At 45.5% G+C, this 72,089-nt stretch overlaps 1 protein-coding gene across 1 annotated transcript; it reads left to right on the forward strand.

Annotated features, from left to right (window-relative positions):
- Window positions 1-10,845: 10,845 nt before the first annotated feature.
- Window positions 10,846-59,005, forward strand: LOC147699072 (uncharacterized). Its single transcript, XM_086935649.1, has 7 exons — window positions 10,846-10,959; window positions 22,749-22,871; window positions 34,329-34,595; window positions 40,092-40,232; window positions 52,236-52,367; window positions 56,222-56,326; window positions 58,214-59,005. Exons 1-7 carry the CDS (start codon window positions 10,902-10,904, stop codon window positions 58,294-58,296), a joined length of 909 nt encoding a protein of 302 aa, XP_086791775.1. The 5' UTR covers window positions 10,846-10,901; the 3' UTR covers window positions 58,297-59,005.
- Window positions 59,006-72,089: the final 13,084 nt, after the last annotated feature.

The following is a 72,089-nucleotide window of genomic DNA, read 5'->3' on the forward strand; positions in this document are numbered from 1 at the left end:
CCAAACTGTGAAATAGGAGTCGACGGAGCCCACATTTTCGGGATAAAATAGTACATGCACGAACGTGCTAATTATTTCTTCCTTGGAGAATGGCTCGGCTAAAAATTGCTGCATTCATTTTTCTAGCCATACCATTGCTATCTCGTCAAGGTATGCCCTGCGGTCGTCGTTGCTGTGTGTTGTGCATGTGGAATATAAGGGAAACAACCTTTACAACGCAGTCATTACATCGCACTACATTTATAACGAAGTCATTACATCGCAACATCCTTTACAACGCATGTCACTACAACGCAGTAATTACATTGCATGTCACTACAACAAATCTCATTACAACGCATACCATAACAATGCATTGTACCCCCACAATATCCAACACCCACCCTACTGGAGTTAGGACAGTAATCTTTACCCCTACACTATCCAACACTTACCCTACTGTTGCACCCCCTGGAGTTAGAATAGTAATTTTTACCCCTATACTATCCAATACATACCTTAAATTCAATGTAATGGTATGCGTTGTAATGGTATGCATTGTAAAGGTATTATGCGATGTAAAGGTAGTTTCTAAAATGCGATGTAGTGGCATGCGCTGCCATGGAATGTGCTGTAAAGGATGTTGTGATGTAAAAACTATGTTGTAAAGGCATGCGTTGTAACGTCATACATTCGGAATATAAGTTAGAGTAATACTTTAGAAATTTGTCTCTGATCTCGGGGTGTCGGTGTGTAGTTGGCCAGTCTCAGAACGGATGGATGTGATGTAGGCTTTCCCTGCGCAAGGCTTCAGAAGTTGTGCTAGAGTGCGCCCCGGTCTGTTGCCTTCACCATAACGCCTGGTAGTGGCATGTTTCCCAAGAAAGTACGTTTCACTCCAGGCTGCCTCCCTGAACCCAGTAAACAATAGCAATCAGCGGCCTAGTCTGGATGGGTTAGGGCTCACAAGTTGCTCAGCATCAAGTGCACTCAGTTGTTGCTCTATGAGAGAAATAGTGTCTCTCAAAGCTTTCAATATCCTGGAGTGTTTAGAGATACATACCCCTCTTGTGTAGGCCTTAAAGGCCTCCTACAAGTTCACCCATGTACTGACCGAGCCCACATTGAGCTTGAAATACGTCTCTATTTCTTCCCGCAGTTCTGCTGAGAATACTGCATATTTAAAGCTTGTCCCGAAAATCTCCATTGCCTCTTACTACCTTCAGGTCTGGGGACCCGTACCTGCAAAACAACCGGGAAGTGGTCTCAGTATGTTCTAGGCAGATGGAGAGTCGACCTGAACCAGGGTGGCATATTATGAGAGTCAAGCCAGAAATCCATCCGTGTTCAGGTATCATAATGTGCAGAGTAATGCATGTATGCTAGACCATTCGGGCTATGCATGGCTATATATCTACCAAGCCCAACGAGACACAAAGACCCCTCAGTGCGCGGCGAGCTCGAGGCTTGGTATCGGGGGAGTCTGCTGTGCTGTCCTTCTCCGGAATAAGGAGGAGATTGAAGTCTCCGCCCACGCAGATATAATATGCACCCTATGGGAGGAGTTGCGCATGTGTACTATGGAATATTGGGTGTACATATGCACAGTAGAGCAATGCATTATCCCATTAATCTCCCAGTTACTCGAGTATAACGACCCTCTCTATCACTGTGCATTTTATATAGTTGAAAGGGCAAGTGCCTATGTATTAATATAGCGGTTCCCCTAGAATACGTACTGTAATTAGCAAAGTAACGGTGCATACCCCAGCTAGAGGCAAAATTGGTAGGAGAGGTAGGAGACAAATGGGTTTCTTGCAAAAATACAATGTCAGCATTATGACGCTGTAAATATTTTAAAACATGCTTTCTCTTTCTGGCATTATTCAAGCTCCTAACATTCCAGGTGACAAAATTAACATCTGAGATAGTAGACAGCCTTCCCACCATTATCCCTTGCAACACAACATATAGACTGCAAGCATGGAACTATATTATGAGTAGCAGCAAATTAACTGTGTCAGAAACAATCAAAATCAACCTGCGAAAATGGTATCCTCCCCTAGCCCCCTCCAATCCCTGCTTACCCTTTTGCAGGGAGACCCCTTATTGATAACTCTGTAACCTGCATCATGTGAACTATACGATAGGGCAAAAAAACACAAGACAAGATACATCCTCATCTCAATGGCAATCAAACGTGTTATACACTGGGGGTGTGGCAACGCCACGCCAGAACCCAAAAGGCGCAATATTCATCAAGGTGACTCTTGCACCTCTGCTTGCTATAATTATTGTGCATCATCCACATAATTCCAACATAAATGGCACAACACTACTCATTGGAAAAAAGTTCCACACTGGCAGCTGATCCACTGTGCGGCGGGTAGCCCCCTGGTTTGTTGTTGATTCTGTACTTGTCTCTTCTCTTGTAGCTTTTGCAAACTTCCTGTACCCCCTGTGGAGTATCAAAAATATGAGACCGACCCACTATATCCACTCGAAGTCGTGCCGGATAGATCATGCCATATCTAAGCCCCAAATTCCGAAGTGCTGCTTTGACCTCAGAACCCAAATGGTGCAATATCCATCAAGGTGACTCTTGCACCTCTGCTTGCTGTAATTATTGTGCCTCATCCACATTATTCCAACATAAATGACCCAACATTACTCATTGGAAAAAAGTTCCATACTGGCAGCTGATCCACTGTGTGGCGGGGAGCACCCTAGTGTGTCGTTGATTCTATGCCCGTCGCTTCTCTTGTAGCTTTTGCAAACTTCCTGTACCCCCTGTGGAGTATCAAAAATACGAGACCAACCCTCTATATCCACTCAAAGTCATGCTGGATAGATCATGCAATATCTAAGCCCCAAAATCAGAAGTCCTGCTTTGACCCCAGAATATTTGTATCTAGTGTCCTGCACCATAGCAGTAAAATCAGGAGATAGAGACAGCCAAGTTCTCTAGCCAGACTCAAAGCAGTATCCCTGTCCCGGAACTTTAATGGGCGGGCTATGATGAGTCTCGGTGGGCAGCCAGGATTGGGTCTTGGGCCCAGCGAGCGGTGGGCACGTTCTACCAGAAAGCTAGTGGTGAAGGCCTCTTTGCTGAAAAGGTCCGAGAGTAGAGTCTCGACAAACAAGACCATGCGGCCGGTGTTAGTGGATTCTGAAACCCCAAGAATTCGTATGTTGTTACGCCTACTGTGCACCTCCAAATCCTCATTTTTTTTTTTTTCATTTTTGAAAACCTTTATTTCACAAGAGCACACAGCTATTCAGCCTAACATCCCGGAGGCAAGGCAGCATAGTAAGCAGAGCATAATAGTGCAAATCAGTTACATCAGGAAATTATAGGTTTATTTTATGATTTTATAACAATAAGAAGGAATAAAGACGCCAACTGGCGCCGGAAAATGGCAATGGGATGAAGAGTGCAGCAAGGAGTAGGAAGCCGGGAGGAGAGAGAACAGCGGCTCAGAGATACAGAAGAGTGGAGGATGATAGGAGGGGGGAGGAAAAACAGGATCAATCAGTTATCGTAAACAGTCGGTGTCATAGGTCACAGTGACAAATGTTCATCCAATGAAACGGGCTCAGGTGGCAGACACACATCCCCTCGGTAGGAGTTCCAGGCACCCCACACCTTGTTCCATTTGTTAGGTTTACCCCTGGCAACATAGACAGTCTTCTCCCGGAACATACACCAATCCATGTTGGCTTTCCATTGTACCACAAGGGGTGCCGTAGTGGCACCCCACCTCTGAGCAATGTCTCTCTTGGCCACCATATTGCCTAGGGTCACCCACTGGGTCTGGGCCGTGTTGTGATCTGTCGGCTCCCAAATGTTGAGGAGACACCTACGAGCCTCCGCCGCGATCTCCACTCCTGACACTTCACTCATGACCCTGTGAATTCTTCTCCAGTAGGAAGCTATAGCGGGGCATTCCCACAAGATGTGCAAGAAGGTGGCGAGGGCACCACTCCTCGACGACAAAGTCAGTCGGGCGAATAACCCATGTGTATAAGGCGGGGGCCAGTGACGTATACCCTGTGTAGGATTTTAAATTGGACCAATCGAAGCCGAGAAGAAATGGCAACCTCCTTAGGGGAGGACACTGCACTCTGCCAGTCCTCCTCGTCGATTTCCAGGCCATCCGCCACCCACTGGTCGCGCAACCCAAGGAGAAGGTCAGTGCGGACATTAATTAGTTTTTTGTAGGACAATGAAATAGCGCTGTCAGGCATGTGGCCGTCCAGCACTCTGTCCTCCAACGGTGAGCTCTCCGGGACAGCCTCCCCGGGGGGCATAGCAGAAAGCAAAGCGTGTCTCAGCTGGGCATACCGGAAGAACTCCGAGGCACCCAGCTGGTACTCAGCCTGTAGCTGGGGGAAGGTCTTGATAGTCCCTTTGGAAATCATGTCACCAACTCTAGAGATGCCAATGAGGTCCCATTTGTCAAAGCCCTTGGTGTGCCATAGTCTGCCCAACATGTCGGATTCATACAAAGGAGTGAAGCTGGTCAGTCTGCCCTGCCATCCCTGCACCTTGGTGATCGTACGCCAAATAGAGACTGCCGTCCTCGTAGGACCAGACATACGCCGATCAAGGGATCTTGAGTACAGGGCTCGGTAGTAGTTACCACCACCCATGAGCCACCTGTCCATGGCGTAGCCGGGGCTATTCACCGGGCCATAAAACCCGTGATTGAGGGCTGCAAGCTGGGAGGCCCAGTAATACCTGCGTACATCCGGCAGCGCTATGCCCCCGTCGTACCACGGGAGCGTAAGCTTCGTGATCGCCACCCGAGGGCGGCCATCCCAGAGCAGGGCCCGCTGGAGACCCTCAATTTCCCTAAAATATCGGGCAGGTACCTGGTCTTGGGTGTTTTGTAAGGCGTACAGGAACCTGGGCAAGGACATCATTTTAAACAGGGCCGCTCGGCCAAGCAGGGAGAGCGGGAGCTTACGCCAGCCCTCCACGTCGCGTCGAAGACGCTGTAGTGGGGGGAGTAAGTTCTGGTCGTATTGAACCTTCGGGTTCCCAGAGATGTAGATCCCTAGGTACTTGAAGCCCTGTGTGGACACCTGAATGTTACAGCCTCTGGGGAGGCGCGGTGTGTCCCCTTTGAAGACGTAGAGGGAGGACTTGGCCCAGTTGATAATCAGGCCAGAGTATCTCCCAAAGTGTCTAAGAACGTCACAGGCAACAATAAGAGAGTTGTACGGGGATGTCAGGTATAGGAGGATGTCATCAGCGTACAGGGAGATACGGTCCTTGAAGTCAGGTGCCCAGGTGATGCCATGGAGGTCGGGGTGAAATCGCAGCGTGGCCGCAAGAGGCTCGAGAGCCAGAGCAAAAAGGAGAGGTGACAAGGGGCAGCCCTGCCTGGTGCCTCTGTGAAGGACAAAGGACGTCGACAGACGGCCGTTAACGGATACATTAGCCATTGGGCTAGCGTAGAGAAGTTTTACCCAGCTAAGAAAGACCGGGCCAAAGCCGAGCTTAGCTAACACTGCCCAGAGGTAGTTCCACTCGATGGAGTCAAACGCCATAGTGGCATCAAGGGATGCCAGCACTGCTGGCTCCGCAAGAGTGTGCACCCTGGCTAGGGCGCCGTGGAGTCGTCTCAAATTGAGGGCAGTGTTGCGGTGCAGAATAAAGCCCGACTGGTCCGGGTGCACCAAATCGCCAATGACCCCAACCAGTCGGTTGGCAAGCAATTTGGCGAGGACCTTGGGTTCGGTGTTCAGGAGGGAAATAGGCCGATATGACCGACACACATCCCTCGGTTTACCGTCCTTGTGGAGGACCACAATAGTGGCCATCCTCTGGTCAAGGGGAAGAATGCCGGCGTCTCGCGCCTCCAGGAACATAGTACGGAGGTGCGGGGAGACCACATCAGGTTGTATCTTGTAGAGCTCAGCCGGGATGCCGTTGGGACCCGGCGCCTTGCCAGATCTCAAAGAGCGGATCGCGAGGGCAATCTCATCAGCAGATATGTCTCTGTCCAAATCATCGCGGTCCGCCTCAGAGAGACAGGGAAGATCCACGGTCGAGAGAAGTTCTGCCGAGTCAGCCTCGGAGCAGTCAGAAGTGGAGGTGTAAACACCTCTGAAATAGTCGGCGAAGGACTCGGCAATGGCATTGGGGTCAGTAACAGGGTTCCCGTCTGCCCCCAGGATCTCAGGTACCACCCGACTGGCCAACTCCCTCCTGTCCAACCAGGCCAACAGCTTGCCAGCCTTGTCTCCTACATCGTAGATACGGCCCTGCTGTTCCCTAGCCAAGGTCTGGGCAGAATTCGTAGCAAGATCTCGGTATTCCAGTTGCTTTAGGGAGAGCGCATGGAGGAGGTCTGGGGCAGGTTCGGGGTCCAGCTGGGCATCAAGGTTTAAGATCTCTTCCTCGATACAAAGTAGGTCGGCATCTCTATTCCTACGGGCCTCCGCTATTAAGGTAAATGCCTCGCCCCTTAGAACGGCCTTGAATGCCTCCCACAGGGTCGCGGCCGACCCAACCGAACCCTCGTTTTCGGAGAAATAAAGGTCTATAGCCTTGGCCAGAAGAGCGCGGGTCTTTGGGTTCCGAAAGTACCAGGGATTGACCGTTGCCGGTCGCTCCGACAGGGCGATGTCGAAGTCAAAGAAGACCAGTAGCGGCGAGTGGTCAGAGACTCCTCGCGCCAGAAAGCGGGCTTCGGACACGGCCGTAGCGTGAGCTGCCAAGGTAAGAATGTAGTCTATGCGGGACAGGCTACCATGCGCACTGGACAGGAAGGAGAACTGACGAAGCGTCGGGTGTAGGAGTCTCCAGCTATCCACAAGGCCCATTGATTCTAGGAACGAGGGCAACCACAATTGGGAGTGGCGAAGGTCCCTAGACGGATGTCGGTCTAGGGAGCCAGAGCAGACCGAATTGAAGTCACCCCCAACAATCAGCAAGCCGTCAGGCAGAGCTAAAATGGCGCCACCAAGGTCCTGGAAAGTACTGGTCTGTAGGCCAGGCGGGACGTAAACTGAAAGTAGGATGAGGGCCCGCCCCTCCCACCGCCCAGCCACCGCTGCGTAGCGCCCTCTATCATCTATCGTGGTGACGTCAATCTCCAACGGAAGGGATGTCCGGACAAGGACGCCCGCCCCCCGAGAACTCGAAGAGAACCCTGAGTGTGCCACCATCTTGTACCCTTTGCGATTGAGCGCTTTGCATGAGTTCCCAATCAAGTGTGTTTCCTGTAGAAAAACCACATCAGGCATGTGACGCTTGAGCATTTGAAGCACAATCCCCCTTTTGATTCGGTCACCCAACCCATTGACATTCCAACTGATCACTTTTAATTTCCTACCCCCCATCATCGTGACTCCCTCCCCAGCCCGACCCGAAAAACCCTTGCAGAAACAAGAATGCAACAATATACACAACCCATTGCCGAAAGAAAGAAAGCAAGATCACACTAAGAGACACTTGAACTTGTCCCAAAACACCCCCCACCCTGCACCCCTGCATCAGACTAAAAAGCCCCCCCAACCAGCAGTGTGCCTGTCGCCCCATTAACTAGTCTACAAAAAGCCCCAAAAGGAGTGAGGATTCCCCGCGGACACCTCCCGCCGCCCACCATGAACGACAGGAGATCCAATTACTATTACACTGGAAAAAGGACGATAGTCACATATTGCAGGACCACCAACCGCCAATGTTCTAGTGGTAGAGCCAATTCTAACAGATCAGATCCACCAGCAGCGCCCCTTTCGCTGTCCTCCCGGCCGTCGCTACGCTGTGGTAGGGTGTCCAGCCATTCGCTAACGTTGTCCGGAAAGTCAAAAAACAGAGCACGGCCATCGTGTACTTGAAACCCATGTCCCTCAGTCGCCGTTTCACACCCGCGTAGCTCTGGCGTTGTCTCTGTACCGCCCTGGTAAAGTCAGGATAGAAGTGCACCTCAGAGTTCTGGTACTGTAGCGGTCCATGCCTCCTGGACGCCAGTAAAATTGCGTCCCGATCCCTGAAGTTGAGGAACCTGGCAATGATGGGTCTAGGTGCCACGCCCGACTTCGGCGGGCCAGCTGGTACCCGATGTGCTCGTTCCACCGAGAAGAATTTGCTCAACCCGGGGGGAGTAAGATGGTTCTGTATCAGGTCCTCAACGAACAGGTCAGCCGATGCCTCTTCTGACCCTTCCGGAACGCCAATGATGCGGACATTCTGTCGCCTGGCACGACCTTCGTAGTCGTCCAGTCTCCTGGAGAATTGGTCAGAAGTGAGCCGTAGAGTCCGGACCTCGGTTTGCAGGTCCGAGACGTCGGTGGTGAGGCTCGAAGTTTTTAAGTCCAACGATTTCACCCGATCGTTGGTTTTACCCAGGTCGGCTCTGATAAGGGTGAGATCCACTGCCAACGTGCCCACTTTGTGGGTCAAAACCTCGTGTTGCTTCTGTAATTCGGCTCGTATGCCCGAGATGGCCCCCATAATGTCACTGAGGGTGGGCTCGGACCCATCTGGCGAGCCCGAAGAGGAGAAGTCTTTAGTGGAGGCCCCCGGTGCAGGCGAGATGCGCAGCTGAGCATATCTATCAATTCTGTTCTGCTGCACTTGGGACTTGCCACGAACGCCTTTGTTCGACGTCTTGTCCGGGTCGCCCTTGCCCGCCATGTTGGGTCCGATGAGGGTGAGGGGCCACCTCACCCAGTTCCGAGCCTTAGTTGTGCAGAGCCGAGGTTGTAGGACAGATGTTCAGTCCAAGCTAGTGGTAGGAGTCACAGCAGTATCGAAGATTCCGCCAGTGGGGATCACCACCCAGCACTACGCATCCCAGTCTTGCGGAGTGGCGGAGACCGAGGAGACAATGGCGCTTCCTTGGCAAGGGGTATCACACGGCGTAGCTCAGCGTAGGAACCTCCGATTCGGAAGCGGGAGGCAGGCTCCGCATCAGTGACCCGCCAGCAAGCAGAATCCACCTACGTGGAACAGGATTTCAAGCAGGATTATTGCGGAGGGCCGGAGGGTCCACGGAGCTCCGAGCTTACGCGGCCATCTTGTCCGCCCGCGAAGCTCCTCCAAATCCTCATTTTTTATGGCTATGTCTTTCAGGATCCTTTCCATTTTGTCTAGGCGCTTAGTGGACTGGGCCGCCCCGTCCTCCAAGTCAGAAACTTTGCCCTCAGCGTTGTCTAGGCGCTTATCGTGGACATCTAATTTGGCTCCCATGGTGTCTAACCTTTTATCAAGGGTATTGAAGCAGCTGTCCAGCGCCCTGAAGCCGGCACGCAGTTCCTACAAAAGTGTACCAGATCCAGCAGGAGCATCACTAGGGCCTGCTGTCTCCACTCCACTCTCCGCCATGCCACTGTCAGGATTCATGGGCTGCTCTGCAAGTTTAGGAAATTGCAGCAACCTTTGTTTCAGGTCTTTTCGACCCATCCCTTAGGTATCGGCGTGGATAAACGTTGGGTCACCTCCTGTGTGTGTGTGTGCCCCAGGGAAGTAGTCGAGTCAGTGACCACCGGCCCACCTTGTAATCGTGGACACCGTGTCTGCCCAATACCTGCCTGGTTTGTCGAACTGGAATTGCGCCAGGATACCGTACTCCTGTCCCACTGCCAACTGAGTAATACGCAGTGCGAGCAAGGGCGTTGGACCAACGGGAACCCTAGGTACTGGCACTCAGCCGCTTGTGGGTCATTGATAGCAGGTGGGGGCTCAATGTATTATGCAGGCCTCACCGTCTTGGAGAACAGGGCGTCCCATACCCTGCAGGAGGCTGCCGACTCAGTTGTTGCAGCCGCGCCATGTGAGTGCAGGTCCCCAGCGGCCCCCCTACTGGAGACGGTCCACCCAGCCAGAAGGCTGGCTCCCAGGCTCGCCCGCAGCCCTGTCGGCGTGGGGCATCCGGGGGCTAAGCAGGCCGAGGAAGCAGCACTGAAGCGCAGAGGTAAAGTGCACTGAGGCGGGGGCATGGATCCCACTCACATCGGGAAACGCCGAGCCTGATGGCCGTCTTGTAGCCGGTGGAGCAGTTGCAGTCATGTTAGGGAAGGCATTCAGGGCTACGGATCCCGAACAGGCCGCGCTGGCGTCATGGCGGCAGAGCGCGACATCGTCTTCATTGCTCACTCTGGGAAACCTAGCGTTGGAAGGCTGCCAGGCTGTTCCGCATACCGCCGCCATCTTCATGCATGGCGGGGGGATGTTGGCCGCAACTTTTGAGCTAGTGGGTGATCCGATGAGGCAGCAGGATTTTGGGTTGGCCTGGCGGAGCTTCAGTGCGCGCTGCCATTACAGTCGGCTGCCTGGCCACACCTCCCACCCTGTGGCCATCTCTTAACATTTTTACTGCCTGGTGATAACAGGCAGCAAAAAAACCCCCTCATAATGCCATCCACTCTAAATAGGGTGGACTGTGTTATGTGCCTCTTGCAGCCCTTACTCTATCCGGCTGTCAGAGGAGTATGTTGGCGATGGTGTAGGAGTAGGTGCCGGAGTAGGCGCCATCATTGACATACAAGGTCTGCCCTCCTCTAAATTAAATTGGGCAGGCGGACCTTGGGTTTGCTGTCAAGGGTGTTTCATCCTCATTGCGACGGAGTACCCTTGACACCAAAGTCTAAATCAGCTGCTTAGTGTATCAGATTTGGACCATGAAGGGTTGAAAAACACCTTCAAATTTCCCAATACATAACGCTCAGGGTGGCGTAAGACTTCAAGCGTGTCCTTGACATTGCTGGGGTGGAAAGACAACTGGAGCGTGTCCACCGTGCACCAACCGACGGACGCCATCTTGTCGCTGTGCCAGATCCTATTTTTAACGTGTGTCTGCACCTGGTCTGTGTAGGTTCTCTAGATGAGTAAGTCATCACTTCCTCTTTGAGCCTCATTCTGCTCAGAGCATCTTCTCACTGCACACCTCGGAGGACAGCTATGAGAGATGTCCCTTCTGCACTTCTCCCTTCCATGTCTGCTGGGCCTTCTGCATGCTACTGCTGGTAAGACTGCATTGTATCTATATAGCGCTTCATAACTCTGATGAAACAATCAAGCACATTGATTGATTGCTTCAGTAATCCAATGGATTAGAGCTCTTTAAGCCACTTTAAATTTCCTTATTTGGGGAACGAGCATAGAAAGCACTTCAAAGACCATAGCAGCAAATATAGCATTTAGACTGAATACATGTTTACTATTCACTTTAGATGAGGGAGGAGATGGGGAATGGAGTGAGTGGGTGAGGGAGGGCCAGAGTAGAAACCTCTCCCACACTCACTCATCCGCTAGTGCGGGGTTTTGAAAACTTTTGCCAATGAATTCCTTCTGGAAGCCGGCCAACACCGCCCAAGCAATTTCTCCAATTTGAGCCTTAAAACAATGCACAAAAAGACAGAAACAAGTATATGTCAAGCAAAGTCACAAATTATAAAATAATACATATTGAATTTAATTTGCAAACAAAGAATATGTGAAATATAAAAATGTGATTTTATGGGACGATTGGAGCTTTTCAAAATGTAGCTTTATTTCTATAAAATGGAGACTGTAGCATTTCACGTTGACTTTTTTGCTCCTAATACATGTTCGGCCACATGCATCATTGTTGCTGTTTGAGATTTCTTAATTGCGAAAATTAAGGAATCGCAATTAAGAAATCGCAAAAGGCTATGCATTAAGAATTCGCAATATTTTTTGCGATTTCTTAAATTTCCTTAATTGGGATTCACAATTTGCGAATTGCAATTAAGGAATTCCTTCCCATTGATTCCTATGGGCCTAGAGGCCCATAGGAATCAATGGGAAGTCATTTTCAATTTGCGATTCGCAATTTGCGAATCGCAAATTGAAAATGAAATTTCAAGGGTGCAGGCCTGCACCCCTGAAATTTAACTTTAAGTGCATTTTTCACACACACATGCCCCAAGGGCATATGTGTGTGTCAAATGAAACTTTAAAAAATTCACTTTTGTGCATTTTTGAAAGTTTTCGCAAATTACCATGAAGGTCAACTTCATGGTAATTTACCTCTCCCTATTTGCGAATTCGCAAATTGAAAATGTTCATGCATTGCATTTAAGAAATCTAAAATTGCGATTTCTTAAATGCAATCGCAATTTTAGAAATCGCAACATGATTGCGATTTCTAAAATTGCGAAAAACATGATGCATACCAATTTTGGGATGCAATTCACAATGATGCATGTGCCCGGTTGTGTCTTAGTCGGCGCACACCAGTGCTGCTACAATCGAGGCCACCAATTGTCCATACTAGAATATGATTGTAGTATTACCCCCAGCTCCCAGGAATCAAGGTAAGTACACCAGCTTAATTTGTAGCTATTAATTTCATATTCTTTCACCATTCCAGATGTTTTTATATTTTCAATTCAGATTTTGATATACATATACTTTATTAATCTAGTAATATCATTTAGTTATTGAAACAGTCACATACACCCTGAATAAGCTTCACAGACCGCCAGGGCTCCGTGGACCACAGGTTAAGAACCACTGAGCTAGTTAGTGCCTTGGATGGAGGAAGTGAGCAGGAGGAACTGAGGCAGGAAAAGGCACAGACTGAATGACGCGTGAAGAATGAACATGGAGGTGTTAGACAGAGGCGCGGAATGAGGTAGGAAAGGGGTGGAGTGTAAAAGGGGATGACAAAGCAGCCTTTGGGGTGAACTGAGTACTGATGTATCAATAAAGGTGCAGGGAAGGAAGAATCTAAAAGAGGAATGAGATACAAGCATTGACACACAGGTTAGACTTTTCACAGTGCACGCAAACACCATGCAGACACACAACGTACACATTAGGTATGTGTGCTCTGTGACGCAATGCAGCGTGCATGGTAAGAAACCAACACACCTCCACCTCCAGCCACACAATCATAAACTGAAACAACATACATGCACAGGTACATAAACAAACAGCCAGTCACCTCTGCACAAATACCAGCAAACACAAGGGAGCGGCATGCACTGACAGCTTATTCCTTTAATTTACATATTGAGAATTGTCAATGACACTTTTGATGGGTCCTTTATCATGTCAATGTAATAGTGGGGACTCGTGCTGGTGGGTGACAGATATGGTGCTCTGAAGGTCACAAGTTCGAATTGTGCTAAAACTGACTCTGCCTTGGAAACTTCCACAGTGAGTAATTTGAACACCACTGAAATGACATGGATGGCATTTAGGGGATGCCAGGGGTCGAAGCTGTGATCCCTTGCTCGCCCTGTGTGACCCCTGGCACTGCCTTTGTGACCCATGGCCACAAAGGTGGCGCAGTCAGTGCAGAGATCACAGGAGCAGCTTGCTGCTTTGATCCATGGTGCTCTTCTCTCCTTGTTTACTGCCTTTGTTAAATTAAACTAATAGTTAATTATAGTGTGCTATTCACTATTAGTGCAATAAAAAAAGTTCCTGAGGATGCCGGAGTAGGTTGTGATGCGGGTGAGCACCAAGACAAATGTGTGAAAATATGGGCTCACCCCTCCCAGGAACCGAACGGCTATGAGCATAACGTGAATAACGTACACGCACGACAGTGGACCCCAAATCACGGTCAGTTCACCAACGCATGAAAAGCACACCTTAGCGTGTATGGAAAAATGCATTAACATGTGGTTAACATTTTTGTTACCACCTACTTCTTTTAGCTTTTCACCTACAGGTCCTGAAGAAAGCTCTGCTTAAGGTTTGAAGAGAGCTGAAACATGTAGACCAAGGGATAAGAAAGACACAAGTCTTGGGACATTATCCACTCTGTAATTTTAATATACCCTGGGCCACTGGGCATAAACTAAAGTATATATTAGTGAGTTTCCAAGAGGTATTTTTAATTCACACCACTTTATCACTATCACTCAAAAACACACAAAAACAGCTCCACTGTAATCAGGTGTCGCAGTACACTTGAGTAGCATTCGGCTACTCAGCTGGGAACCTGATGATGAAGCATGACACCACCTAGGTTGGTGTGTGAGGGTTCTTTTAAAAACCCTTCTGGTGCCAGACACTACAGTGTTAACCAGCTACTTCATGGTGAACCGTCTAAGTTGTTTAAATCATCATTACATGGGGACAAGGATGGCTACATACTGTCCTAACTCTCTCCTTTGGTTTGTATAAGTTCTGTATGTGTGACAATGTGTGTCTATGTGAGTGAAAGTGAGTGGGTGAGAGTTAGTGACAGGTAGTAAGTGACAGTGAGCGCGTTTGAACCTCAGTGAGTGTGAGTGAGTCAAAGTGAGAGAGAATGAGTGAGAGTGACTGCAAATGAAAAACTTTAGAGAGGTTATGTCCCCCCAGCTTCCCTTTGCCTAGTGCAACGGGTAATGCGGCAAAAAATCTGGGGGTCTGGTTCAATGAGAGCCTGTCCTTTTCTACTCAAGTCAAGAAGCTGGCCAGGACCTGCTTTTGCACTTTGACAGCCTTGAGGAAACCTGCCAAAGAGACAGTTGTTCGTGCCTTGATTTTGTCCTGTTTGGACTATGCTAACACCCTTTATGTAGGTCTAACCGGCTACCTCCTGAACAAACTTCAGGTTGTCCAGAACTCAGCGGCCAGATTGTTGTTCGGACTGTCTAGCAAATGTAGCGTGCAAGCTCGTTTACACTCCTGACACTGGCTCCCAGTGGAATCACAAATACAATGTAAAGGTCTGGCTATTGCCCATAGGGCATTCCATGGCTCAGGTCCGCCCTATTTGCAGAAGAGGATTGTTTTCTACAAACCTATGAGACAGTTGCTGTCCTCTTCTCAACTTCTGGTACGGACCCCTAGGTTTAAACGTCAAGGGCTCGGGGGGAGTTCCTTTGTGTGAAAAGCCTCCCTAGCCTGGATGCTTTGCCCTTAGTGCTGCAGAACATCCAAGATCCTGCAACTTTTAAAAAAAAGCTTAAGACCTTCCTCTTTTAGCATTTCTGGTTTCTGTCTGCCTCCTCCGAGCGCGCGCCGGGACAATCCTGAGTATCCGCGCGCGTTATAAATTTATCTAACATAACAAGTGAGGGAGAGTGGATACATAAAAACGAATAAGGCTGAGTATGAGGGAGTATTAGAGAATGGGAATGAGGAGAAATCAGTGAGCTTAACTATGAGTAAAAATAAGTAAGAGTGAGTGAGAATGAAGGAGTGAGACTATGAGTTGAGTGAATGCTGGTGAGTGTGAGGGAGTTAGAAAGTATGAGAGAGTCAGAGTAAGAATGAGCGAGAGTATGAATGAGTGAGAGAGAGTATGCATTACTGCAAGAAAGTGGCTGAGAATCAATGAATGCAATTGAGTGCAAATGAATGAGAGTGAATGAGAGTGAATGAGAGTGAATGAATGGAACCAAGAAAGAAAGAAAGAAGTCTACCAATGGCCGCACTGAAGATCATTCTTGGCTTTTAGAGGCACCTATGGCAAAATACTGGCACTGACATGCCGCAGGCAATTTTCAGCATGACAGGCACCTGAAATCAAATATTGGGACTAGCATACCCAAGGTAAATCCTGGCTTAATTGGCACCCATGGTAAAGTGCTGGTACTGACATATCAGAGGTAATTCTTGGCACAAAGGGCATCCACGGAAAAAAGCGAGTCCTGGCAAATTGGGGGTAATTTGTGTTATTTGGTAGGACAACCGTGGCGTATGAGGGGGGGTAACCATGACATCATGCTGTCAGCGGCATACTACAGGTCATTTTTGACATAAGGGATCCCCATGGCATATAACAGCATTATTAGCAGAATTCTGGCTCAGGCATATTGAATGTAAGATTTGGTATAAGGGGCAGCCATGACTAAACCATGACCCTGGCACAATGGAGGTCATTTTTGGCATATAGGGGCACCAGGAGCACATTTTCCCCAAAAATCCGGTCAACCTCTGGGGAGCATCAGGTTTCACTAGCTTGGCACATGAAAAGACTTGAATATCCAATGACAATTCTTTCTGAGCCTATGCTTCTAGCAAATATATGTGAAAATTGTGCTTAAAATGCACCCTACGTAAATGTTCTTTGAGGTAAACCCTCTTGAGCCCTCCATGAGGTCTGGCTGACTTGCTTCACTACAGATCAGGGCAGGTATTCCTCTCCAGTACTTTCAAAGATGGCACTCGCACCCGAAAATATGCAGCATCTAAGACATACATTTGTCGGTGTTGCGTTGTTATAGTAATCTTGTAATATTATGGAACTTCAGCTATGGCAATTATCGTGGAATCATCTGGATTAAGTTCATGAAACATAATTTTCTGTGAAGAGTTAAACTCACAGGTCATATGATGTCCCTTTCTGTCAGATTTCAAGTAGTTCCAATAAAGGTTGGAAATATGCAAGTTGTGCTGCTCGCCCTATATTTTAGCGCCAGTACCGCGAGCAGCACTGAAAAATCAGCGCAAACAGCACCTAGCAGTGCATAAGAGCACGCAGCGAATCGAGTTGCTGCAGCTCAAGCAGAAATCTTCGTGAGCGGCAGCAAATCTACTCGAGAAGCAGAAACCTGACCGAGACCTCTAGCGACTGCCCCAACCACCCACAATAAAAAATGACGCTAGGGGATGCCAATCGGGCATGCACTTGCATTTCTGGAGCCTTGTGGGAAGAAACTCTGCCACGCAGTGATTGGCGGAATTTGGCTGGAACTCCGCATTAGAAGAGTAGCGATGGGTCACCAAATTCCTCCAATTCCGTAGGCAGAATGAAACATTCCGCTTACCCCTATATTTCATATCAATGTACATATATGTGGAGTTGAATAGAGTTAACCACTACTTAGATATATGTATTTACATTGTTGAGAATTTTTTGCTATGATATTTTCGTAAAACAGTATTTAGTACTCTGTATTCTGATTCCACGTCCTCTTCCACCACTGGGACTTTAGATCTGTTCAAAGGGGCACGAGCGGCAGGTGTCAGAGATGGAATCATCGTCTTCATTTTATCCTCAGTGCTCAACACTCAGTGGTGGGTTGATTCCAGGCAGATCACTCCAAGGATGCACAGAAGCAACTTGAATGCAAAGACACTGCAAGGCCATTTTGAGAGTTATATATCTCATGCCATTGGACACCTGATTAACAATTGCATCTATATGGACTCTGACACATACTTTTCAAAAGGCTTATATAACAATTATCAGCAAATAAAATAAAAAGCCCAGAACTATGGCAACGTGATACAAAACTCAACTGGACTTTTACTTTGACTCGTCAATGGTATTAAAGGCGATAAGAATATCTCATGAAGATTGGCAGGGGCCCCATAGTGGTGGACTTTGATGTCTATCGAAGGGGTGGACTACCTGTGGATCCCAACTTTCAAACAGTGTCTGGACTTGGCAGCCCACACACAAACTGCAGCAAAACACTAAGGGCCCGATTCACAGAATGAACTTAAGACTCACTTCTATTTTGGTATTTACAGAATGCACTTACTACTTTTGGCATTCACAGAATGAACTTACTACTTTTGGCATTCATAGAAGTTAGGATTTTGTCTTAAATTTGTCTTAAGACAAACTTAAGACAGACTTAAGACAGACTTAAGACAAAATCCTAACTTAAGTCTGTCTTAAGTTTGTTTTAAGACAAACTTAAGACAAAATCCTAACTTCTGCGAATACCACAAGTAGTAAAGTTCATTCTGTGAATACCAAAAGTAGTAAGTTCATTCTGTGAATGCCAAAAGTAGTAAGTGCATTCTGTGAATACCAAAATAGTAGGAAGTTTAGGATTGTGTATTAAGTTCATTCTGTGAATCGGGCCCATAGATTTTGCCTGATTATAACTTGCAATTTGAAAACCTCCACAAATTGTAATGTAACAAAACTAATAGTTCTTAAAAGAATTTGTAACTGTTCTTATGTAAAATGCCTTTTGGTTCTAGTTCGCACTATATAAAACTGGAAAATAAAGCTACTATCTGTTCCGGGCAGAGAATTGGAAATCTCATTTGATGGACTCAAATCAGTTTTTAGAAAAGGAAGTGGCAGTCCTTTGGTCCAGCCTGACACTGGCTAATGATCTGGATCCTTTGGGTAAGACACTCGGCCAAATTTATCGAAGAGTTGTGTCACCATAGCGCCACGCAAAGGAGCGCTAGAGCAATGCAACTCTTAACATAGATTTATCAAGCTACGCAAGACCACCTAGCATGGCCCTGGGTGGCCTGATAAATGTAGAGAAATGCAAGGCCGCGCAAATCTTTGCAATACTCTGCCCCAGGGAGGTGTTCCATGGGTGGACCGTGGGAGTTTCCACGCACCCACCCATGGATTTTGTCTCATTCACAAATTTACCATTGCTACTAGACCTGTGAATATGTCAAAATGCTACGCCACCCCAGGCGAGGTGTATCGAGGTGAAATATCTTTATTTCTCATTATTTCCTCTTTCCATGTGTGCTGCATTCTGAAGCACTAAAAGGAAAATGCCGTGGAGATTGTTTTTGTGCAGGAAGGTTTTCCATTGTGCACAATAGCAATCCTGCTTACAATGTAGGCACCCTTGCATCATGGTGGCAAGGATAGCTGTTCTGAAATTCATTATTTATAAATGAATGTAGAACAATTTTACCATTATTGGTACTTGTCACCTTAGTACAAAAGCATAACCCTGTCGTTCAACGTTTTCTGTTGGATTGATCCAAACATTTTGTTTTGCACTCGTTAAAATAATGTTTCCAGCATTTGGCAAGAATTATTTGAACTGTTTGGTGAATGCAGCAGCCATCTTGAAAAGATCACTTCTCCCTCTGAAGGCAATGCACTCTACATTCAGGGAAGTGATTAAAATCTGGTATTTTTCCTCTTTCAATGATAAACGTAACAGCAACTAATACAAAATGAAAAGATGTCAAAATAATGGGAATGCTGTCTAGACAGTGCATTACATTGTCGTAAAGTGAACTGATACAGAATTGATTTGTTGAAAAAGAATAGCGAGTTTTGTTGTCGAGGTGCTATTATCCGTTGCTCAACTCCAAACCATGCACAAATGTCTGGGAAAGGTGGACACCCTAATGGTGGTGTGAGTGGGAGTAGCCACTGCTGTTATGTGTAGATTTGTAATACTCCATGGTGCTTAACAAAGGATATCAAAATCAATTCACAACAATGTCATTAAATACACATCAATCATCTATGGCTCTCAAGAGTAGGAAGGCTCTCTGTTTAGTGGTGTAAGTGGGGTAAGCAGGAGGGAGCTAGACAGGGACAGATTGGAAGAGAACCCACAGGAAAGCTGGAGACTGAAAGGAATAAAAACTTTGAAAGAAGACAAGAGCTGTGACGCTCCAAATACATAGAGGACCATAGGCGGTGAGCTGGGACCTCAATGCAAGGAAAAAGAAAAGAGAGCGAGGAAGAAGAAAAGATGTGCAGAAAACTAATGGGTCAATGAGAAAAAACGAGGGTTACTGAAATGGCTTATAGGACCCAATTCTTACCATCTTTAAGGTCTTTCTTATGGACCTCAGCCGCCTCGCCCAATCTTGCAACGGCCCAACACCCCATAGAAGCTCCACTCTCGACCTAATCATCAAAAAGGATAACTTGATACAACTTGAATCCATTACAGCTTGTGACTGGTCTGAGCACTACTCAATCTCCTTCCTTATCATGGAAAAGTTTCTATTGAGAAAGGGTCAACTACTTAAACCCAGCCAATAGTCTAGAGACCTAAGAAATATTCATCCCACTGAGCTAACAGCAATTAGCAACAACATCCTACCTCCTCCCATAAACATGACGAGTTTCAATGAGCTTAGCGATAATTGCACCCAATCCATGACAGACATATTGGACAGGATTGGTCTGAAGCAGCATAAAAGAACACATAGCAGACACTCCAAGCCCTGGTGCAATGGTAGTTTAAATGAGGAAAGGCACATTCTAAGGCTTGCTGAGAGATCTTGGAGATTATCTCACTCTGCCCCTCACCTCAAGCAATTGAGGGCACTGAGAAGCTTCTACAATAAAATCAAAAGCAGAATACTTCAGATCACAAATAGAAAATGCCAAAAACAGACCCAAAAAAACCTTTTTAAATCATCAAACAGCAAGCAACTTGCCATTGTAAGCACCACTCGGTAGACAAGGAGACACTACCTAATGGTGATGAGTTCTCTGCACATTTCCTCAATAAAACAAGGAAGATCGAATTAGAATTTCAACTCACCTCTCAGCGTTTGCTCAGCCTGGACCAGCCCAGTCCCCACCTGGTGCAACTCCTGGACAGCTCTCCTCATACTGGATATACCAATATCAATAAGACACCTTGGTAAATAAGGCTACTTAGCCTTCCTTCAAAATCCCCGACTAAAACAACATACTCACAGCAATGACATCTATACAACCCTCTGACCATTTCAATGATCCTCTGCCTGCTAAGCTTGTCAAAGAGCTTAGATCTTGCTTACTCCCTAAATGGACTAAGACTATCAAAGAATCTCTCTCAGGGCATGCTCCCTGATAGCTCAAAGATAGGGCTGGTTACTCTTATTTTTAAAAAACAAATGCTGACCAGTCTGACCCCACCAATTCGTCCAATCTCCAAAATCCGGACTCTGGAGAAACGTGTACACCTGCAACTCTGCAACCACATTGAACGATTCCAACTTTTAGATCAGTACCAGCCTGGCTTCAGAGCTGGTCATAGCACTGAAATGGCTCTCGCACACGTAGTTGATAATGCCCTGAGATTGATTGATCAGAATGCATTCTGTCTACTTATTCTTCTTGTTCTTTCCTCAGCATTTGATACAGTCAAACTTGACAGCTTGTTTGACATCCTTGAAAATAGGATGGGGTTATTGGGTCCTGGTTTAAACTGGTTTGCTTCATTCCTTTACAATAGTAGATCAAAATTAACCAATCACTATCAGACATTACACCGGTAACAACTGGAGTACCTCTAGGCTCCACACTCTCATCCACGCTATTCAACTTCTTACAGACATTTGAAAGAACTCAAACATTTATTACCTCATGTACGCTGATGATACACAATTGTATTTGAAAATCTCCTCACCTGAAGATATCACAACGCTCAATTGCAATTAGTCTCAAACCCAACAGTTGAAAACCCAACAATGGCTGACCCTCAGCCACCTCATGCTTTACACCCTCAAAACTGAATTCCTTTTGATCAATCCTCACAAACTCTTGGCCCATATACAAGATTAGATCAAACACCTTACAGCTCTCAACACCACCTCCCCACATTATTGACTCTACTCACTCGCTAGGCATAACTTTGGACAAACATCTTAATATGCAAGGTCATATTAATGCAGCCATCAGGGGAGGCAATCACCAAATTAACATGCTAAGGAAAATCAAACCCTTCTTGCCCTCGTTGGACTTTCAGTTAGCTGTACAATCTCTAGTCATCACCCAAATATATTACGGGAGTGCCACTCTTGCTTTCCTACCCAAAGTAAAGTTGGCACCATTAAAGGCCACACTGAATTCAGCTGGCAGACTCATAAAAGGTTCCAAGAGATCAAACCACATCACTCAAAACATCTAAAATGACTCACGTATGAAGCTAGAATCCAGTGGAAGATTGCATGCTTGACACGCAATGCCCTCCACCCCAATACTCCTGTTCTACTTGGCCAAAAAACTCAAGCTATCTGGGGCTAGACGTTCCTTAAGAATCACTGACTCCCTACTCTTGAAATCCCAGAAATTATAAATAAAGAAAGAAAACCTACAACCGCTCCATCTCCGGCCTTGCCCCAAGAATTTCGAACTCTTTACCACTAGAAATCAGAACAAACCCCTTGACTACCTCCTTCAAAAAAGAAGCATAGATTTCTTTTCTAGGAGCCCTGATCCTTCTTCAGCTTGGCTAGCGTCGGGTGAACTTCCATGGATCTTGGAAATTAGGCAATTTTTTACAATGATTTGGGGCTGGAGGTGCCCGGATTGTCTAACATTTTAGTCATAGGCTTGATGTGGAATTGGTCAAAATAATGTTGCTCGACCTTTACAAGAACCATTAGAAATCAAGGCATGATGGTCTGACTGTTTCTTTTATGAAACCTCACAACCCACCTGCTGCCTGTGGTTTCTTTCTGCTCCTTGCTGCTTTGCCCTTATCTTAGCTGCTGCAGTGGCTGCATATAATGCAGTCGACAATTTGGGAAATGGGGCTGTAGAGACTGAGCTTGTCAGTGATCCCCTCTCCTTGTGATGATCATAGCACATAGCAGCTTTTGTGGCATCTATTGCTAATCCAAGCATGTGGAGGCGGAGTCACGGATAACGTCTGTCGGGTCCTCAAACCAGCCACTACTTCTCACCATGTAGCGCTGGCCTATTGGCAAAGGGAAGAAGCATTGTTTTTGGGCAGTCAGGCAGGGGCAGAGGTGCATACAAGCCAAAGTTGTCCCAACTGCAGTTGAGAATTCTGGGAAACCACTGCTCAGAGTTCCATGCTTGCAAGGACGAAATGTATGCCCAGCTTGTGCATGTGCGGCTGGCTGGCACATGTGGTGCATTTGTGTCTGTGGTGTGCAGTGTTTAATTTGCAAAATAATAGGTACTAGGGCCATTCTCAGGGGCCACTGCAGCCTGCACCACCCGTTTCTTCTGTCAGCACTGCCAATGACAGAACCAACACAACTTCTGACTAGTGCACTCCTAAACGTGTGACAATTCAGACTAATCCAGGCCACTCAAGTTTGATTGATTGACAGATGCCGCCTACTTCTCCTGCCCCAGTAATATCTCGAAGGTTTATGAAGTCAGGTGGGTGGTCATGTTCTGTACTTATTCTTTCAGTTGTGGTGCTTGGTGGCACGAGCCCTTATCCAACCGTGGCCTTGGTGACGACCATCGGCAGCACCAACCCAGGATCCACCAACACACTGCAGATGAGGACAGATGCTTCAGCCACTCCAGAAGGTAAGGAGGCACCACTGCTGAGGGCCACCAGCCATGGGTTTCTCTTTCAGTAACTGCAGGACATTCAGATATCTCAAAATGCAGTCTGGCTTGCCAAATTAGCATCAAAGTCTTCTCCCACAAATCCCGGGTAGAAGCTGACCTATCAACATACTTGTTGTCTGTCAAAATATAAATCGGGCCCTAAGTCAGAATCCTACTGTGTGTTTCTAGAGACAGTATTACTGCATATGGAGGTATCAGTATTACAACTGTGTTTTTCTAGAGGCTATTACTGCATACGGAAATATCAATATTATAACTATGTTTTTCTATAGCAGTATTAAGGAGGAATCAATATTATAACTGTTTTGTTTTTAAGAGGCAGTATTATTGCATAAGGAAGTATCAATATAATAACTGTGTGTTTTTCTAGAGGCATTATTATTGCATACGGAAGTATCAATATAATAACTGTGTGTTTTTCTAGAGGAAGATTGCTGCATATGGAAGTATCAATATTATAACTGTGAATTTTCCCGATTCATGCCCTTATATTGGTACAATTCACATTGCCCTAATATAGGCATAGAAATCAAACCCTTATTTAGGCATAGCCCATGCTACCCAAATACAGGCATGGCTACTTCCACCCGTACCAAACATCACAACGATTTCTTGGAAAATCGGCTAAGAACTCAGTTAGTTTTACAATGAACAACTATTCCCAAGGGGTTCATTATGATGTTCTTATGCCCGACTTTATGTCAAAATATGGCATTCCTAAACACCTTCAAGGTATAAATATACATTCACTTGCTATAGCAAACTATGGTGGTTCAGGAGCAGTCTGCAGACCTACTTGCCCGACGCAGCTCGCTACAGTAAGTGCTGAAGGAAGCCGATTCTCCAGCTGACGCACTATTCAGGAAGCTGCCCTGCTCTGCTGAGCATCCAGCTCCAGTGTTTCCGGCTCCCCTTGCGGGGTGTTGGGAAATCGAGTCCCGAGATTGAGATACCAGACGTCATTCATTCTAACTAAGGTATGGAGCTGATTAGAACCTAGAGAAACTTTTGGTAGATTCTTGGCAAAGAAAACTAAAACCTATGCTACACAATACTTACTTCTTCCCGCGTTCTAGACTTAGGTTTGGTATACTGGGGTAGGCGTATTTTAGAAGCACCAGTTGAGTATTTTAGTCTGTGTATTTATGTATGTATTTTTATACGACTTAGAAACCATACAATGCTCTTACAGTATTATTTTATAATACTTTTCTCGCTGTACCCATTATACTTTGCAGTCTGCATAACGATTGTAGCAGTTCACTTCTCTTGCATGAGAAAGAAGACTGTTCAATAAACCTTTTATTGAAAACGCTTGTCTCTCTATTTCTCTGCAACTCTGTAGAAACAAAGCATGCACGATTGACTGAGTGAAATACTTATCTATTGTTTCTGCGACTCTGAGAGATATATTCTCATTCTTGGGAAACAAAGTTGTCATGTTTATGCGGTTGTCAGAAACGAATCCCTTCTTGTGAATTCAAGAAAGTTTCTAGTGATTTCTGAGCTAGCTGGCACTCACTATTAAGTTTAGTATATTCGATAGAGACCTAGTTGACCTCAGTCCTACGTCAAATCTATAGGATATATTATTCCAATGCGCAGAGCCTATTGGGAATATAGAAACTACACTACATGGCGCCCAGCGTTTGGTAGGGCACTAATTTAATGCTAGATACTAAAGTAACTCAGTTGTGCTTTTCTCAGAGACCCCTTTTTCCTGTAAAATACGCCAATAGACGTCTGGAGTGGGTAAAAGGAGAAGGACGAAAATCCTATGTATTAGCTTTTGGTTTTTTCAACGTTGAAGGATACAGTGTTCCAAAATATTGTGCACCTTATCTTTGTTTCCTTGAGACTTGTGCTGTAAAATTTTCATTAAACAAAAATGTCTATAAACAGGGATACCAACCTGGGAGAAGTGGAACTACAGGCAAAATTGCCGTTCCAGCTTTTGACACAACAGGCTTTAATGAAGCAGTATTTCTTCATACGGAAGTATCAATTTTATAACTGTGTTGTTTTTAAGAGGCAATATTATTGCATACGGAAGTATCAATATAATAACTGTGTGTTTTTCTAGAGGCAGTATTGCTGCATACGGAAGTATCAATAATATAACTGTGTTGGCTTTAAGAGGCAGTATTGCTGCATATGGAAGTATCAATATAATAACTGTGTTTCTAGAAGCAGCATTACTGCATACAGACGTATCAATATTATAACTGTTTGGTTTTCTAGAGGCAGTATTACTGCACACGGAAGTAGCAATATTATAGCTGTGTGGTTTTCTAGAGGCAGTATTACTGCACACGGAAGTAGCAATATTATAGCTGTGTGGTTTTCTAGAGGCAGTATCACTGCTTACAGAAACATCAATATTAAAACTATGTGGTTTTATAGAGGTACTATTACTGCATACAGAAATATGAACATTATAAATGTGTTTTTCCATAGGTAGTATTACCATCGGATTCTGGTCTGCGCTGTTCAGAAAGAGGGCTAGTGTAAAGATTCCGAATTACTGCACCTGAGTTTTTCATATTTTCTTACTTTCAACCATTGCCCTGTCCACATTTCTCCAGATGTTCTTTGTTAAAAATCTTGGCAGTTTGAAATGACCACACATATTGTAAAACTGGGACGGTGCGGCATCACTGTTTACGCCATATCCGGTATTAATATACAACTTAAGGGCCTTACGTTACACTGGATGCTCAGCCTCATTGAGAAGTTGTGCTTGGACTCTGTTACCATTAAATATGGATCCAACCAACACAGTATAACTTTTATCGTATAAAGTAATTTAATTGCTATAAACCATCCGTTATTTCCCTTCATCATAAATCTTGCCTTGAGGTAAAGCAACTCCTGACTCTTCAGGTTTCTCATTCCAGCAACAAGTTCACTTGATTCCTGATGCTCTCCTCTAGGTTGTCCTTTCTTTATAATTTCCATTTTTGCCTGGATCCATTCTTTGAAGGCATTTCATTCTGCTTTTGTACAAAGGGTCCCCATTGACATGTCTATTCAAAGGCTGGGCTGATGTTTCAAGACCACAAACATCCAAATAAATACTAAAAGTTCCCCACAGGAAGTTAAAGAAATCCCTAGATTGTATTTTGTTTAAATTAGAAGATTGGGATGTTGGGAACTCCATTGAAGACACTGGAGCAGCAGAGCGCCTATAGTGGCTGGTAAAGAATGCCTGCTCTAATAGTCCAATATTTGCCTTTCCTTTCTTTCCTGTTCAAATCAGCAAACTATACCCTCGTTGAGAGCAATGCTCTAATTGAATTATAACTCTTCTGCCTCTTACTATAGCTGTTGGTAAAAACACTTTCCCTCATTGTTGGGCCTCACCTGCAACTCATCCTGTGATTCACAGAGAGGAATTTAAACCAGGTGTATAGCCCTAGATCATGGGTTATCATTGTGCATTATAACATATTGTGTAATGCTCAAACGTATTCTTGAACTGGCAGGTGTCTAGGTCATTTTCTTCAGCGTCTTCTGAACCAATCACTCTGCTCCCTGTGCCCAGCCTTGGACTCATGCATGCCCTATTGGTCTTGTCTTAATCACTTAGAATTGAAAAACATAAAAATAAAGATGGATTCTCTGTACATGTCAATTAACTATTTACTTTAATTTTGGAAGTAATTTGTGCATAGCATGAAAGCATTCAGACTTCCACAAAAATGAGACACGTTGAAAAACACTACCCATGGATTTTATGTCTTCTCTACAGAAAGATATAGAGCGGCGACTGTAACTTCGTTGTAAAGCAGCTTCCTTTTCCATTACATAAGCTGGAGAGCCAGGTATTTGAGTGGTCATTCACATCTCAGACTCGCTGGACAGTGGTACAGACACAGTTTTAGGCACCCCCATTGCTCGTCCAATCTGCTTGGGACTCTTCAGTTGCATGTGAATGGCTACGGTAACGTACTACCAGCCCAGGTTCTCTCCAATAACTACGACACACATGGAGATTAGTTTTAAAGCTCTTTATTCTGCTGCATGTAAGCAGAACTCAACATTCTAAGCTTGTCTCCAACTCATCTCTCTAACGCTTACTTCACAGACCTATGGTGTACATTGGGAACCAAAAGAGTTCCAGGGTTCTTTTATTTACAAGACACTACATCTCCAACTTTGTTAATTAAAAAGTTACAACTTTTGAAAATAGATACTGTCAGACAGCGCAACGTGATAGCACACGAGAAGAGGAATAACTCTAGGTAGACCGGTTTGATTCTTTGGGTCATTTCTTTATTTCTTTTACTTAAACAGAAATGAGGTTGTTAACGCAAGTCCTCTGCTCTTTTGGGACTTCCCAGTTCCTTGGGGTTCATCCTTGAGTGACATACTGCCTCTTGCTTGGCTTGAGATACCAAATAAAAAAACAACAGAAAAACATCAATATCAGATACGGGGAAGATAGAACTTCATGGTTTAGGGAAGGGATTGCAGGGGGAATATCACCCGAATTCCAACACCACATGCATTACGGAGTGACCTCCCTCGAAAATGTCCCCGTCCCCTGCCTGTGCCCAGCAAACCCGCGGATCCTGGCCCATACCTTGCTTAGCCACCCTCCTCCTGGAGAGTGGCTGGGGAAAGAGCAATCCTGTTGGCCTCCTGGCGTCTCCTTCTCGTCGGAGATGGTGTCTCCACAAGCGTTCCTCTTCTCCACCTAGGAATAGGCGAGGTTCGGTGGTTCTGTCATCACCAATGTCTCTCCAGCTGTCCTTGCACCAATTTCCCCACTCGTCACAGTATCCAAGATTCTTCTTTAGGCAGGCCCTGCTTATGATAGGCCAGTTGACAGAAGTGCCATAGGCCACTCCCCTTGGGGCTCTTCCTGCTGGCAACCAAGGTGGTGCTTATAGGGCTTGTCCCATGCCTGTACACGGAAGAACAGCGTGTCAGCTGATGTCTTTTTGGATAGTATGGCACTGCAGAATGTTCATCGTCATCGGTCCCCTGACACATACATCAACAAGTAAATACACAGATAAATACATGAACAAACTATATATGATCACAGATGTACTGGCAATTATAATTCTTTATTTAATTGCATTGGCACCGGAATCACAAGTCCTGATGGGTCACTGGAAATTGGGAACTCGCAGTCGAAGTGTCAGTGATCTGCACAGGTGAGGTGGGATCATCAGCAGGCAAGGAGTCATCAACAGTCTGTCGGGACCCACTCTCTTCATGGACAGTGATGTTTGGTGATGGATAGGCTGAATGTCAAAAATGAGAGGACTCTCTCGCAAGGGACTTCCCAGGACACTGGGCAGTCACCATGTGCCCTTTGGTTAGTGACGGTAAAGGGTTCAGCCTCAAAAGGAGATTCAGAAAGTCTTATTCTCAGTTTTCTGACAAGCACTCGATCTCCTCTTGTAAAGGTGACGTCTTTCACATGTCGTGATCTGTCAGTACATATTTTCATTTTACAACTAAAGCCCGGTATATGAATGTCTTCCTCATTCTCAGATCTGAGATTGGTCCATTGGGGCAGCTTGGCCGTTATGGCTCTTCCAAACATGAGGGTCGCAGGGCTTTCTCCTGTTGTTGAATGAGGGGTCGAACGGTAAGCTCAAAGAGTAGTGTTTGAAACAAGTTTGAGGTTGAGCTTCTCAAATGGAGCTAGCTGAACAGCTTTCTTTAGAGTAACCATGAACTGTTCTACCAGACCATTGGTGTGGAGCCAAAGAGGAACGCTTTGTATTGAGGTGATTTAAAATGTTTTAGAACTCTCAACTATTAAAAGGTGGGATGTCGTCAGATTTTAAGATTGCAGGAACACCCATTGTTGCAAAGATGCCATCTAATCTTTGAATAACAGTTTCATGTGTAGTGAATGAAAATGGAATGAAAAACAGGAGTAATGAGTAGAAGATGATGTCCATTCTCAAGAGGACCAAAGAAGTCAACAGCAATTCTCTCCCAAGCATATTTGACAAGTCCCTTTCATCGACATAAGGAAACCAGTCTATTCCTCAATGTTGCTCAAGGGCGAGCAATTGTTGTTGTAGACTCTCAGGAATAGCAATTAGTGTACCTTGCAGAATGAGGTCTTCTTGAGTTACTGAAAGTGTATCTCTTACATTTTTAAACTTCAAGTCCTCACTGTCATTAGTGAGTGGTCTGGAGTGCTGGTTCCAAGACTGATGAGCAATAAGGTCTTTTAATCTTAACATGTCACTATCTTGGCTCGTGGCATTAACAATTTTTTCTAAAACATGGCAGATGGTGCTCTCGATTTCACAATAAAATTGATGGAGGCCTTCACTGTCTTAGATGGGGTGCCAGAGCATTGCAATGCCACTCTTGAAAAATATTCAGCAGATTCAGATCTTTCTCTGAGCAATGAAGAATTGTATAGTGATATTCGTGTAAACTCAAACCCCAACGTTCAATTCGAGGAGACATTTTGACTTTGGGATTGCCAAATATCCTCAACAGTGCTTGATGTTTAGTCACTAGTGCGAAAGGCTTTCTGTACAAGAATACATGGAAATATTCACAAGCCCAGACCACTGCCAAACTTTCTTTATCTAGTTGCCAGCATGAAAGTTCCGTTTGTGACAGGCTCTTACTGGCATATGACATGATATGTCTTTGGGCATTTGTCTGTTGTCCCGTGCAAGGATTGCAACCTAACCTGACAGGGCTAGTGTCATTTACAACCTCTGTATGAAGTTTGGGATCGAAGTAGGCAATTTCAGTGGCACTCTTAATAGCTTGCTAATTCTTTGGAAGCTCTTCTCACATTCACGTCACCAATGAAAAGACAATTTGTTTTTTTTATCAGTTCTCGTATAGGTGCACAGACGTTAGCTATAGGAAGCTGGCTCTGTATATACTATGCAAAAGTAAGGTATAGTGTGCACAATGTCCAGTGGATCCCCAGAGGCTTACAGAGGCTTAAGTAAATAATTCTAAAAGCTCTATTGGTGGTCCTGTGATCGAGCAGCTAGGCTTATCAGAGGGCTGTGTTAAGCATTTGTTGTACACACTCAGGCAAGAAATGATAACACAAAGACTGAATCCAAGACAAATTGTTTTGTATAAAAAACTCATTACGTTATTGTTTTATTTTAGAACCAAGAGGAGCTCAGTTGCAGGTGAGTAACACTTTTAAGAATAGCAATACTTTTCAACTACAGTAGGTATTGTGTTTTAAAGGCATATAAATACTTTAAAGAAGTATAATAAAGCACTTTTGTAATGTCAATCAAACAGTAGCAAACTCAGTAAATGTAAGAGTTAGACATTTAGTGCAATAGGTATAAATGCAATGCAATCCTATGCACATTTACAGGTAAGTAACCAACTTACATATCCAGTCTTTGGAAGTCTAGACCAACACCTGGCAAGGGTCAGATCCAGGTAGGTACTGCACCACCAGCGGCACGGGGCGATCGGGTGCAGAGGTCACAGGTCCTAATGTTAGTTAGTGGAGACTGGGGACACCCACGAGAGGTGCTGGTTGCAGGTAGGGGGGTGCAGTTTTAGGGCACAGGCTCCCGGGTAAAGGCAAGCATGGGGGGCCACAAGTTAGCACCACACATACACTACCAGCAGCACAGGGGCGGCCAAGTGCAGGTTTAAAATCAGCATTGGGCACCCAATGCAGGCAAATGGGGAATCTCGGTCACACAAACAGGCTACAGGCTTGGACCAGTAGATTGGACGAAGGCAACCAACAGCTAGGCAGGTAAGTAGAGGCGTCGGTGGATGCCTTGGCACCATCAGCAGGGCTCCCCAAAGTCGGGGGCTGAGAATGCAGGGGTGCCTTTAGGTGTCGGTCTTTCTTTACTGGAGCTGCTCGCGGTCATGGGGAACCTTCAGGATGAGGCCTCAGGCTTCTTCATGGAGTCCAGGAGAGTTCAGCCACCAATGGAGTCGGGGTCTGGAGCGCTTGGGAGACTTAGCCACTGCTTGGTAGGTTAGCCACTCAGGTTTGGGTCGTGGGTGTCAGGTGCAGAGTGTGCATGAGTCACGGTTCCAGTTGGATCCGGCGTCCTTCAAGTTGGTTTCTTGTGCACAGGGCCGCTATCCTCTGGAGATCTGGTCTTTGTTGAAGAGCAGGCAGTCTTCCTCTGGTTCTGGAAGTCGCTGGCCGCAGTACAGGCATTGTCTTCTTTGCAGAGTCTTTAAAGCAAGAGACAGGCCGGTAAAGCTGGGGTCAAATCAGTAGTCATCTTCAGGCTTTGCTGCACGCATATTCTTTCATCCTACTTCGTAGGTTGCAGGAATCTCAAGATCAAGGCTCAGGGGTGCCCCATAATATTTAATTGAGGGACGTTTCTAGTACTGACAGATAGTGGCCAATGGGCTACTTAGCTTTAGTGTGGCTGCACCTTTTGTTCCTTTGTTTGTCCCCTCCCTTTGAGGAGAGGGCATCCCCTAACCTGATTGGCTAGAATCCTTCTATAAAATATGGAGTATTTTCTAAGGATGGTGTCACCTCGGTCCAGGACACCTCACGGGTGGTCCTGACTGAGAAGGGACACACATCTCCTGCTTACTAAGTTTACCACAACCTTACTGCCAAAAGTGGGTCTTGGTCATTGTAGCAGGCGCCTCCACTAGTTGGAGAGGCCCGGGCTAGCATAACAAAGGGCAGGCAGCCTTTGAGGCTCACCGCCTTAAATGCTGTTCCTGCTTGGAGGTGGGTGAGAAGTAGCTCCACCCCTGGCAGGCTTTGTTCCTGACCCACGAGAGCACAAGAGCTCCCACCTTAGGGGGTCAGAAGCGGGTCTGAGTGTGGGAAGCTGGTGCTGTACACTAGAGAATTGGTAATTTATTAAGGGGGCATCTCTATGAGGCCCTCTGAGGGCATTTTGTAATAAATCCAACATTGGCAACAGTGTGAGTTTATTATGCTGAGACGTTTGATACCAAACTTCTTCGCATTCAGAAAAAGCCATCATGGAGCTGTGGAATTTGTAATGACAAACTCCCAGCCCATGTGCTCCATAAGGCTTCACTGGACTTACAATGTCTGAGAATGGACAAAGATACAGTAGGATTGTGAGGGCTGCTAGGGGAGTGACTTGCCTATGCCACAGGCAATGTTTGGGTAGGCAGGGATGTGTGCCATGTTGACTATTAAGTTTTGTCTGCACCAAAACAGTCTTTAATGGAAGTGTAAATGTGTTAGGTGAGGGGTCTCTGACAGTGGCACACTACATGCTGCAGCCCTTAGAGACCTTTTCTGGTCACAAGGCCCTTGGTACCACTGGTACCTTTTACAAGGGGCTTACATATGGGTTAGAGGTGTGCCAATTGTGAAAACAAAGGTACAGGTTTGTAAAAGAACACAGCAGGGACCCAGTGCACATTCAGTCAAAGTGCATCAGAAATCAGATAAAACGTGGGAGTAACCATGCAAAAAGAGGCACTTCCCTACAGTAGCAAAGATTTTTATGTATCTAGAACAGCTTGTGGTCCTTCCAAGAAATTATCGTAATGTAGAAATGTCTTGTGGGGATTTGCAGTAGCCAACATTTGCACTTTCGGTGGAGCAGGTTTCATACCCCTATCAGAAAAGACATGGCCAAAGAAATTCAATCTTTTCTTGATTAATTACCATTTGTCAGCATTCAGAGTTAAGCCTGCATCATTCAGCAAATGACTTACTTGCATAAAAGCTTTGTTATGCTCTTTCTGTGTGGCTCCAAAAACCAATATGTCATCAATATAATTAAATACATTTCCTACAGGCTGTATGACATGTTGAATTACGCCTTGAAAATGTTTTTCAACTGAGGATACACCAAAACTCAAACAGACCAATATGCGTAGAAAAAGTTGTAATGTACCTGGATTCCAGCATGCCACGCCACTCCAGTTTAGACCCAGCTATATGCAAATCAATCTTGACCCTGTTCTCCATGGGAACAGTCCAGCCCAAACTGCCAGGCCAGGTCTTCCCTGGACCAGAAACAAGCATCCTGGAACCAGTTTCGGGGTAACACCCCTCATCAGTCAGGATAGCTTGAATCTGGTGACGTAGCGAGCACTGGACCCACAAATGGGCATACCCTTTCCAATTAGTGCGACAAATGCAGAAAGAAAAGAAGATGGACGTAATGCAGAATTAATCAAACATTCACCCCCAGTCACAGATCTGGGTTAAATCCATTGTTTTCCGGTCCAGAGAAGACTTGACTTGGCATTTAGGGCAGGACTGTTTCCATGAGGAACAGGGTCAAGACTGATTTGCATATGGCTGGGTCTGAACTGGGGTTGTGATGTGAGCTAAAGAACGATGATGGATTCAACTCAGATCTGTGACTGGGGGTGAGTGTCTGAAAAGTTTCATCGCTCCATCCATTATCTCCTTGTGTTTGCTTTAATCTCTGCTTCAAAGCAGATGAATTTCAGTTTGACTTCTACTGAACTATTGCGTGTGCTGCTTCCATAACCGGGTGCATCAGCATTTAGCGTTCTTACTCCATATATTGTATAGCATTTATTTGAGTAATAGTGCAATACCTTTTATTTGCGGCCATTTCATTCAGTTCCTGGCCACCGTCATGTAGACTTTCAATGTAGCTTTCTTTATCTTCAAGCTTTTTTACATAGACTGGCATTGCGCTGAGACTCCTCTGGTGCGAGCGCCAATTCTGCACTTCAACTGTGGCAAACGTGGCATGCACAAGCGATTGCTGGACCAATGCAAGCTCCCTGCAAAAGCGCTTTCAGTGTACGGGCTTGATGACCCCTATTTTGTCATCAGGTGTAGCATCCTGCTAGCCCAGGTACTCACCAATAACCACAACACAGAGCTGTATTACATGTCTTTATTCTGCTGTGTGTAAGTCAGAACTCAACATTCTGAACCCGTCTTCAACTCTAACATCAAAGACCTACGGTGTACAGTGGTAACCAAAAGAGTTCCAGCGTTCTATCATTTACAAGACACTACAGATTCCTCCCTACTTCCTGCTACTTCCAGGTGGTAGGCACATTTGTTCTGCATGTGGTTATATTAAATGATTATGGAAGTACATTCCGGGGAAGCTCTTGCTCCTATATTTAAAGGAAATAGTAGACATGTAATTATAGTTACAGAGGCATCAGATTATCACACTGTTCCTTGATTTGTTACATGTAACTGATAAAGATAAAGGGGCCGATTCACAGAACTAACTTAAGACAAAATCCTAAACGTACTACTTTTGATATTCACAGAAGTTAGGATTTTGTCTTAAGTTTGTCTTAAGTCTGTCTTAAGACAGACTTAAGACAAAATCCTAACTTCTGTGAATACCAAAAGTAGTAAGTTTAGGATTTTGTCTTAAGTTAGTTCTGTGAATCAGGCCCATTGTAACCGTTTGCAGTTTGTTTATATACAGGGTTCACTTTCCACTCAATCTGTTTCAGGTGACTCAGGCCCGGAAGTGGAGCCCATTCTGAGACTTCACTGCCTGGAGGATGGGCGCATGCTGCTTATTTGCGAGTCCGGCCACCACGGCGCGATCGCCTTCCGCTGGACTCTAGATGAAAACTACCTGCAAGAGACACTTGCAACCATCACCTACAACAACAACACGATCATCTTTGAAAGAGGTGTCCATGGAAACATGATGTGCAGGGTCAGAGGTCACATTAAGGATTTTGTCAGCTCACCTATCAAACTGGCTTGTAAAGGTAGGTGCTACTTTAGTCCAGCTTCTCTTAAGACAATCTGCGGTGAGTGCATGAATCAAGACCACCCATCAATGCTGGGCGGAAAGTTGATATCAACTGTCCATTGATCAAGAGAAACAGAATCACCTCACCAACAACGCATGATCAACTGAGAAGGCAAAACAGTAAACTGAGAGTAGTGGGCAACACAGATCAGCAGGCTCAACACCCTACCACATCCTGGACACTGGAGTAAGACAGCAGTCAACAAAGGGCAGCACAGCCACACCACCAGTCAATACACAGGATCAGTGTTCCACCATTAGTCAAGACCAGTGTTCAGGCTGAGACAACCAGCACATCACAGCATTTAGACTTCCACAAAAGTGGAACCATTTACAAAACTGTAGGCATGGACTGACAAAAATTTGATGCAGTGTATCAGATTGTATCCACCAGTAAATTCACAGATTTACAATTTGTGAATATGTAGGTTTATACAAACTATAAAACACATTGGATAAAAATATAAAATCATTTAAGTTTTGTAAGCAACAGACTACATAAAAATACAATGTGTAAAATCTTGGTGACATTTCAAAAGTAATATCTTTGCTTTTATCACCTTTATGGTGCTAATAGTACTTTCATTAGATCTGATATTGTTTTTGACATAATGAATAATACGGTGATTCGTACTGCAGTTACAGGTTATTTAACAGATCATGTAACGCGACAGGATTAGGGCTGAACAGCACAGTGTCATCTGGGTAAAGGAGAACTGGGGTGTGTAGTTCCACACTTGGGAGATGTACCATCTCCCTAAGTAATACCCAATGCAAAACTGAAATAAATACATTGATAAGGAGAGGGCCCAGATGTCTCTGGCCAAATGGTGATACATGGTATGACTGTGAACATCAGTCAGTGCACAGCAAGCACCAGACTGTGACCAATAACCAATACAGTTTCTCAGAGATAGAACATGGTCAGTGCATTACACCAGGCAGTGTCCTCACCACCCCTTCAGACATCACACTGCCTCAAACTGAGGACAGCAGTCAATTTAGAACATCAGTTTTTGATCGCCAGTGAACACACAACATCTGACTGTGCCTGTCCATCAGTACAGCCAACTGTGATCAACACCACACTGGTTTCAATAATCAATTCACAGGCTCAGACTGTCACCCATAGTCCATTTAATGCAGGATACCAGAGTGAGGCCACCATTAAATAGGGGGCGTCAGGCTTTAATAACCAGTCAACACACTGAGAAAATTAAAAAAGTGATGGACAGAATGCCTGAATTAATATCAGCTCCATGTAATTATTTTGACCTGCATTTCAGTAGTTTGTTTCTTTTGCTCTCTGAGCCACTCATTGACAGGGACCAACTATATGCAAATCAATTTTGGCCCCTTCCACTAGAGGTGGACAAGCCTGATCTGCAAGGCAAGGTTCCAGTTCCAAAGGAACATAAACAAAACATACCATACCAGTGTTGGAGAGTTTGTCAAAGGTGATGGATCAAGTTAGAGAGGCTCTGCTGATTCCTTCACCAAGTTTAAAATCATGTAAGTGTTATCTGCATAGATGTAAAAGACCACCCCTGCCTGCTGGCATAGCGGTGCCAAAGGATGCATGCATAGACATGTAGATGTTGAACAGCAGAGGAGAGAGGATGAGGCCATGTGGGTTTCGGTAAAAGGAAAGAGGTGAAGCTGTATGACTATGATTACTAATAAAAGATTATATTTAATGCAGAGCGACATCTGTACTTCCGATATATTTTTGATTTTATTTGTATTGTATTGTATTGTAATTGCATTTATGTAGCGCTTACTACCCCTGACGAGGCGTCAAAGCGCTTTTTAGGCAAGTAGCGCGCTACTCCAGGACCCATAGAGGATTAGTGTTGAATTAGTATAGTGAAACATGCAAGTAACTTTTAAGTGGTAGTGGTAAGATAGCAGAAGGATAGAAGAGGAAAATAAAGGTTTTTGTTTATATAGCTCTTGTTACCACTGATGAGGTGTTGAAGCACACTACTCCGGAAACCCATTAAGGATTAGTGCTGAATTAGTATGGTGAAATATGAAAGTAATTTGAGTGGTGGGTATTAGTTATTTGGAGTGAGAAGGGTAGCAGAGGGATAAAAGGGAAGAAAGGTTTGCATTAATTTAGCACCTGTTACCAATAATGGAGTGGTCAACAGTGCTAAAAGCTAAGTAAAGATCCAAGGGCCAGATGTCTGAAATCACATGTTTGCGATTTCCTAATAGCAAATTTTAGCAATTTGCTATTGGGATATCGCAAACTGAGATATGTAACAGTGTGTTTAACACTGTTAGTGATTCCTAGAGGGTGGTAAATTAACCTGCCTCATTAATATTCATGAGGTAGGCCCCAATTTGCGACCCATTGTGAACGGCCATAATCACAGGGATGGTGGCCTGCTGGAGTCAGCCGAGCACCATATCTGTGATTGCTTTTTAAATAAAGCAATTTTTATTGTACTGCAGCCCGTTTTCATTAAAGGAAAATGGGATGCATTTCAAAAATAAAAACGAAATGCTACCTTTTTATTTTTTACGGTCAATGTGACCAGTGCCTGCTCTAAAAAATGTTGGCGGCCACATTCACAAAGGGGTCCCTTAGAGACCCCCTCCCATTTGTGAATGGGTTACCACCAACGTGAAGTTGGCGGTAGCTGCAAATGTTTTGCGACTGCATTCCCCATCGCAAAACATTCCTACATACCACTGCGCCTCGCTATTAGGAAGGGATGCCCGTAACACACCCCTTCCTAATAGCGACTTGCAAACCCTATTTTGCGAGTTGGTAATAGGTTTCCAACTTTCAAAATAGGGATACTACATGCCAGAAACCCTTTTACTAGTCGGGCCGTTTGGGAGGGGTAAAATTGTTCGTAAATCTGGCTCCCAAAGAATCAACACTCCAGGGGAGTACTGTCACTAGCTCCTTGCTAGCTCTCGGACAAAAATATGTTTAAAAAAACTGGGCAACCCAATAACCCATTGGGAACTTGGGTAGTAATGTTCTTTGCAAAAAAGTGTTCAAAATGAGTTCTACTGGCCGGAGCGTCTGTACAGTATCAGTAGATGATACGGCGCAAAACAAGAATCAAAAGGGCGTCAGCCTCCAACAGGAGCACCCAAACGTGGTAGTCGTTTGCGGCCGGATAAGCACCCGTGCAACCCATTAACACACAATTGACTGGTTTCCATATTGGGATAATGAAGCAAAATACAGCCCCTTATAACAAGCCTAGAGTTTATGGGAATTTGTGATTACTTTGGCAATATCACGAATGGTGGCAATGGCAACTGTTTATATTGCCCTGATGAAGGCATCGTCCAATTCTGACTATTGAGGTCAAAACGTCAACCTCTACTGAACAGACTGACCATCTTAGTGGATTTAGGAACAAACTAAATATTTTATTCACAAATATGCTTGAATGAAATTTAAGTGCTCCTAGGCATTGATGAAAGTTTATAATAGCATGGAAACTAACCTAAGTAGTTTGCCTAGATATGATAGTCAAATAGGACAAAAGATATTCATGTGACTGTCTGCTGGAGAAGATTACTGATTTCACTATTGCAGAGGGAAGTACCCTGTTGCTAGAGAGTTGTTAAAAAACTTGAACCAACTCTTGGACCAGAAGAGGGCCTAGTAATTCCATGAAGTTGGGGTGGCGTGGGTTGCGAGCAGTATGTTGCTCTCGAGGTGGATAGCACAGTAGCAGAATGATATGAGACGCATGTCCAGCGGTGAGGCGGGTGCCGGAGGTGAGCTGGGCTGAAGAAAGTGGTGAAGCTCTCGGGAAGACTTCCTGCAACAGTGGAAGCCCAGCTGCAGTCTCTATGGTCCACCAGAAGGTTGAGCCACTGTCCAAAACCAGCAAGAATTTCAAATCTATTGTTCAAGGATGGCACAATGATGAGCTTCACCTTGTTGTTGACTTGTAACAGGGTAGAGAAGTTACATTCTGATTGGAAGCTTGCACTCTTCACAACAATGTTTTACAGGGGATGATTGTAACCATCTGTGACACACACTATTCGTGTTTCCTGCTTTTTTGAACACCACCTGGATGCCTTCCAAACAGACCAGTCACATATATCTCAGCGCCTGAACCTTGGGGTTGGAGCCAATGTAATAAGATTATTTTCCATCCTTCATGTCAGATGTCATGTGGTAGTCTGTGGTGTTGGTGCAGGGCGTTGCACCGTTCTCTTGGAGGTGGAGTGCGATCTTGTCTGTATGCATCTGCTTATGCGTACTGTGATGGTCAACAGCCAGTGCTTTGGAGTGCATTTTGAGAAAGAAGGCTACCTCAAGGGTTCCCCTACGGTCCTCTTCAGGTGACTATTTCTCTGGCACCAACCCTGACCAGATGCCACAAATTTCTTGGATCCAGACCACAGCTGACTCTACGATTTTCATCCCCATTTACAGCTGATGTAGCCATATGTGGATATCTATATGTCAGGGGTGTCCGCGGATTGATGTGAATCAGAAGTGCTGATATTTTCTTCCAATAAATTGAGTTTCTCTTTACTGATGTTGCCAATCTTGGCCTGAGTTCCTCCCTTGGGTTTGAAGCATGGCTAATGTCTTCTTGCTGGTTGTGCTGGTCAACATCCCCAGGTTGTCCTAGTGTCCATGAAGCTAGGCATGACACGTTTGAGAGGCGGTGGCAATCAGAAACGCCTAACATGGTTAAACTGAGCAAAGTCAACAGGACTTGGAATGCTTGGATGCCCCATTCTTGCTCTACAACACAACGCGCTGGAAGAGACCACCAGCATCATTCATATCCCTAAAGACTGACATATGGTTAAACTGAGCAAAGTCAACAGGACTTGGAATGCTTGGATGCCCCATTCTTGCTCTACAAAACAACGCGCTGGAAGAGACCACCAGCATCATTCATATCCCTAAAGACTGACATATTACAAAGTAATACAGCACAGGTGTCCTTCACACAGAACCTGGTCGCCAGGAGTGTAGCGTGCTCACTAAGATTGGGAAGGTGTGAGCTTCAGATGTTCCAACAATCACGCTGGCATATAATGTTAAAATACGATATTTTGTAAAGTAACCAACATTTATGAAGACTTTCAAAACAGAGTGGAGGAGAGAGTGTGTGCTTTTTTGTCTGTTTGTATAGAACAATTCCTGGTGAAATCCAATAGAAACCTCTCTATACCCAAGTGAAAGCACCTGCACCCAACTATTTATCAGAAAGTACATTTATTAAGGAGTGTGTACCACCCCAACCCCCCCCCCCCCCTGAAGCTACTGCCAGTCGCATGTAAGGTGAGGCAGGATGGATAGGTAGGGAGCCACCGTCACCAAACTCCACTTACAGTCGACAGATATTGCTGCTTTAGCAAAAGAGGGTGTGTGCAATTTGTGTATGCTGATGAAAGAGCGATCTAGGAGGGGTGTCTGGTGGTAACCACTCTGTACGATTCCACGCAGAAGACACGTCAAGCTCATGGTCGTTCTACAGCATCATCTTGGCTGCAAGCGGTGGAGGTGCCTTTCTACTGTCCATGGCTGTGTTGTCCATCACATGCTGCTGCTGCAGGAGAAGGTCGCGGCATCTCTCTCTGGACCAAGGTAAGGACCCTACTTGTCTCAGCGATGAACATTCCTCCAAGTCTTCTGTCAGCAGTATGTTGGAGAGTAGCAGAGGGTTGTAAGTAGAGATGAATTGGCTCTGCAACTGTAGATCATTCTGGCTTGCTCTAGAGGGAGAGGCGGATAAAATTGTATTTTAATCTATACTTCCATCTTTGGCTGTGATGCTTTCACTCAGGCTAAACAAGTTTGTAAAAACAAAAGTGCCGGGCTCTCTTCAGGAGGTCACTGCAGCTTGGCAGCTTGTACCACCTATTGCCCCTGCCAGTGCTGCTAGTGATCAATTGTGACAATTCAGACTATTCCAGGCCCAGAAAGCTATAACAATGGTTATGGCAGCAGATATCAGTCATTTTTTAGGTATATTGAATTAATAAACAGCTGTTGTTTTGCATATCTTCATCATTAGATATACAGTGCCACCATGTGGCAGACTGTCATGAGTGCCGGTGTTGACAAATCAAGTGCCGGTGCCGAGCACCGGAAACCACCAGTTCAAATTAAGCACTGTCTGTGATTCTGATATCTCTAAGCAAGAGCTCAGCTTCAGTATCCAAGATTATGTACAGCCCTCTTGTGTAGGTTTTAGTTTTGAGCCAAGTCAACATTATTGGTTATCTATTAAAGTCTAAACGAATTGACCTCACCCATTCATTGTCTGCAAACACAAAGGGATGTCTCCATACCTAAAATCACCAACTTGGACCTAGCACTATTCTTCCAAACTCAACACTCATGATGTACGTCACCCAGGTTACGCAAATCTGTCCATTTCATTCTTCGCCATGACAATACTCACCGGCAGTGCACTCACCATGCAAAATCATTTTCAGTTTCCTCATTGCATATTTGTCAGAATTTTGATGTCAAAAAATGGTCTGTCATAAATATTATGCACTCAAAATCAGTTCTTTTGATTGGGTGTAGATTTTCTATTATTAACTCCAATTGGGCAATATTTGTGCAAATTATATGCAGGCCTGGATGTTCTGGTACCAAAGCTCCACATTAACTTACACTGACTCCGCTATGGTGATGAGGTTCATTTCACCAATCAGTCTTACTCGGGAGCTGGGACATGGGCTACAGAAACACGTGTACTGTCGTCATTGCCTTCAGGGCTGGTTTTAGCACTAGTGGCTCCCAGCTTGACAATCTTTTTTAGTGCCCCCCCTATCACGTCCTCCTCGGATTCCCTCACCACCACCCGGCAGAATTGACCCTCATCTCTCCACAGCTCCTTTCTCATTTGTGCTGGTAAAGGCCGGCTTTACTGATCCACTCAGCTAGCCACATAAATAAACATCTTTTCTTTGCAGCAGGCATATTAACCCTCTGTGCTACTTTATGGTGAGTCAAGACTACCTCGAGACAAAACTTTGATATCTCTCTCTAGCAGGAACATTATTCACAAGAGTTATCTTGACATTTTTATTGCTGCCTGAAAACTGGACGCACGAGGAACTCTGCAGCAGGTGCTTTTAAATCTGACGTTACTGTTAAAGACAGTGGGGTAGATTTACAAGCCCCTTGCTCCACTTTTGCGTAATTTCTAACATGGGAAAAGTGACGTAAGGGTGGCCCAAGCGCCTTGTAAATAAGCTCCAGTGTTTCCCCCTGAGGTCAGTGCCCCCCTTCCAGATCAGCGCCCGGTGCAGCTACACCAGTCACACTGCCTAAAGCTCAGTGACAACCTGCTCTCCCTCAGAGAGTTTTCCAATGTGTTTCCCAGTCCTAGGTTCTGACACTGTGGCCCCCAGGGGCCATCTGCTTGTTCCAGCAGACCTCAACTCTCACACAAACTGGTTTTGTTGCTGGTCTGCATGGGCCCCTTTAGAAGGGTCCCTCTTGCTTCCGCCTCACAAAAACCCGTTTTCAAGCCCCCTCACCAGGTGCCTTGCCCAACCCCATGAAAATGGAACGCTTTATAAAAAAAAACACGACAGGATGTCGCGCTCTCTGTTTACAGGGAGTATCTCTACTGGAGTCCATTTTATTTAAAGCCATGAAGGCCTAGCTGCGCACCTGAACACCAGGAGAACATAATAATGGAACTTTAAGTTCTTTTCTCAGCACACTGCAGTTACACAGAGCAGGCACTAGAGGGAGGTGTTAGCACATAATCTGCAACTGTGCACCAGTGTGACCGCTGGCCACACCTTTAACATTGGTTGTAAAGCAGCCTATTTATTTGTCAACTCAACTATGTACGAGTGTGTTATTGTCGAATAACTACTAAATATAGGGGAGCCTTCTGAAACTGCACACTTGTCCTCAACAGCCTGGCAGTATACACATTGCCAAGAGTAAGTAGCTCTTTTTGTCAGTGTGTGTGAGCACTGCTGGGATTGCCCATTCAGCTCTGGGGAAATCACAATGTACGTAGAGATGGAAACCTGCAGATTGAGACAGGAATATTAATATTTGTCTTTTTGTAGAGTACAATACCCGTTTAAAGTCTTCTAAGTAGGGGCTCCGCTTGATTCCTACGTCTTCAGCCATTAAAGCCAAGAGTCCCCTATAATTCACTTTCCAAGTTGGTGGTTATGGTGGCATTTAAGTAACTATTTCACACATGAGAAAACATAACAATGTTGTGTTCCAGCCTTTGCACGCCTGTGACCAACTTTAATAAAGAGGGGCCCCGCACGCACGTCGGCACTTGGCGACGGTGCGCAGAGCCATTAAAACCATCCAGAGTGTCCGTGCATTGTTAAGTGTCTGGCCAGGTGAAGGCCTTAATGATAAACCCAGGTGCCCCCTGAGTGTAGGCCCACTAGTATTGGCCCCTAGCTGTCACTGCCCCGACGACACAACAAACACCAAGTTGTCATGACTCATGACTCTTTGTTAGACAACACTGCATACATATTCAGTAGCAGGGGCCAATGCTCCTTGATTGTCATCTAATGCCGCGTCATGGTTTGCTTATTTAAGGAAAAAAAGAAGATAACAATACCCTAAGGTCATTGCCCCTCCCGGAACATTACCATCAAACAGCTCAATGGGACCCTGCAACCCTTTCCTTTCAGTGCCTCTACCCGAGGGTTTACTCTCTGCTGCTAACACTTCTAAGGACACAGAAGAACTCTCCTTCGGATGTGAACATTCTGTGGAACGTCTCCAACTTATTCCTCAGTTTTACATTTAGGGGCACATTTATGAAAATTGTGGCACAGGGCAGTGCAGCAAGAAGTCACGGCTTGTGGGGGGGAGGGGGTGTTGTGCGGGGTGGGGGCCAGGGGGGTGTTTAAAATAAAATCACTCCGACCTACCGCCCCGGTCCGTTCTGGCGCGGGCGCCTACACTGGAACAGCCCATCACTGCTGGCAAGACACTTCTCTCAGCCAATCCTGGCACTGGAGCAGCGCCAGGATTGAATTAGAGCAGGGTTACGCTCCACCCTCCTGCCCGTTTTGAGACCGAGGTTTGAGCCTTTGCTCAACCTTCGCTCTCTTAATGGGCATGCGCCAGCCTGAGAAGACACCAGTGCGCATGACTGGGCATGGCGCAAATATTTGCTCGCCTTCCCCACTCATGGGCACTTGTGCTGTTGCCCCTGGTCTTACAATCATGTCAGTCAACAGGACGCCAGACCGCCCACCCCCTTCAGACTCCGAAGGTGGTGGGCGGTCCGACATCATTCTGACTGACATGATTGTTCGTTCTCCCTCTGCGCCTCTGAACTTAAGAAAACTGAGAGTTTACTTAAGTTCAGAGACGCCGAGGAGCTGCGGGCGGGGGGCAACGAGCCAACGCCGCCAATAGACGCACCGCCACTGACAGCAAGTCACCTTTGAAAGGGCGAGAATACAGTGTATTTATCAAATGCGGTACATTCCTGTCCTCTTCCGTTGCACTGGTGTCATAGTGCAATGGTGCCAGTGTTGTAGGCAGGATTGTTTTTGTGCAAAAGGAAAAGCTTCCTGCGCAAAAACAATCCTCTGAGGCTGCAGCACACTTAGAAAGAGGAAAAAACAAGAAGATAAATAAAGATATTTCTCCTTGTTACGCCTTACTTAGGGACCCATTCCCAGGTCTACCAGGTTTGGCAAATCTGGAAATGCGTCACAATCCATTGATGGGGCATGGGAACACCCACGCAGCGCCTACGGAGCGCCTCCCTAGTGCAGAGTAATGCAACACAGCGATTTGCACTACGTTGAATGACTCCATATTTGTGAGGCCATTCAAATCGGCTTTGCGTGGCTTCATAAATATGATTGATTGGTTTGTGTTGAGCGCGTTCCAAAATGCGTGTTGCAAGCCTGACGCAAGGTCCTTTTAAATATACCCCTAAATGTCTCACTCTGCCTGAGAACACACAGGCCCCACTGACCATTCTCTTATACACTCATTCCTCCCTGCTGCCTCTTCACTCCGCGTCTGCGGATAAAACCTTCTGCGGTCATAGGGTCCACCGCTCATCTTGCAGCATCATTTTAATATTGTCCCTACCAAATTTCTGAAAAACACTCCAGGCACCGAGGACGTCTCTCATGTACCAACGCGAGAGGCATTGTGGGTGAATTTCTAAATCAAAAGCTGTACCCTGGGACCACTTCTAATAAGAGCACTAGGGGCTTGATGAACTAATATTCCAAATAAGAAATCATAGACTGCGAACAGCAACAGATTCGTCATTTGCGATTTCTTATTTGAATGTACTAAATGTGGTCGCAAATTGTGTCCTGACTTCTACCAAATGGATTGGTGTTTTGAGAAACAATCTATGTACTAATCGGTTGTTTCACAAAATATAGAATCTTAGTCCGTCACAATTCGACCTCCTCATTAATATGCATGAGGTAGGTCACAGATTGCCACCCCGTACAATTGGTTAGAGTCACAAGCATAGTATCTAGCTTGGGTCAGCAGACCATCATGTTAGTGATTGCTTTTAAATAAAGGTTCTTTTAAACGCAGCTATTTTACCTTAGAGGAAACCAGGATGAGTTTAAAAAACAATAATACTGCTTTTTACAACCAAGTTTTAAGAGCAGCCACTAGTCACAGGGACTGCTGCCTGCTTCTAAAAATGTTTTTGTCCATATTCACAAATGGGAAAGGATTGCAAAATATTAATGCATAACTTACGGAATCAGTATTTGGGTGGGACGCCCAATACACACCTCTTCCAAATATCAATTTGGTATTTACCCTCAAACCCAAACTGTGATTCAGTAACGTGTCACCAAAACACCATTTGGGGTTTTGTACATTTAAAAATGGCAGTTTACGGGCACAAAGGGCCATATGTATCAAGCCCAAATGCTTCGGCGTTTGTGAACGCATTTTCGCTAAATGGTATGAATCACACAAATCTGCATGCAAAATAAGGATTCGCAAAATTAGCGATTCTTTTTTTGCGATCGCATTTAAGGAATCGCAAATTTTGCGATTCCTTAAATGCAATGTAAGAAGCCCAAAAAATGTGCAAAATGTCCTTAAGGAATCGCAAATTACCACCAACTTCTAGTTGGTGGTAAGTTGCGAATTCTTTGAAAAATGCACATTATTTTGCATTTTTCAAAGTGCCATGTGACGCACATACATGCCCTTAGGGCATCGATGAGCGCCACATGTGCACCCATGCATATTTCAGGGGTGCAACAGGGTGTCCTTTGGACACCCCTGCACCCTTGAAATTATTCTCAATTTGCGATTAGCTGAAAAGAAATTTTGTGAAGTGGTGAAAGGGTGTGGGTGTTAAAATTGCCTAGTGTGATGCCAGACGTGTCAAATGCCAGAGACCCACCTGTCCGTCGGTACCTCCTGCTACCCTCTGAGCCGAGGGGAAGGTAGCAGGCATATCGATGTGTTAGGTGTTAAAGACACACTGCGTACCATTATTCCTTTTTCACTTTTGATAGTTGCAGTAGTGTAAATCCAACAGGTCCTGACGAAAGCCTTGTGTGGCTGAAACATGTTGACCATTCTATTTTCACAACTGATCGTGATATTTGTTTAACACACTATCTTCACTCTGCTTTTAATCTTGCCAGTATGATGACCTCCCCTTAATAAAGTCGTTTCTTGGCATCACACTAGGCAATTTTAACACCCACACCCTTTCACCACTTCACAAAATTTCTTTTCAGCACTGCAACAATACTCCATCTTCAACCCACCTATACTTTTTTGCTGGCTCTCTATCACTGGTGGATCTGTCGCTAGTATTCCTCTACATACAATCAAGGAGGTTCTTAGCAGATACCAGTTCTTAACAAAACCCAGATGACGAGACTCCGCCATTGGGTGGGCTGATGGGTATTATTTCACACTCTTCCTGCTCTCCTTACACAAACTACTTATGAATGTACTGGTTCTTTGTAGCTTTCTCTTTAGACCCTTAACATCCCTGTTGTGTTTTTTGAGACACAGCAACCGCCAGCTGTAGAGAATAACTCACCAATAATCCCTGAAAGCAACCCAGCAGTATGCGGTTCAGAAGGACCCAACATTCAGCAGCTACGTGGGAGTCTAGAAGGGGCTATACCTAAAAGGAAGCGAGGTGGCGTAGCTCCACGTGGTAGGAAGCCTAAGCTTGCGAAGCTCACTAATAATAATGACTCTGCTACTTTGGTTCCGGCCTCAAATGCTCCAGACAGTAGGCAATTGCTTCCATCAACAGTAACCACTCCAGCAGGGGCTAATTCTTCCTCTATATCGGCTACAATAGAGGATTCGTTCATGTTAAAATTGGGTGCCCTCCTTCAGTCATCATTGCAGCCCCTTGAGACAAGACTCTCACTTATAGAGCAGCGGTTGTCAAAAATTGAAAAAGTAACTTTGGCGAGTATGGACTATTTAAAGTCTATCAAGGTGACTCCCGGTCGAGTCCAAGCAAAGAATGGCCAAGAGGGATTTTTGTTAAAAAATCCTATACTGCCACCTAAGTCGTCTCGAGTACTTGTGATCAGTTCAACTCAGACATCCCTCGCCGACCCCCCTGATAGCCTCTCGACAATGGTTAATAATGAGAAAACTAAAATTGTACAGCAGCCGGGAGGTGAAGCGAGGAGTACAACGAGTGGACTGTCAATTGTGAAACCCACTGCTGTCGAATCTAAGTCTAGTTTGCTACACATTGACCTGCCTCCGGAGAGCGCACCATATGTGGTTGTTCTGACTCGGGTTCCTAAATTGGACTGCAATGGATTTGAATCCTATATCTACCTAAATAATAAATCTATCTATTGGTTGAATAACAATAGACCCCTACCCAGAAATGTACAATGTCAAATCTTATTTGCTAGAAGAGTGGGATGGGTGGGCCCTAGGCCAAAAGATGTGGAGGGGGATTGTACTGTTATTAACTTTAAAGACACTAGGGTGGTTGAACATGTGTGTATGGGTTTTTCAAAACAAGGACAAACAACTATTTCCCCTATGCACCTAAGTTATTTTTATCCGCCCTCCATTCATCGTCTGAACCAATACTATCACGGTCATAACCAGGGAAGGGTAGCTCCTCCTGGCATCTTGAGCTATAGAGAGGACATGGGAGTCAATCAGCACTTACTGGGGTTTCCAGTAAGAAATAGATATAGCGTACTCAATCAGGTAGATTGACTGCCATGCACCTCCTTAACTTCAAATGGAATGTCTAAAGTACAAAGGTTCTTTATTGTTGGAAGGCCTAACGAGGGGTACCGCCAAGACCCCGTAACAACCAAGGTAATAGGGCCTAATGAAAGTCGATGCATGCCTAGAATAGACCCCGAGGAGGGAAAGCTGGTTCTGACCAACGAATTGTTAATGTCGCCTGGAGAAGTGATATTATCCTCTGAAGACACAGGCCCTTCCAGTCTGTGTATGGTTGACTCAGTATCATTGGATTCAGATATATTGGAGAATGTAGTGCCGGAGACCGAGGCCGGTATTGGTTTTGAGGGTCCAAGTAGAGACCTGTTAATGCTCTCTTGGAACTTTGCGGGCCTTAAGGCTAAAATTGATTTGCCTAACTGGGGTGACTTAATTGACTGCCACGCAATTTGCCTTTTCCAAGAGACATGGGCTCCAAGTCCTATCCATCGGGTGGGTTTTGTGACCAACTTTGAGCCAGCAGTGTAGGAACGTAGAGGTAGACCATCAGGGGGACTGTGTATATGGGTGGGGACTCACCTTGGATGTGGGTAAAAAGAGTGGATACTCATTCCCCAGATATAACCTGTATTCTTTTAACCCTTAATAATGTAACGGCCAGTTCAGTACGGTGGTACCTCCCCGACCTTGGATCTTTTGGCAACTCTTCTGAATTCATTAAGGGGTGAAGTGGCTTTTTTGATTGGAGGGGATTTTAACTGCCACTACGAACCCCTTAATGGACTCATAAAACTAATAACAACGGATGAAGATGCAATATGGTCAATCCCACACTCCAATACTTATGATGTAGAACGATGGACCCCCACTAGTGCTTCAATTGACGTCCCTTACATTAACTTCTTCTATAAGGGCCTGTAACGGGTGCTTCGCGAACGATAATCCTGGGTTTCTAACTATCAACAGATTGGGACAGGAATCAGTAATTGATTACTTTTTAATTAGTGTAGAATTATGGTCCAAAGTGGTAGATTTTAAGGTTGTGCAGCGCTGCGAAAGCGACCATAACCCACTGACCATTAAGCTTGATTTCCAAGTAAATGATGCAGACCAAGGTCCTTTAACCCCCCCCCCCCTAGTGAACTCAGAATAATAAACGGAGGGAGGCGTATTCGCTGGGCCTCAATTATACAATCCCCAGATAGGATGGCAAGAATGTACTCAAGTATTATTCCTCTAATAGAAAAGGCAGCTATTGCTGCTGAAAATACTTCTGATAGCAACTTTGGGGATGAACTGGGAAAAATCCACCAGGAATTGGTGACATCACTGGCGGATTTTTTCTATTTTAATCGGCCAACCAAATGCAAACCCCGTGGGGCTAAAAACCCATGGTTCACAAAGGGTTCCAGGGCAGCTAAGCTAACTCTCATAGCATCCCTCAAGGGGGGTGATACTTTACGTATTAAGGAAGCAAGGGATGATCGTTTTTATCGTAAAATCTGAATGGGAAGCTGATAGATGGCAGGACGTTAAGTCTGCCCTAGATGAAAAAAATGCAAGGGCTTTCTGGAATTTGGTTCACACAGGAAAGATAGACGGTAAGACCACTATAGAACCAAATATCTGTGAGGAAGTTTGGCGCATATATTTTAAAAACCTATATTTCATTTCACCAAATGAACCATGTGAGATGCCTGTATGTCTCCTAATAGCTGACCCCACATTGTGTATACCACTGTGTAGTGCGGTTGAGGTACAGCTAGCATTAAATAATCTCCAAATGAATAAAGCCCCAGGATTAGATAGGATCCCAGGCGACCTGTTTAGAACCGAACAGGCAGTGTGGGTTCTTACTTGCAATTACTATTCAATGTAATTCTCCAGGGACTTCAAATCCCCTGTACCTGGGCTGGAGCCGAGATAATCCCTATTTTAAAAAAAGGTTCACCCTTGGATCCGGCCAATTATAGGCCAATCAGCCTCATCGACGTGTCCCAAAAAGTCTATGCTAGGGTTTTACTGCAACGATTGCAGGAATGGATCAGCGACCATGATATTTTGACCCCATTACAAGCAGGTTTCAGGGCCAAAACCTCCACAATAGACCAGGTATTTAGGCTCCAGATAATTTACTGGAAGCATGTTGTTCTGCAAGGAGGAAGTCTCTACCTAACCTTTGTCGATTTGAAGTCGGCATTTGATATGGTGGACCGAAACCAGCTGTGGAGTATTTTGCTGGCTATGGGGGCCCCACCATACCTATGTCTCCAGCTCAAACGACTTCACGAAGAAAACTTTACCAGAGTCCGGTATGGCAGGAACGGCCAATTAACGGCCCGTTTCCCGTTGGGAAGGGGGTTAGGCAGGGCTGAGTGCTAGTGCCGACCCTCTTTTCCCTCTTCCTAAACGGGTTGATAGATGATTTACTTGCCACTAAGGATATAGAATCACCGAAACTGGGCCTTACTAGCTTTCCCGCATTGATGTTTGCGGACGATACCCTGTTCATTTCAAAATCAGCTATGGGTATGCCACGTGTTTTAAACAAATTTGCCCTGTTTTGTAAAAAAAGGAATCTCGAGGTCAACATCAACAAAACTAAATACATGGTTTTTAATGCTAAATCCATTAATTGTCCTCACCCGATGATGGAGGCTGGTCCCTTGGAAAGGGTGCCCATTTTTGATTAACTGGGTCTCACTCTGACTGAACAGATGGGATGGGGCCCTCAGACGGACAAGGCCAACTTAAAACTGACCCAGGCAGTCGGGGGGGATCGTAAAAGTGCAAAAAAGCTGCGTTTTAAAAAATATTAGTCCAGCACTGGAAATCTATAGGGTTCAAGCCAGGTCAGCCGCACTCTATGGGACGGAACTGTGGGGGTACAAGCCCCATAATGCCCTCACAGTTACTGAAAATAATTTGTTAAGACAAATGTTGTCCCTGCCAAAAAATACCCCGTTAGTTCCTCTCCGGATAGCTTGAAATGTAATCCCTGTTGCGGATCTTATTTCGACACGTCCACTGCTATACTGGCGGCAGTTGTGGTGTACCCCTGAGCTGTTTAGCTTTCGGGAGGAACTAAAAGTGGTGTTGTCTTCTCTAGGGGCAGGTAGTATACCCTGGCTTTCCTATGTTAGGCACTCTTTTAGGGCAATGGGCATGAAAAACCTTTGGTCTGACCCTGAAGTATTGTGCCAAGCCATTTCCAAGAAAACTTTGGCGCATGCTCTGAAAGAGTATAAATTGACAAAAATCTTCCAGCAAGTAAAACCAACAACCCTAACGGATAGGTTTCTGGATTTTAAGAGTCATTATGAATTTGAGGGGGTTCTTGATTCCATACATCCTACCTTAGCAAAGAAGTTGTTCCTTCAATTCAGATTTGGAACCCTGCCGTTACATGCGTTTACTAACAAATGGGCAGGAGGCCCAAATCGCTTGTGTCCTGGGTGCCACACGGTTGAAGAATCCTTAGTACATGTTATGCTTTTTTGCGTGGCATATAAACATCCAAGGTCTAAATGGATTATTCAACTTTGTACCTATTTGGGCATCAGGAATTATTTGTTTTTCTTTAGGATCTTACAAACTGATACCAATGCGGTCTACGTGGTTGCAGGATCAAAATTCTTGTTTGCTATGTGGACAATTCATAGGAATCTATTAAAATTGGAACCGTCTAAAAAGTAATGCTAGTGATTGTCTCTCTGACAGTTCGACCCCCTTGACTCATTTAAGGAGTGCTCTTTATTTATTTAGAGGGAGACCGACAGGTATGCTCTTAGGATTGTGTGATTTGGGATGTCAGTTTTAGAGTTTTTAGAATTTTATGAATTTGTATTGTTAAATTATATTTTTAAAGAGTGTTTTAGTAACTATCTAATCCCATAATGACGATTGTATAAAATGGTATTAATTTTCCCTGCTTTTTGCCAGTATGTATTTTTGAAACTTGGAGTTTATCTTGGATCTGTATTAATTATTGTCGATAAATGAATGTGCTTTTATGGCTATCCCTAGCCGCAATAAAGTTTTGAAATGAAAAAAAAAATTGTTTACATTTATCTCATTTGGATATCCTGAAAACCTGGAATGGATCAAACATTCCCTTACTTGTGTTGTATCCAGATTAGAATATAATATTTATTTACCACTGCCAAATACATGAGCAAGACTGGGTCAAAATCCCTCACTTCACTATGGAGATACTTAGGACTTGAATAGATGGTGCATGAGAATGACCCCGAGGAGCTTCCTTTAAGTCCAAAAGGTCGACTCCAATTTCGGAAAGCCAATGTATTCTTTTGAAGTCATGGGAGGGCCGCCATTTGACACTCTAACCTCAGAAGACCCTTCTTCTCTTTTAGTTCCCACTTTCACTTTGTTTTCCTATTCCGCCTCCTGATGTCTCATCTCTTGACTTTTTAGCTCTTGATGCAGAGGATATTGAAATGGGGTCTGTTTTTGTGGACCTAGGAAAAAAACTCAATGCCGAAGAAGCCAACGCAGTGGAGGAGACCACTTCAGTCATCAACAAGGAGTCTCCCAAACCGGCCCCCGGTAAGACGGGGTCTCCTTTAAGGCAGTTGCATAGTATAGCATTCAGCTATGTTGCTTGATGTGCCTCCTATCTTTCCTTATAAATTCCACACACTAGGCAGTGATGCAAGACATTAGGCTACTGGATCAACCTGTCCACAGTGAAATGATGCCATAGGGGACCTGCCAACAGGGAGATATGTAGAACATTTTCATTGCTGGTATTTGGTAGATCAGAGTAAGGAAATATTTTAGTTTTAAGTCATCTTCCTATTTATTTTACACACAGATTCTTCCAACACAGATTTTAATACTCTAGAAAATGTCAGGTTCATGAAGCCGCCAAAACCAAGCCAGTTTTTGCCAATGACCAACAATATTAGGATAATATTATTAGAAATTGACTATAAACATTGTTCTCATTCATATTCATTGTGGATATTCCATATTCAGTGGGTTCACTATCCCATCTTTAGTTAGAGAATTGATGTCAAGTCAAGTCAAGAGATTTATATAGCGCGCTACATACCCAGAGGGTCTCAAGGCGCTTGAAGAAGGGTGGGGAATTACTTGTCGAATATCCAAGTTTTAAGTTGCTTTCTGAATGCTAGGTGGTTCTGAGTAAGGCGAAGGTGAGTGGGAAGTGAGTTCCAGGTTTTAGCTGCCAGGTAGGAGAAGGATCTACCTCCCATGGTGGTTTTGTTGATGCGAGGTACAGTGGCAAGGGCTTGGTTGGAGGATCGTAGCTGGCGGGAGGGGGTGTAGAAGGACAGTCGTGTGTTGAGGCATTCGGGTCCAAGTTCGTAAAGTGCTTTGTGTGCGTGGGTTAGGAGGCGGAAAGTAATCCTCTTATTGACGGGGAGCCAGTGGAGGTTTTTCAGGTGACCAGAGATGTGTTCTTTACGCGGGATGTCTAGTATGAGCCTGGCTGAAGCGTTCTGGATGTGTTGGGAGTTTTTTCTGGAGTTTTGTGGTGGTACCGGCGTATAGGGTGTTTCCGTAGTCCAGGTGGCTCGTGACCAGTGCGTGGGTGACCGTTTTTCTAGTTTCGGTCGGGATCCAGCGAAATGTTTTTTTGAGCATGCGAAGAATGTTGAAGCAAGATGAAGAAACGGCGTTGACTTGTCTGTTCATCGAGAGTGAGGAGTCCAGGATGACGCCCAGGTTCCGTGCGTGGTCCGTCGGGATGGGTGCTTTTCCAAGGGCCTCTGGCCACCAAGAGTCATCCCAGGCGGAGGGGGAGGTGCCTAAGATGAGGACTTCTGTTTTGTCTGAGTTCAGTTTCAGACGGCTGTGCTTCATCCACTCGGCTACTTCTTTCATTCCTTCATGTAGGTTGGTTTTGGCAGTGTTAGGGTCTCTGGTGAGTGATAGGATCAGTTGAGTGTCATCAGCGTAGGAGATGATGTTGAGGTTGTGTTGGCGTGCGATGACCGCAAGGGGGCTCATGTATACGTTGAAGAGGGTGGGGCTGAGTGAAGATCCTTGTGGTACGCCGCAGATGACTTCAGTGGCCTCTGACTTGAATGGTGGGAGGCGGACTCTCTGGGTTCTTCCGGTGAGGAACGAGGTGATCCATTCCAGTGCTTTTCCTTGGATTCCGACGTTTCTGAGGCGCTGTAAAAGGGTGCTATGACAGACTGTGTCGAAGGCTGCGGAGAGGTCGAGGAGGATGAGGGCGACTGTGTCTCCATTGTCCAGTAGAGTTCGAATGTCGTCTGTTGCTGCGATGAGGGCGGTTTCAGTGCTGTGTTTGGCTCGGAAGCCGTACTGTGAGGAGTCGAGGGATTTGTTGGTTTCGAGGAAGGCTGGTTATTGACAGCTTTCTCGATGACTTTGGCCGGGAATGGAAGAAGCGAGATGGGGCGGTAGTTTTTGAGTTCGGCGGGGTCAGCTGTGGGTTTTTTCAGAAGGGCGCTGAGTTCTGCGTGTTTCCAGCTTTCCGGGAAGGTGGCGGAGTTGAGGGAGCAGTTGATGACATCTCGGAGGTGTGGTGCTATGATGGAGTCTGCTTTGTTGAAGATGTGGTGAGGGCATGGGTCTGTTGGGGATCCTGAGTGGATGGAGTTCATCAGGCGGATGGTGTCCTCAGTGGAGATTGGGTTCCAGTCATTAAGGATGTTCAAGGGGGGTGAATGTATTCCTCAGAGGGGAGGGCGTGTGGGCTGATAAAGTCAGTGATGTCGTCGCTGAATTGTGCACGGGGTCCTGGAGGCCGGTAGAGGAGGGTGCCTCTGAGTGTGGTCTTGGGGTCGGAGTGGATCTGGAAGTGAAGGTGTTCGGCGCTGGCAAGGTTGACGTCTGAGCTGGTTGAGATGCGGATGGAGTTCTTATGGACGATAGCGATGCCTCCTCCTGTTTGGTCGGTGCGGTCCTTACGGATGATCTTGTAGCCTTCCGGGATGGCAATGGTGATGTCTGGGGCTGATGAGGCGTTCATCCATGTTTCTGTTAGGAAGGCGACGTCTGGGGAGATGGTGTCTAGTAGATTCCAGAGGTCGATGGCGTGCCTGTGGACCGAGCGGGTGTTGAGCAGGATGCATTGCAGGTGGTTGGGGTCGGATATCTGTTGTGTGTTCGTAGATGAGGAGTTGTTCTTGGTGCCGTCAAACTTGCAGGAGTTGCAAGAGAAGGGTCCATGGGTGTGTCCAGGAGCGGCTTGGACGCAGTTGGGGGGACGGCCGGGGTTAAGGGCTAAGAGGGTGGTGGCGTCGTACGTAATGCGGGTGGGGTGGGTGGTACGGGGGCCAGGGGGTATGGCGCTGGGCGCGATCCAGGCGCGGACGGGCGTAGACGGGCTTACCTTTGGCGCATCTTCGTGCGAATGGGGCGCGACCGCTGCGCGTGAACGCTGCGCGCAAGAGCATCTGACATAAGTGGGTGGAAGGGGAGGGGCGAGGGAGGCTCAGCTGGGAGGCGGGGCGTGCTCTAAAGGACGGCCTTGCAGTAAAAACAACAACAACGAAATGGCGGCGGATGGTCAAGCACTATCAGCAAAGCGCCAGAGAAGAGTGAACGAAGGCACAATGAAAGTGAGTGCGCAGCAGTTATTTGTAAGCAGAAGGAGTGAGGCAGACTTTAATACTTAACGTCCCAGCAGTCAGAGTGCAATTATCCCGCAACAGGTTAAAATGCCAGATCCCAAGCGCAGCCCACCGAGGGAGTCACAGTGCAAATATTACGTTACAAGATACAATGCAGATCCCAAGCGCAACACAACGATACCAATACACGCAGGGAGCCAGGGGAGCGACCTCTCACAGCATGTCTTTCTGGATAACTTAGGGCCTGATTACAAGTACCGTGGTCCCAAGTCCGCCATACCCACAGTGGCGGTCCGACCAATGCCACCTCGTCGTCCGACCACCCTACTAAAAGGTTGGCATTCCGACCACCACAAGCCCGACTCTAGACTGCCATCTCTGCCAGGATGCTGGATTTCGGCACCACGGTTCCTTTTCCAACCTGCCTTTCCACCAACCTTTTCATGGCGGAATACCATCATAAAAAGGTTGGCGGAAAGGCCAGTTTTGGGGGTGAAAACATGTCCAGGGCACATGTGCCCTGGAGACATGTTGATGGTGACACCTATATGACGCTGAGCTAACTGACCTCTGAGTGTGATCACCCTTCATAATCACATGTGCAACAGTCCTGCCTTCTCCACATCAGAGTTCACAAGTAATGACAGCCATCTTGTTCCAGGAGGACATTTACTCTTTTGAGTACACACAACATGCTCTGAAGCAGAATGTCTTCCTGGAGTCTATTTTTGAATAGCAATGCCCCACATCAATGAACATCTGTGAAGAGCAACAATAAAGGTCAAATTTTTCATGTATATTTCATCTCTTTGACTTTTTGTCTCTCCTTAGAGGAAGATGGCTTCAAGTTCTCAAATCCTCCAGGTCTGGACCACCTGCTGTCCGAAGGTGATGGAAACGATGCAACCGAGGAAAGACCGGCCAGCTGTGCTGCAGGTAAGAGACTCAAAATCCACAGCCTGCAAATGAAGATGTCCACTGAACAGCAAGCAGATTCCCTCATTAGACAGTTGCAGGATATTTGTTTATTTATATTACACTCAAAATGTATCTACTAACACCTTCACTGCGGCGGCTATTCCGCCGCAGTGCTAAGGGGGTGGGGAGCGCGCAGCGCGCACATGCTGGTGACGGAACTGCTCCGTCACCAGCCGCGGTTGAACTGTGCTCATGACGGAGCTGTTCCGTCATGGCCCGCCCGCTCAATGAAACGCCCAGCGCAGGCGCGGAATCCGTGCCGCGCAGGCGCGTCGGGCGGGCCATGACGGAACCGCTCCGTCATCAGCACAGCTCCACCGTGGCTGATGACGGAGTGGTTCCGTCATCAACACAGAAACGGTTAAATATGAAAGAATACACATATCTGCCTAGATGGTGAAGTCTTGGAGTGATTAGAAAGGTCAACTCCTACAGCACCATCTCTATCCTAAGTGCTTTATCACTCATTGGTAGGATTTAGGGGCTAATTTATAATTTGGGAGATGTATTGTACTCCGTAAGGATTCTGGAGTAAACTACTTCATCGCCCTGACGGAATAACTGCCTGCCAAATTTGGAAATGTCTGTCAGCCTGAAAGATTTCTACCACGGCAACTGCTATAAGCGACTCCTCGTGAATTTATTGGAATTTCGCCATACAACTCCATTAAACATGACGGAGCGGTACAGTATCATTTCAAAACTTTTTTTATGTTTTAAAACAAAACCCAAAAGTGGGTTTTGTTTTAAAAAACAAAAAATGTAGTTGCATTTTTATTTTAAATTCTTTATTTGCTTACCGCCAGGGTTTGCCTGGAGGTGATGCACAGTTAACAAAATGGCTGTATGCGCCTCCATCTAAATTGGGTGAGTGGACATTTAGATACTGCTCTAACTGACATAAGTCTGCCATAGATGTTTGGCTACTATAGAGGTGGAGTAGTTTCCGCTGTGGCCAAACTATGGTCCCCCCACTTCTAAATTTGGTGGGTGGACCATTATATTGACGGTAAGAATACTCTGTCACCTTAGTGATGGAGTATTCCTAATGCCAATATATAAATCAGGCTCTTAGACAAGAAAACCTATGTTTACACACATTTATATAACTATTACTTTTAATATGTTATCATGTTGTAAAAACCCTAAAAGTCAGAGCTCAATGCAATTTGTAGGTGAAAGCCTATGATGCCATTTTTTTTTTTAGGCAAATGCACTTTGCTTGCTGGGTCTTCTAGTTTCACAGCATTTGCATTGTCAGTAGGATCAGTAGAGGATCGTTCCCCCCCCCCCACTGACAGCAGCTTGGTGGTGGGCATGGCGGATTGGCTGGCCATCTAAGGCAACCAAACTGTCATGCGCACAGAAGCTCTCTCCAACCCGAACTGTCTGGGAGCACAAATTCACAGCACTCAAGCCAATCCTGAAGCTGCTCTCATGCATGAGAGCAGCTGCAGGATTAGCCTCAGGGCAGACTGGGAGCCTGTGCCTGCATGCAATGGACCCAGAAGAGCGCAACACTGGAGGGTGGCAGGTAAGTCCTTGTTTCTTTTTCCTTTTTTTGATTTTCTCCGTCGCCCACACAAGTCGCTCATGAGGATCATATGCCTCCCAGCATGCTAAGGGCTGGACAGGAAGAAGTACCCTAATAATACCAGGATAGTTGATGATCCTCTATTCTACACTGACTCTGTACAGCATTTAAGAACACCAACCCTAACCGAAAATTGGAAGAAACTATTGAACCACTGCAGAGGGGGTGTGACAGTGAAAAATACCAAACAAGGTCAGAAGAGGACCAGAACCCACTGTGCTAATTGTTCATCCTTATGTTTCTATTCCCAGGTTTTGGTGCAGATGGTAGCAAAGATGAAGACCCAGTTGAGAAGCTGACAGAGGAGCGGAGCAATGGTTGTCTGGAGAACTGAAACCTCCCTCCCTCACCCGTCAGTGTGACAAGCTGGTTCAGAGCACGCGTACCCTCCCCCCCTTGCACCTGGATGGTGTAGGACACCCCCTCATTGGTTGCCTCTTTCCTTATTTTCTGCAGCCTCTTTCTCTGCCTTGTTTCTTTCCTCCATCTTGGGATCTTCACCTGCAAAAAGACACATTTTTAACACCAGTTAAAGATGATCTGATAGAGTCCATATTAGGCGCCAATAATGAATCCCCAAGTAGACGATAATTAATTTTAATAGTTTTAATAAGGGAAAATAGAAAGAAAATGTATGCAAAGTGAATGAAAATAAAAAGGAAATAAATTAATACTTATTTTTGATTTTTTTAGGAATCATGATGTTACATTAATGTCATGATACTCCAATAGTGATAAACCCACATAGTCCTGAAATGGATAACCACTTAAGGGGACAAATGACCACCGTAGCATCCAAATAAATCACTTAGAGTGTGGCGATGAACTACTGTGGACAAAGTTGCCCAAAATCAGAGACAAGGCTCACCTTATGGATTTGAATGAGGACTACCAATACCCCCCACATGAAAATCTCAGATAGACATCAAACACTCACCCTGATCTAACTTACAGCCAGCTCAACTCTTTATCTCTGACACATTCTACATGTATGCCCTACTTTGATCACTTCCCCTTTTTATAGATGAAGCCACTAACCCAACTTGCTTTACACCTGTAAAGTTTATTTTTTCATTTTGGATGCAAAGATCCCTTGGAGTTAGATTGCAAAAAATAAAACCAGGAGGCCTGCAATAAATACATGTATAGCTAACTTCTCCGAGGGAGTAAGGGCTGTCAGAGAAGTGGCTATATGTCCACCCACCAAATTTAAAGGGGCGGACATATAGCCACATTTTTTTGCCCATTGCCGCCAGGCAAACCTTGGTAGTAAGGGGCAGTAAATAATTAAACATTTTAAATTAAAATTGTACTAACATTAGCAGTGATGGATACATGCAGAAGTGATGCATAATATTTTTGTATTTCTAGAAAACGTTCACATTTTATAAGAGTGTTTAAGACAGATCTCAAAATGTACGAAGATCCCATGGATGTAACCATTAATACTAAGGGTTTTATTATGACTACAGCAGTCCATTGGCCCCCTGTAGTCGTGGTGGCAGTCCTGGGACAGCAAGACTGGTGTTCTACCCGCCATATTTGAACTATGGCGGTCGGACCGCCACAGAACCACTGCTACTGCTAGGATCTGCGATCCCTGGTGGTCTTGCAGCGGTGTGAGGCTGGTCATATGCTGGTGGTGCTGTTGTGTTACCACCAAACATATTACTAGTTCCATCACTACCACATTTTTCATGGTGGTGCGTCCACCATTAAAAGTGTGGAGGTGAGGAAAGAAAGGGGGGCCCTGCCGGGCCTTCTGTTGCCTCTGCACCAGGGAATGTGGGCAAGGGGGCACATAGTATGCCCCCCCCCGTCTGCATGCACCCCAGTTCCTACAGGGCACAGACGTAGCAGTCCATGACCTGCAGGAACATGGAATGGCGTTCCAATTAAGGTGCCTTGCTAAGGCTCACGCATGAGCCTTTGCAGTGCACCACAGTGGGCCATCCGCTGCATGACTGCCCAACCTGGTTGCTAGACAGAATCTGGCAGTTTGGGCTGGACTGTTCCCATTGGGTGCAGGGTCAAGACTGATTTGCATATGGCTGGGTCCCAACTGGAATAGCATGGTGATCAAAAGAACGATGGATTTAGGCCCAGATCTCTGTACCTGGATGAATGTATGACATTGTTCTGCATTCTGTCCATCAATTGTTCTTTTTGCAATTGTCACCCCGAGTGGAATGATATGCCCAGATGTGGGTCCCATGCTCTCCACGTCACTGGAGTCAAGCTATCCTGGCTGATGAGGGCTGATAGCCCAAACCGGTCCTAGGATGCTTGTGTCCAGTCCAGGGAGGACCTGGCTTGGCAGTTTGGGCTGGACTGCTCCGATTGGGTGCAGGGTCAAGACTGATTTGTATATGGCTGGGTCCTAATTGGAATGGCATGGTGATCAAAAGAACGATGGATTTAGGCCCAGATCTTTGTACTGGGGTGAATGGATGAAATTGTTCTGTATTCTGTCCATCACCTGTTCATTTTGCCCCAGTTCCTAAAGGGAATGGACTTAGCAGGAACGTTGAATGGCATTCCAATCGCAGTGCCTTGGTAAGGCTCACGTATGAGCCTTAGCACTGCACCACAGTGGGCCTCCTCTGCTGCAGGACTGCGCGACCTGGTTTCCAGTCAGAATCCGGCAGTCGGTCTCTTTATGGCTCTGGTGGTGTGGCAGCGTGGCTCTAGCGTGGCAGCTCGCTCCAAGACCGCCATATTCATAATAAGGCTGCAAGTTCCCAAGAGGTAGTGCAGTCATTCTTCTGTTTAGCTATCACTGGCTGCACACAGGGTGCAGTAGCTACAATTCTGTACTGTTGCAATGCTTTTCGTAAACGATTCTGGAGTGCTTGAAGCTGCTTAGGAAAACATTTGAAATGTACATTTAGCAACAAGAAAGCACTGTGAAAACCCATTCAGGTCTTACATCCTATACAAGTCTTATGGTTGTCTGGCCCTTCTCCACTGGTCTTCAGTGCATGTAGGTGCACTTGCACAGTACTTTTGCCATGGGACAGAACAGCAGCAATAGCAGGTATTTGAATTTGGAGGCAGAAATATCAAAAGCACTCTACTCTATATTTGTACTAATATGGCTCTTAGATGTCCAAGTCCATTCCCTGCGGACGTCCGCCGTGCCAGATTTTCAGTACAACCACCACTTTGTAAATGATGACTAATTCACTGCATACCAAAGGCCTTTCATGAGAACCTGGTGATAGTTTGGCTCTGAATGACTGGAGCTGGTCTTCCCTCTCCCCAACTGCCAGGCCCTTTCCATGGAGACAACATATCATTTCTTTAAGTTGGTGATGTTCTAGCTGGAGGAAACCCTGAGATGTGTTTCTATGACCCCTTTGTAGCTATTTAAACCACCCAGATGCTGTTTGTTGATGAGGTTTGTTGTTTCCTAGTAAGGTTTAACATAATATGATATAACTAATGAAAGCCAGACATAGAATTTATTTGCTTAAATGATTAAGATTTTAGACATTCTGAAATAAACATATTTTTCCATGAGATGTGTTTTAAATGTTCATTGACAAGATAAACAATAAGGTACCAGTATGTGTAGGCAGAAGGATGCTAACAATGTGCACAGAAAACAACGCAAAGTAAACATGCTTTACGCCAGATACTGCTGGCCCCCGACTGCATATTTAGCACAGCCCTCAACATCCAGATCTCACCAAAAGCAGGGCAGCTGAGCTGATGATAGGTTTCAAGATGGGTCAAGACCCTTGACGAAGTAAGTCTCTTATACTTTAACACGGTACACTGCTACCCAGACCAGACCTCCCGCTCTGCCAGACCTTGACTACGGGGGTCCCATCCATCCAGGGCTTGACTGGCCGTAGTGGGCACCGGGCGTTTCCCTGGTGGGCTGCCAGGATGGTGGCTGGTTTTCCTCCCTTGGTGGCCGCTTTTGTTACCGGGGGTCGGCAATATCAGCCGCCTGTAACAAAATCGTATTTATAACAAGGGGTGGTGAGGGACAGAGTCTCTGAATTAAGCAGAAAGCTCTCACCCAGTCAAGAGATCAGGGCTAGATCCAACACCGTTTTTTAGCTCACTGCACCATCCCAGTTTCAGAACCTGGCTGTATGCAAATTAGTCTGTTCCTGTCCCAGTGCATGATGGGAACAGGGCAAACCAAACTACAAAAGCCAATTCTTACACTGGGAAGGAAACAAGCTCCCGGGGACCGGTTTCTGGCATTACAGCCGTCTTCGGCCCGGTTTGCTTGAATCCTGATGGTGCAATGAGCAAGGGTCTCACATCTGAGAATACCCTTCCACGCTTAGGGTGGACAAAAATATTTACAACAAGGGGTGGTGAGGGACAGAGTCTCTGAATTAAGCAGAAAGCTCTCACCCAGTCAAGAGATCAGGGCTAGATCCAACACCGTTTTTTAGCTCACTGCACCATCCCAGTTTCAGAACCTGGCTGTATGCAAATTAGTCTGTTCCTGTCCCAGTGCATGATGGGAACAGGGCAAACCAAACTACAAAAGCCAATTCTTACACTGGGAAGGAAACAAGCTCCCGGGGACCGGTTTCTGGCATTACAGCCGTCTTCGGCCCGGTTTGCTTGAATCCTGATGGTGCAATGAGCAAGGGTCTCACATCTGAGAATACCCTTCCACGCTTAGGGTGGACAAAAATATTTACAACAAGGGGTGGTGAGGGACAGAGTCTCTGAATTAAGCAGAAAGCTCTCACCCAGTCAAGAGATCAGGGCTAGATCCAACACCGTTTTTTAGCTCACTGCACCATCCCAGTTTCAGAACCTGGCTGTATGCAAATTAGTCTGTTCCTGTCCCAGTGCATGATGGGAACAGGGCAAACCAAACTACAAAAGCCAATTCTTACACTGGGAAGGAAACAAGCTCCCGGGGACCGGTTTCTGGCATTACAGCCGTCTTCGGCCCGGTTTGCTTGAATCCTGATGGTGCAATGAGCAAGGGTCTCACATCTGAGAATACCCTTCCACGCTTAGGGTGGACAAAAATATTTACAACAAGGGGTGGTGAGGGACAGAGTCTCTGAATTAAGCAGAAAGCTCTCACCCAGTCAAGAGATCAGGGCTAGATCCAACACCGTTTTTTAGCTCACTGCACCATCCCAGTTTCAGAACCTGGCTGTATGCAAATTAGTCTGTTCCTGTCCCAGTGCATGATGGGAACAGGGCAAACCAAACTACAAAAGCCAATTCTTACACTGGGAAGGAAACAAGCTCCCGGGGACCGGTTTCTGGCATTACAGCCGTCTTCGGCCCGGTTTGCTTGAATCCTGATGGTGCAATGAGCAAGGGTCTCACATCTGAGAATACCCTTCCACGCTTAGGGTGGACAAAAATATTTACAACAAGGGGTGGTGAGGGACAGAGTCTCTGAATTAAGCAGAAAGCTCTCACCCAGTCAAGAGATCAGGGCTAGATCCAACACCGTTTTTTAGCTCACTGCACCATCCCAGTTTCAGAACCTGGCTGTATGCAAATTAGTCTGTTCCTGTCCCAGTGCATGATGGGAACAGGGCAAACCAAACTACAAAAGCCAATTCTTACACTGGGAAGGAAACAAGCTCCCGGGGACCGGTTTCTGGCATTACAGCCGTCTTCGGCCCGGTTTGCTTGAATCCTGATGGTGCAATGAGCAAGGGTCTCACATCTGAGAATACCCTTCCACGCTTAGGGTGGACAAAAATATTTACAACAAGGGGTGGTGAGGGACAGAGTCTCTGAATTAAGCAGAAAGCTCTCACCCAGTCAAGAGATCAGGGCTAGATCCAACACCGTTTTTTAGCTCACTGCACCATCCCAGTTTCAGAACCTGGCTGTATGCAAATTAGTCTGTTCCTGTCCCAGTGCATGATGGGAACAGGGCAAACCAAACTACAAAAGCCAATTCTTACACTGGGAAGGAAACAAGCTCCCGGGGACCGGTTTCTGGCATTACAGCCGTCTTCGGCCCGGTTTGCTTGAATCCTGATGGTGCAATGAGCAAGGGTCTCACATCTGAGAATACCCTTCCACGCTTAGGGTGGACAAAAATATTTACAACAAGGGGTGGTGAGGGACAGAGTCTCTGAATTAAGCAGAAAGCTCTCACCCAGTCAAGAGATCAGGGCTAGATCCAACACCGGCCACACCGGCCCTAGCAAACAGCTCAACCGCACCTCCACCCCACAAGGGGGGCCGGCCGAGTTTGCCAGGGTCAGTTTCGGTTACCAGTCCGGCCCTGTGTCCATCCCTAACAACCAATGTTTTTCCCTGCTCTTTCTTCCAGAGATCGACTAAAGGGCTGCCCACTCAAGCCCCCGTGGGAACAGTTGTCTACCCACTGTGGGTGAGTGGCAACCTGTCATTTCAATTCAATGTGAATGAAAAACATGCCTGCAGGGACATGCTTGTCCGCCTGTTTCGACCACCACCTTATCCTGCCAAGGCAGCTTGGTAGACTGTTATGCATGTTGAAGGGTGTTCTCACATCATGATGTGTGTGGTCTGTAAATTTGAACCAAGTGGAGCACAAATATATTCCAGTTGGTCAACGCATCGTAATCGCAGCAACACAGTGTGTCTTTTTGCAGTTTCCACATGAAAGAATGTGATCACAAGATAGTGGAGATATGCATAAGTATGTATGATTGGGTACATGGATATATATATATATATATATATATATATATATATATATTCACTGAAAAAACCATAGGTTTTAGGCCATATATAGTTAGGGGTTAGCATTTACAAAACCTTAATTTACTCGCACAAAACCATAGAAATTCGCATATATAGTTAGATGCAATAACTATATATCGCGCACCCGTAATCCACTGCTGATGATGTCACATATTACATCATTAATGACATGGTCAGTGACATCACTGATGACATCACTGATGACATCTCAAATGACATCACTGATGACATCACTGATGACATCTCAAATGACAACATCCAGTGACTGTATGTTTCTGAAAAGTCAAAATATGTCTTACATATTGAAGAATGAGTGGATGTATAAGTGTCTGGATGAAGGATTTAGTAGGTGCATGACTGACTGTATGAGAGAGTGACTAAATGTGTCTCACTGAGTGCATGGGTTAGTGACTAAACTGTCTTAATTTGCGCATCATTATATCTGTTGTTCTATGAAGTGCTGCATGTGTTAATCAGTAGCTATATGAGTAACTATATGGGTTATTGATTGGTTGCCTAAGTATTTCTATGGGAGAGTAAGTGTGTGTGTGGGGGTGGCTGGGAGGTGTGTGACTCTGTGTATACATGTGTGAACAGTTGATTCACTCGATCTATGGGTTCAAAACTGCATGTTGAAACAGCTGTATGGGTGGTTGACTGTGTACGAGTGTATTGGTGAGTGAATGGATATCTCAGTGCTACATGTCAAAGTAAGTAAATATGTAAAACACAGTACATGTGAGAGTTCACATATATAAATTACTGTGTATAAGAGCCAGTGAATGTGTGAGTGGCTGTATGGATCATTGTGAACTTGTATCAGGGATTGTATAAGAGAGTAAATATGTGTTGGTATATGTTTGAATAAGTAAGATGTGTATAACTGTATAGTTGATGAAATGGAGGTGTGATTGATTCAGTGCATGACTGACTAGGTGTGTGAGTAACTCCATGGATGAGTGACAGTCTGTGAGTGTCTGTTTACTCTGAGTGTATCTAAGGTTATATTAGAGTCTGAAGAGGTTGATCGTATTATCACATGATTGATGTCATCAGTGATGTTGTCAGTGATGTCATTTGAGTTGTCATCAGTGATGTCATTTGAGATGTCATTTGAGATGTCATCAGTGATGTCATCAGTGATGTCATTTGAGATGTCATCAGTGATGTCATCAGTGATGTCACTGACCATGTCATTAATGATGTAATATGTGACATCATCAGCAGTGGATTGCGGGTGCGCGATATATAGTTATTGCATCTAACTATATATGCGAATTTCTATGGTTTTGTGCGAGTAAATTAAGGTTTTGTAAATGCTAACCCCTAACTATATATGGCCTAAAACCTATGGATTTTTCAGTGAATTTCAATGGTTTTTTAATAGCAAATATCAAAAGCTGTCAAATGTGAAGTACGTGATAGGTACAAACATTTTCGTATTTATGCACGCTGATGTACTTTGAACGCTGCCCCCCCCCTCTTTTCTCTTAGCAGTACTCTCTCTTTGCAGATAGTGAAGGGTAGTTAACGCAGGCTTTTGCCCCCGTTCTAATCTGTCGTGTCTGCTTCTCTCTCCATTTGATTAATTGTTATCCAAGCATTTACTGTTTTAGAATTGGTTCTCTTTGGTTCATTCTCTATTTACAAACAAGCACAGAGTCGCAATACTCTGTTTAGTCTTTGCAGATAGTGAAAAATCGTTTTAAAAAACAAAAGGAATCGAGCAAAATCAGTAGGCCACTAATGGGATCTCTTTTTGACCTAGTTAAAATAGAAACATTAAAAACAACCCCTCATGAGAAATACGAAACTAGTGAGATGAACTGAGCTCCACACGATGATGGCTGCAAGACAGCTCGGCTCCGCCACCCACCCCACCCAAAATAACGACAAACCCTATGCAAATATTATAAATATATACAACACACCAGCAAAGTAACAAGGTAAAACATTTTATTAAATAACTATTTACATAACTATTTTATACTTCTAGTTGACCGATCCGGCTAGCTCAATCGATCGAGCATGAGACTCATGCACTCTGATCTCCTTTGCCTCAGTCAAGCATCAATAGTAAAATTGAGTGTTCGTTCATGGTTTTGGTCCCTGAGTTGCTTCGATGTCACTGCCTTGCACAAATGGCATAAGTCCTGGATGTTGGGTGCCATAGTTCAGAGTTCTGAGCAGCGCTTGTAACACTGTCTAAAGCTTATTTGCACCTGCTGCAGCTTCACTATTCTCAAAGTAAGTGGGTGCGTTTGTGGACCTGACTGCATTTGAAAACAATGTGATACGGTACCTCCCTAAACCGCTTGACGGAGGCCCCCGAGGGGCGGTGTCATGGCACGGACTCGGAGAAGACGCTTGGCTCCGACCCCCTCCCCAAGTCTTATAGCCCTGGTGTAGCCTGAGATCGCACCCGACATAGGCGGCAGGCTCCCCGGGTCAAGCTGTCTTTGACGTTTTGTAGCCTTTCGAATTCTATCCTTAGACGGCATTGTCTAATTCCCAAATAATCTGCAGTTGAATCTGTGGTGAAATATAATAAAAAATGTTATTAACCACTATTACCAAACAGTAAATCAATAACAGTAAGAACTAGATTCGACAATGCTATAAAAAAAAAAAAGTATGCACAAGGGTGCAGGTGGTATCACTTTGACACCCTCTGACACCCTCAAAACAGGCACAGGTGCCATGTGGCAAGCAAACCAGCCCTAAGGGCAGGTCTGCCTTTCACATGACATAGGTGTGCGAGCACACATGTGCATGCACACCGGAATCGGTATTTTACCATGAAGTTTGATTTCATGCTAAAATACCGATTCGTTAAGGTCTTTGGGACTCAGAAGACTCCCCCCTACATAACAAATTAACAGAATCGGTAAAATTACCGATTCGGTATTTTACCGAACAAATAATTTTTCCGATTCTATAAATGTAGATTTACCTACACGTGGCCTTGGATTTAAGCCCCTACATACCGATTTGCCATTTAACGATCTGAAACGGCCGAAAACGGCCGTAACTGGTCGGTAAATGGCCTGAAACGACCACCTACATCTGGCCCTAAGTGTGCATGCATTTGATTTCAAACAAAGTTTTAAAACATTTTATGTAAAACAATAATACACCTAGTGCCAGATGTAGGTAAATCACATTTACCGATTTTGAAATACCGAATATTACCGAATTTTACCGATTCGGTATTTCAAAATCGGTAAATGGGATGTAAGTACCAACATCTGATTTATTACCGATTCCTTAAAAATTCGGTATTTACCGATTCGGTAAATACCGAATCGGTATTTGCTATTGAATCCTATGGGCCTTGAAGCCCATAGGATTCAATTCAAATACCGATTCAGTATTTACCGAATCGGTAAATACCGAATTTGTCAAGGGTGCAGGGGGTATCACTTTGACACCATCTAGCACCCCCAAAACGGGCATGTGTGCAATGTGGCACACAGACATGCCCTAAGGACACGTCTGTCTGTCACATGGCATATGTGTACATGCACAGATGTGCATGTACACAGGAATCGGTATTTTACCATGGATTTGTATTCCATGGTAAAATACCGATTCTGAAAGCCATGTGCCACTGGAAAATTGGCTACCCACATTTCAATCTTGCATTTTCGGTAAAATTACCGAATCGGTAAAATTACTGATTCAATAAAATTACCGAAAAAGCAACATTTAAGGGCAAATTAATTAATTTTACACATGGGGGCGTATTTACAAGGGCCTTACACTACAAGGAAAATGACTTCAAATGACCAGACACACATGGGCCCTTGAACCCGGGGGAAGTGACTTGAAATTGCTAAGCACACATAGGAGAGTATCTACAATGCCCGTGCAACACTTATGCATCATTTTTTACATGTACACCGTAACATTAACACCACAATTACATCATATATCTGTTCCGCAAAAGCGACACATTGCAGGAGTCACATCATTTTACCATCAAAAACTATTTCACCTTTTGGTGACTCTTCCATTCTGAACATTGTCCCACAATCCGTTTGACCTGAAACGATTACACAAATAAAACATTTGTGACTTTTAAATTTCCGAAGAAGTATAATTCACCAATACCTTAAGAAACATGGAAGTGGTGAAAAAAGCCAAGCTTGACGTTACGGCAGCCACGAGGTAGCTAGGCTCCGCCACCCCCCCACTGCTCCAAGCATGTCTGTCCCACCGCCCGCCACGCCCATTAACGGTAACATGAAATAGATACAAATCAGCAGATACCTACCCCCATTCCGGAAACTCCCGAAGTGCAACAGGGCCATGGTTACGCCCATCCGGAAGATGAGGCCTCGACACGTGCAGGGCAGCCGTGGGGTGGATGGCCCGAAATGTACTGGTCTCCCGATTCCCTTCTTCTGCCGCCTTGCAGGCCACGGGGGGATGTCTTGCCTCTGCCTCCGACCCCCCCCCTCTTATCGCCTGGTCCGGACATCACGAATATCAACGCCAGGTGTCGGCGTGGGGTGCGCTGGGAGGGAGAGGCGGCGCAAACGAGCCTCTCCCACCCCCCCAGGTAGGGGCCCCTCAGCTGCACCCCCAACGCTCCACTCACCCAACAAAAGGGTCGTCGCATAAGGTGGACCAGGAGAGGAGCTGAGGCCGACGGTATCTTCTTCTTTTTTCAATAATGGCTGGGACCACACTGGGGGGGGATGTCTTGCAGATGCCACCGACCCCCCCCTCTCCCCTCGTATCTCCTGGTCTGGCCCCGGCTTGATATGAGCTCCCCGTTCGGTCCTGAAGCGGCGCCCTGCAGGCCACGGGGGGGGGATGTCTTGCCTCTGCCTCCGAACCCCCCCCCCCTCTTATCGCCTGGTCCGGACATCACGGATATCAACGCCAGGTGTCGGCGTGGGGTGCGCTGGGAGGGAGAGGCGGCGCGAACGAGCGTCTCCCACCCCCACAGGTGGGGGCCTCTCAGCTGCACCCCCAACGCTCCACTCACCCAACAAAAGGGTTCCTCCACTCTTGCGATGCAGCGGCGCTCCACTGACCCGACAAAAGGTCTCGTCCACTATTGCGAGGCAATGATGCTCCGCTCACCCAGCGGGGGTCTCGTCCACTGTTGCGGTGCAACGACGCTTCTAGTTTCCTGCATCCAGAAACGCTCTCCTCAACTTTGAAGATTCTATAAGAGCCACGGGGGCCCCCGACCCCTGATGCGGAATGACTGCCATGATCACCCACAGAACGACCACGACGTAGCCGCGGAACGTCGGCGCGCTCATGCCGGTGCCGGCCTCAGTCTTGAAATCACCAAAATCCTGCAAGACTACCAACTTGATCAGTTCCGGTGGGACACCAGTATGACCTGGTAGGAGAGATTGTTGCCTCCCACCCCACTTTGACTGATGGTTCATTTCACCAGTCCCCTCTGCTACCCTTCAACGAAAACTTTTGGACTGCCAAAAGAGGTCCCGGTCCAACCACGAGTTGGTGGAGACATTTTGACTATACTTAGACCTTCCTGACCTCACCCAAAATGGCGCCGGTACAAATGAAACTCTCAACTCCTTGTTGTGCCCCGATTGCTCAGCCTTGATATCATGAGATATGTATGCAGTTTTTAGCACATGAATTGATATGGGATAAGACTGATTATATGTTCGGACAATGAATTGATCCAGGATGGGTATTGATTATACTTTCGAACAATGAATTGACATGGGACGGGTACTGATTACACTTTCGAACAATGAATTGATATTAACTTCTAATGCATCATTGATTACTGTATTTATTATTGAAGGTTCGAATTGTCGACACTTTTGGTACTTGCTCACAATGAATTATCGATATGATTTTGTTGCACTTGACGCACTTTTTACTATGAAATCAACGACCACTTACTCTGTTATGTTTTCCACAAATAAATACCCCCCCCCCCCCCATTTTCAGTTCCAGCCTGCTCCGTGGCCGGCCCACGGGGTTGTAAACCCGTATTTGGGCACCAACATTTTTATTAAAGGTTTTTGAAAAAGCAAACGTAGTTGTAACGCGTAGATTGGTAAGTTTCGAAGAAATGGCCACTGTTTCCGAGTTTAAAAAAAAAAAAAAAAGCAGGTGAAATGAAGCAGCTCAATTAGTTAAGGGTTAAAAAGTATAGTACGCAGAAACATCGAAAATATGAATGGTCCAGGTTTGTTGTGTGTTTTTCATTTTTCTACAGCATAAAGCAATCGATAAAGATCCTGGTATTTAGCCTCTACTTTATATGCTACCTGTATCAGGGAAGTTGTTTTAAATGCCCCTAAGCCACCCCGAACGAATGTAACCTGGCCCCCCTAGTACGAACGAAAACGACCCCGTACCACTGTAGGTTATCTCTCTTCCTCAAAAATGACAAAAATTACTTTCTAGAACGTTTTGGACATTGATGATTTTCATATGATCTATTTATTAAAGTAATACTCATCTCTCCGCATGAAATTAATTTTCCACATGCTACACAAGTCAATCTCATCTGCCTAAAGTTCTTTTACAGATTTGGGACCGTTTCCCTTGCCTCTGACTCACTTATTGCTAAGTCATTGGTGGATGTTTTTGCCGGTCGGGGATTATCCACCAAATCTCGAAGTTGTGCTTTAGAATAATTAAGAGAGTGCCACCTCTCCATGTGCCGATGCATGGTATGATTACCATAGCTATATTTTTTTTCGGTCCCTCTCGAGAGTTTTTTTTTTTACAGATGAGGCAGGTAACGAACCTGGCATTAACTTTCTTTTCATGAGAAGGAAAAGAAAAAAATTGCCAGATAAAATTCACTTTCACATGGGACGTTCTTGGCATTTCTTTCAGAAACTTTTACATCACTGTGTCATTTCTTTGTCTATCCTGGTTAAAGCAATGTCATGTAAATAGTTGTTTAAAAAATTTTTTTTAACGTGTTTACTTTGTTGCAGCGTTGTATATATTTATAAGTTATTAAAGTGTTATAATCCTACAACTTTGTTGGAGTGCTATATATTTTTAATGTGACACATAATTGTGAAGACTTTGATGTACAAAAAGGCATCCCTGGAATCTTCCGCTTCAGGCTCGGACCCACACACCCTCACAGTGAGAATCCCCTCCCCAAGCACAATACAGGATGGTTATCAGATAGTAGGAACGCGTGTGGTGTGACGGATCTCATCGGGTGGGGGCCTTGATCTACTGTAACTCCTTTGAAGAGGGGTGATTCTCTACAGCTGGGGCCATAAACTACATCTGCAGGGCTAGGTGATAGCCTGGGACCGGCCTGGACAATCGGACACAGAGGAAGAGGAGTGTCAGAGGGTGCGGTAGTGAATAGGGTGAAAGGGAGGTGTCGGGCGGGCACAGAGTGTGATTCTCAGGGAAGAGCAGCGCAAATGGGGGGAGGTTTATGGC

Source organism: Lissotriton vulgaris, chromosome 8, assembly GCF_964263255.1.
Source record: "Lissotriton vulgaris chromosome 8, aLisVul1.2, whole genome shotgun sequence".
Taxonomy (NCBI): domain Eukaryota; kingdom Metazoa; phylum Chordata; class Amphibia; order Caudata; family Salamandridae; genus Lissotriton; species Lissotriton vulgaris.

Excerpts from the sequence above, each read along its gene's own strand:
- LOC147699072 (XM_086935649.1), top strand. The coding sequence starts at position 10,902 with ATGTCCCTTCTGCACTTCTCCCTTCCATGTCTGCTGGGCCTTCTGCAT. Across the intron at positions 34,596-40,091 it reads TATCAAACTGGCTTGTAAAG|AAGACACGTCAAGCTCATGG; the intron begins GTAGGTGCTACT and ends GATTCCACGCAG. Across the intron at positions 40,233-52,235 it reads GCATCTCTCTCTGGACCAAG|CTCTTGATGCAGAGGATATT; the intron begins GTAAGGACCCTA and ends TTGACTTTTTAG.